Here is a 72089-nt window from a genome sequence, read left to right as displayed (position 1 = left end):
CCAGATAACCCGGCCTTTTCCTTTTCCCCTTAAGAAAAAAATAATGTAACATTTGGCTTGTTCCCTTTCCCCTCCTCCCCACACAATTTCTATCTGTCATGAAGGTCAGAAGGTTAGTGGGATGCTCTTGGTGCAGGTCTCAGGGTGGTGGCCTGCAGCAGGCACCCAGACACTATCAGATGTCCCCTTACTAACATAGTCCATTTTGAAGAGTGATGTTTCCTGAGTGCTAATTCTCTTCAATTAGATTTAAATCCAGGTCTGCGAAGTCTCGCTGGAAGAGCATAGCCTGGGGGCAGGAAGCATGATCTCTCCTGCCTATGTCTTCTTCCCTAAGTGCCAGTGTGCAGATGGTGACAGGACTTCCAGTGGTGCAAGGAGACTCTCTATGACAAGCCATAAAGGGAGAGGAGCTGCCTTCGTCAGAGTTGTCCAAGAAACACATAGCACCAGCATTCTGCAAGAAACAAACATTTTAGCAAAAAAACAAAACCTCAACATACTTACGTATGCCAGTAATACCTTCTTAACTCTGTTAACTTCACCTGGTTCATTTTGTAGAAGTCCAAAGACGGACGATGCCACCTTGTGTCCTCCTCTTGATGCCTCCGCTTGATTCCACACTTCCTGGTATCCAAATCACAGGGCTGTGATTGGCTGCGAGTCAGACATTGTTGCCGCCGGAGCAGTTCTGGTGTGGAAGGTGGGGAGCCGCTGGATGAAGGGAGGAACCGTCCAGCATCCTTTATGAGCACAGGCGACAGTGAAAAACGGCGCTGCAATGGAAAGCAGCTTTGCCCTTCTGTGTTGTCCCAAAATACACTGGTTGGGGAAAGGGTATATGGGCCTGGTGACTCCCGGCACAAGGCCAGACTGAAGAAGGGAGGGCTGTTGGCTTGGATGCAGCGTATAGAGGCACCGGGGTCATTTTGAAACCTGAGACTGGAGACCCCCTGGGATGGACTTTGAGTCTGCACTCCCAGCACTGCCCCAACCCCACCACTGTTACACCTCCTCTTAACCGGAGTCCACACTTTTGAGCCACTAGGCCGCCAAACAGGCCGCCAGCGTGATAAGTCCTCTGGTACTGAAAGGGAGCGGCAGTGCCTCTTGGTAGGGGGTGCTGGAGGAGCAGCAGAATTCCCTGCCTCAGGTGCGTTGGAAGGGCTCCTACGGTGGGGTGAGTTCTCCCTGCTGAAAACAGGAAAGTGAAGGCTCAGGCTGGAGTGGTGATGGCAACCAAGTCGGATCCCATCTTCAAGTTCAATCCTTGGACAATGACTAAGGAGTCCCCAAGAGCGGTCTTCTGTAAAGCAAGAATTTATCAATGTAAACAATGAGCAAATGTTCTGTAATACAAAAAAAGCATCCACTTTACTTTTTCACAGAGAAACACACAGAACCAGCATACTTTTTAATGATGGGCCTAGAGGTAGCACAGTTTTGTATCAGCCATGTTGAAAATAAACAGAAGGCATCAGAATATAAATAACATTTCCTCACCTTTTCAAGCTGCAGCCAACAACACCTTCAATTACACATTTACCAACATGCACAGAAAGAACGTACAACAAGATTATCCAGAAAGCTCCAGGACGGGGCAGAGAGGGATGTTTTTTGGGATGAGCAATGCTGAATTAGAGCAAAGATGTTTTATTTTTTAAACGCACAAAGATAAGGTTGGGATGAACCCCCTGAAATATCTAAATCGCAGGATCACCTGTTTCAAAAGGAAAAGCACCTTGACACTATAAAAGATATATTTTCAAAACACACCAAACTTCCATCATGTTCTGAAGCACATTATTTTATATAATATATATTGAGTACACATTCATATTTACGAATGAATGCAGTGAACAAAATGTCTGCACTTTTTTAAAATAAAAGCTGAATTCATGTTCAACTCAGCCAGCGATTTTTTGGTTAAATGTCTGAGTTGCATTCAAATGAACGATCTTTTTCCAATATGCTTTATGAAGGGCCTGCTTGGTCCTTTTTTTTTGCAACACAAACGAACCAAGGCCGTCCCTTCACTATAAATATTTAAATGTGCAAACTCTCTGCTTTGTGAATACATCCCTAGGTTTTTATCAAAGCTCAACCGTTTCAAGGTGAAAATGTAAAATTAAAAAAAAAAAACCAAAAAAAAAAACCCCCACAAACACATTCCAAAAAGGTAATCGGAGGTGTGCGCCATATCTCAGTCATTTAAAGTTTATTATAAAGGGTGGCATCAAGGGACCGACACCATTTTAAAATGTGCAGAATTGTAAATGTAACATTTATACAACCTACCTGTCACAAAATGGTAAGGGCTGCTGCATCCCTCGGCATCTGGATGATCGGGCAATGGCTGGGAAAGAAAATAAGTTAAGAAAAAGGGGGGGGGGGGGGGGAGAGAAAGTTAAAATTTCTACCATAAAACAGTATTTTCTGCCAAAATAGATGGTGCCTAAAAATGCAAGTGGTGCCTATATGACTTCTTCAATACACTGCTGTTCCTCCCTAGTGAGATGGGGAGACCAATTTTTTTGTGCACACCACTTCCTGTCATAACTAAAAGTGGTATGTTGCTCAAAAGGCAAGGAATACAGATACTGCTTTTTTTTCCAACATGCAGATATACTGAGCTGCGTTTTCTCACTGAAATTTTATGACTTTCTTGGTGGGCAAGTGTTTCGCTATCAAAATGCTTATTTGGTTTATTGCTGTTGAACTCCTGGCAGGTGGCACCACCAGGTCTTCGGTCAAGCCTGAACCCTGGTGGAACCCATTCAGCTCCATCATCTGCTAAAGTGACCAATATGCCTTGAAAGGGGAGATCCCATGTTATCTCATTTTGTTCCCATAAAATGTCCTTTATCTGCCGACCTGGAGGCTGCCATTCTTGTCAGTCATGTGATATATTGGGATTCTTCCCTTCTCAATCACCAAACTGGGCCGACTCTTTATGTATGAAGATGTACTTCATTACCATAGAGTCTGGATGGGCGATTAAGACTAAAGCGTCCTACTGTTTAACACAAGACAGTACAGTAAGGAGTCAGGTTTGAAGGAGTAGAGATGTCCAATATGGAGCTGCCCAAAAACATACTATGCAAAAAGTAGAACTATTTAAAAAACACACGAAAAAAAATGTTCAATATAGTTCAAAACTTATGAATTATAATAAAAGCGCGAGTTCCCAAGGAAGAGGAAGAAGAAAAGGCAGGGCTGACAGGCCAATAAACATTACTTGGAGATAATATGGTTTGACTGGTTTTTCAAAGTATTATAGTAATTTTTTATAGTGGGAGAGACATAGTGAACTTACCACACTCTCTAACTCCACATCCCAAACATTTAGAAAGAAAATGCTTAAAAGAAAAATGAAAGCCTTTGAAGATAACTTTGGTTTTATTTTATTTAATCTGGGAACCACAGGAAAGTGTCCCAATCAAACTTGTCTCTCAACCATAGTATTCTCAGAGCCAGGGGTGGTGGTACCTTCCATCGGTGGAGGAGCAGGTTTGGTTGGCGAGATCACCGATCTCCTAACCGTTCCAAAGCAAAAGGGAGAGCAAGTCTGTTTCTATGCGCTAGCAATTGATGTGCAATGACATGATATACTGTCACGGTAGGGAAAAAGAGAGAGTAGAGAGAAGACAAAGCAGGGGGAATGGGGAGAGAGCGTGAGAATGTGTGTGTTTGTGTGAAGGAAAGGTTGTAAGTTTGTGTATGTGTGTATCTTGGACGTTTTTCCATCACTATTTCTGTTTTGGGCCTTTGCAAATAACTTAGCACATTTTAACCTAGGGGAACCATTTAGTACACTTAATTTATTTTTAAAGTGTCCTTTACCAAGTCCAATAAAGTTAAAAATGTCTGCCATGAACCAGGTCCATGCCTATCCCTGCTCAGAACCAAGTATTTTATTTTTAGGGGATATCAATTGATTTATGTTGGGCAAACTTCTTTAATCCCACGCGGAAGAGGCATGTGCTAGAGTGAGACATTTTCCACTATAACATTCACTCATGTGGATCTATCCGGAATTCCAAAGCCTCACAATTTGCCCTGCAATAATCATGGTCTATTTAGCTAATGCATGGCATTCACATTTGGTTTTCCCAAGGTGATCAGAAGCGTGGTGTTTTTTCAATCTTTTAACCAAGTTTTAAGCAGCTTTTAGGATAATATAGGCAATAATAATAATATAGGTGATCCACACCAAGCACACTTAGAGGGAATTTACCACGAACAGTTGTTATCATTGCAAGTAATAGACTTGCTTAGTTTTGCCATGAAGACATTCCAAGGAAATACACAGGACGTTCTTTCTAGATGATCAGTCTAAAAAGAGTGGACATACCCACCTTTCCAGCAATACTATTTGAATAAAATTCTGGGAGGTTTTATAAGGGTGGAGAAGTACCTCTGTAAATGAGCATATTTGGTAGCCTAGAAAAGATCTAAAACAAGTTTATGTGATCCATGGTGACTCTACTACCTGTAGAACTCTGCTGTAGAATTCCTTCTTAAAATGTTAATATGTCTGCATGTTATAGACTTACAAAAAGTACTGAAAAGCAGATTTACAAATACGTGCAACAGCATTCCACTGCCAATAAATACAACTTTCCAAGGTTGTGCCACGAAAGGTTCCATTTGCAGGACACACAACTGTTCAATGGAAAAACCTTTCATTTAATCCGGCGCAATGACATTCTTAGTATTTTAACATAGTCTACAATAAACATGGATTGTCCTCCTCAACAAAGATCTCAACGGTCAACAATTACATCTAGCTTTTGGAATATGGGACTCCATTTGTAGGAGTTTGCAGCCCTTATTTCTTCAGACCCTCCAGCAGAGGCAAAGACATAACATTTCTATTATAACCATATTTACAGCCCATTAATACATTTACATCTGACTTGCCCAGTATATACCATAACTGGATCCCTTTTATTGCATGGCATGGATCCGGCTGCAGGTTTTGCTTGATTAAAAACCTGCATTAATTGTCAATTAACCTTAATTAATTGTCAGAATTAATTAAGTGTGTGCATTTTGTTATACAATTCCTTAGAACTTCATACACTTCATTCAGTTGTTTGATCAACAACATTATAATGAGAATGGCTTATTCATTCTTTGGTTTTCTAAACGTCATTTAAACCTTTTACGTTTGCAGATAGCCATGGTTCCTAAATTTGTGTTGTACATTGATCTTCTTAAATGTAGATGCCTGGCTCAAAAAATAAAAAGCTCACAAACCTTGAAATGGACAGTTATGACGCTTTTTGCTAACAACCAGTAAAGCAAGAGTTTCTTTGATTTGAAAAGCTCACACATGCTCATTTTTTTGCCAGGTGGCAACCAAAAAACTAAGGCTGGGTCTTCTGCACACATGTGCGCAACAACGCATTTTCCCCAAATGCTTGGCTTTACAATAAAATTGGACTGCTCCATATAGAACGGATTTGCAAGATTTCACAAAGTTTGTGAGTACATTATGAAAGGCCCATCCAGTGAGCTTCTCCTATACAATAAAAGCCAAGCTTGCCCTGTACAATGCAAAGTTAATACGGGGAGGATTTCCTCAAAAGTAATCTCACGGATTTCATTATTCAACTTCTACAAGATATCTGGAATACAGCTTGACAGATTCCAGTAGTAAAGTGATTTGTTAGTTTTCAGAACAACGGAGAAAAACCCCACATAACGTTGTGTACAGACGTTAAAAAAATCAACTATATATTAGAAACACATTTTATGTGCATATCCCTTAGAGTTGAAAACTTGCACCATTATTCCCCCCTCTGTTGTTAAAGTGCTCAACGGATTAGACAGTTTTTGCAAAGATGGGAGAAGGGAAGAGAATTTAAAGAAAAGAACCCGTGATCTAATGCTAGTTCTGACACTTTTTGACACAGATCTCAACCAAATATCTCCAAAAGGACACGAACACAAAGAGGAACCGTTGAGCAGCTTAAAATAAATTCAGTTGTGTGGCACTTAAATTTCGGACGATAGCAGTTCCCATTGAAGCGACAAAATACCCTGAAAAATCTAAGCACAACACCAGGTCACTGTTATGCAAAAACATTTGGCATACCGCCGCTCTCGGGGGTATTTTGACACAAACTCATCTTGCAATTTTTTACTGGCTCTAGCAGTTAGCTTTTGTATAATAACACACCGATGGGGCAAACAATATATACATCTTGCCTTACCAGGCTTATACTGAATGATTTGCATTTTAGATCCTCCAGACTTTGTTTTTGCAATTGTTCTGTAATCATGGAGATCATGATGGTCAGGTCTGGCTTCTCGTTTGTCTTCTCAGGAACAAGTATAGGACATGATGGCCCCTTCCGTGCCAGCCTGTACTGGGCCTAACCCAGGTGGAAGCTCAGTTGGACCCCATCATTCCATTCTGTATTAATCAAACGTACAAGGTGTCAGAGAGCACTAAAGTAAATAGCAAAATCCTGTTAAGATGATGAATGCATATGGACCTCCACCAACTAGAACCTGATACAAAATACACAACCAGCAAAAACTTAGTCTTTGCATCCCACAGCCTGCACAAGGGAAGACTTGGGGGCAAGGCTGACAAGACAGTTTGACCCAAGAAACCAATTCAGCCACCCATCAAGATGGCACCGAGTTGGAAGGTTAATGCCCCATTCATCCCGCCACTAGCCTTACGTTCTTACTGCTGACACATTCACTACCGACATCTTTTTCACTGTGCATAATGCACTTTACCAAAACACATGCAACAGGACACCCAGTCAAACCTTACATTTCCCCCCCCCCCCCCCCCCATTGCAGGCAAACTGCTACCCACTGACCTTATACATGAATCGTAGACTGACATGCATTAGGCCCCTAACCGGCCCAACTCAGCAATGGCTGAATGAAAATATCAGCCTAGCTTATTAATTATGCTCTGTAAACATCACCGGCACATCACAGGTCATCGTGCACCGCGGAAACGTTTCATTCATCGCCACTGCAGACAGGAGAGCCAGAGATTGATGCTCTAGCATCCTGACAGAGGGATATTGTGTTTAGAAGGGCCAGGGGATTGAGCATCCTCCATCCCCTCTAAACCAATGCAGAGCGGGCCTCCCTACCCGGTGACATCTTTCCCTGTGCAAGAATAGGATGCTATGCTGAGGACAGCATAAGCAGGCCCCCCCGGTGACTGCAGACCTTGCTGTGGATGATGAAGAGTTAAAGACTTGTTTATCTCCCTCCTCAAGAGATGGCCTGACCGGCGCCATCCCCCCTCCTCCCCTGCCGTATTATAAGCCATTCTGTTTACCGTAACCTCTTACATCAACCCACTCGGCCCCCTCCCCTTACCATTCCATCCGCCGCCCCCACCTGCTTTGCCGTTACCTGCCCCAACAACGACCCTCCCAGCGACCCAGAGCAGTTCTGAGCCACCAGCGGCCCTGCAGAGCCCTTAAATATCGCCAGGACCGAGCCACACGCGCAGGGTCGCCTTCTGTTACACGGAATACCGAGGCAGGTCGCGCGAATATCGACGATACCTCTCTCAGCTTTAGAACAACGAGTACGAACAGATGTCCTTGCTGGCTGCAGGTAGGAAAGCGATTAGGTTAACCTAATGGTGTGAAGTCAAGCCTTGACTGAGCGATTTCCCCCGTTAGCTCATTGGACTGTGCTGGTCCTTATTGAGGAACAAACCATCTTGCACCATAGACGGGGCAGTCGGCTGGGCTCGGCTCGTCTGCTTGACGATCCGAAAGCGCAGTGCATGCATCAATGACTTCAAGGTACACTAGAAACGGGTTTTTATGTGGATACTTCCTAGCCTCTGGCAGCTGAAGAATCTGAACACAGCCGATCACAGCATAGGCCACATTTATTTCCCCCATTGCCCATGTTGGGCCTGGGTACCGCAACGGTTAGTGGGAAATGTAGTTTGCAAGGGTGATGCTACTGTACCTTTAGTTTAGTAAGTTGCGCGTGTGCTTTCTGTCCGGGTAATAATGATATAGGCCTTAACCCCAAAACAACTGACCAACTTGGCCATGATGCAGTAATAACAATGAGCGAGCAGTAGCCCCCTTCTTCTTTTTATCGGGCTAAGGCAGGGAACACTGCATGGATACTTTCTTAAAACACTATAGCAGTTGCAGCCAGCAAATTGACTTCAGAGCCCCATGGGGGCAAATAAATGCTGGATAAGTTGCAGAATGCAGATCTGGGGCATTTCTGGGGGTGGGGGTTGTATTTCCTGTTAAATGTGATTTCTGGAGCAGAAGCCAGCAAATCATTGTGAACTCAGCTTTGCTCCAAGAGCAGGGTAGGGCCTCACACTAACAGAACTTGCTCTCCCATCAGAGAAGTCTAACAATAGGTATTCCAACACCACTATTAACCTATTAGGTGCTAGATCTCTTTCGTGTTTGTTTCTTTGTAAACAACTAACATAATAAACTAACACTCCTTGTGTTCTGCCTAGCGTGGAAGGTGAAAAGTATGGATATCTTTATTAATTGAGCGTTAATGCATTTACATAGCAGTTTACAGTATAACAAAGGGCAGATGCATTATAATAAAAAAACCTTGTACAGTAGGTATGGATACATTAGGAAAGCAGGTTCTTGCCCATGGAGTTTACAGTCCATTCAGTGTTAATACACGTGGATGTGCTCGATGGAGAAGGACCCATCCTATACTTATTACAACAGAGTTTAACTGATTTCAACACTTCATTCTGAGTCCATGGTTTTGCTAAGAGGAGATCTGAACTATTTAAAAGCATTTTAGAAGAGTAGAAGTTTTATTGAGTACCTATTCATACAACTCTCAAGCTGAAGAGTACAGTTTAGTAAAGGTGGAACGGCAGGTGGAGAGACAAAACCATATTGTTTCTAAGGAATTTGTTACGTTACGGGGTGTGGAGAGTTGGACACGTTCGCAGAGAGGCTTATCAGTACCAGGCTACACACCAGTTAGAAGAACAGGGGGCACCTACTTTAAGAACTTCCATTAGTTCTCATATATCAGTGGCAATGCGAGAAGAGGGCAGGTATCATACGTTAATCACACAAAAAAAATAAGTTTAGTTGTAGAATGCTAAGACACAAAAGATCCTTAAGAGTTTAACAGCTTTTTATTATAATTTTGTGACTGTATACCCAACAATTTAATAATAATTGACTTTGTCTATGCCACAACCAGGCAGCCAAGTGTTAAGCCACAGGCCTCAGACACATTTTATCAATAGTTAAAAAAGAAATGTTTAAACATTTCCCACATAATGAGCATTATTTGATAAATATACATACACGTTTCATATATAAATATATTTAAAGAAAAAAAATAAAATCACTATCTTTAATTTACAGCAAGATTGTCTTTTACCTATGAAGAAGAATTATGTCTGAAGACATGTGGTGACAGCAACACACACACACAGAAAAGACTTATGTCTGAGGGTGCAGTTCAGTTTAGGCTTTTGTAAATAACCTGGGAATATGTGAAGATGAAAGCATTATTAACTCTTCCCCCTTGAAAGGCAATAGCATAGCTTTGTCGGGGCGGTAAAGTGTATGTGTTATATACACACACGCTGTACCCTTAACAACTGGCCAATGGGACTTGGGGAAGCTTTATTGCATAATTTTATGAGAGCAGCGGAGTATTTCAGGTCAAACAAGTCATCTCCTCTCCTAGATCGTTTCAAGGCCTGTGCAGCTAGTTGCCCTTTAGGCAGAGTACAGAATCAATCTGTAGGCACTTGCCTTTACCGCTAAACGTAGCTCAGAACGTTCTGTATAACATTTTGCAGCCAGGCCTGGGTGCAATCAATTCCATTATGATGGAACCTTTATTCGCAATATGTAAAAAGTAATCATGTTTGTTCTTTTGTAGAAAACAGTACTTCAAATCAATCAAGCAGAAAACCTAGTATACGGCTGGCTACCATGTGCATTCTGCTGGTACGGTCATGTACTGCCCATTTTGTCAATGCTAGCAAGCCTAGCCACTAGGGGAGAAGAGGAGAAGCCATTGAGACCTGCCAGGAGTGACAGAGTCAAGCAGGTGGCACGGGACAGGTAGAAGAACGAAAAACTAAACGGAAGCACTGCTCAGTGTTACTATACAGAGTGAGACGTAAAACACACTCAGCATTTAAATCATCGTGACTAAAGTTGCTAAACCCAATGAGGGAGGGTGTATTTTTAAAAGTAACTTCACTAAATTAGGATATCACCTGGACCTCATTCTCTTTTGTAGGTTTCAATAGCGAATAAATGATATCTTGCCAATATTCTATCCAGTCTGTACACTTAGTGCCCTATCAAGACAGACCAGAGCCAAAAAAGGCCCAGGTCCTAAAAAGTTGCTGTAGCTACGTCAAAGTCCAATAACCAGGACAAGACTAGCTATTGGGGAAACGGCTGGATGGCCAGTGTCCAATTGTGGCTCCAGCATACCCTTTGATCCTGTCATTTACCAAAGGTGTACATACAGAAGCACACTGGCCATCTGGTACACTGGGCTAATGCCCTATGGGCTTCTGGCTTACAGCGCTCCGTACTCAATCAGCCACTCAAGCAAACAGACTAGGCCACACAGTGCAAGCGACACAGTCAGTATGGACAAGGTCCGGCATGAAGCTGCTTCCCGTTCTTGAATGTGGCAGTTAACCAGGTAATTTGTAATAAAAAGGCCACAGGCCTGAGGCTAGACTACTACTTTTATAAATCCCACATACTGCAGGGCAGCACTTTGCCCCTGCTGGGCAAACACTACAAGCGTCCTGTAATGCAGATATTTGCATGTGAGCACAACACGTTCTTCGGAGGTTTTCATGCACCGTTCCCTTAGCAGCTTCTACTGCAGACCACGACTCAAAATGTTATGCAAACTGGCATCTTTAGTAAAAGTAGACCAAGCAGTATATTTACCCAGTTACTAGGATTTATCACAGGCTTTTGTTGGCGTATTACATTTTTAACAATACTAAATCTTCATAGGCAATGTTCCATCTAATTTTTCTTAGTTGGCGTGCGCAGAAAGTTTCTCTTGAGCAAAACATTTTGTGCGCACAATATCCGCGCCGCATAAAGTTTTAAAAAAAAATTATAATTTTTGGGGGCAAAACTGTTGTGCGCACAATTTTTGGACGTGCGCGCTCTCTTAAAAAGCGCACAGCTTAGAGGGAACACTGTTCATAGGTGCCCTGTTTAGAGGTCCAGGCTCCTAAAGAAATACATATTAAGTTACTTTGTAAATACAGTCCTTTGCACTCATTGATAGCTTCACGATGTGACAGTTGGAGTATTGAGGAAGCTGCAGCATAGTGCGTCCTCCATGGTCCAACTGTCACATCAAGAAGCCATCAGTGCATGGGAACATTAAAGTGCATATGATGGCTGGAGTGTCCTTTTAATAGTCTGAATTCCCTACTCGCTCTGCAAAGTGCTCACCCCTTCCAAAAAACACATGGACGGATTCTGTGGACCCCCCCACACCATCATTAACTACTTGGCTCGCAGGAGATTTGCGCAAGTGAACGTATCACCTTCTGTCTGCACCCTTGCTATATATTAAACAGCGCCAGATCTTTCTGGCAGCTGAAAGTAGCACAAGTTAAAGTCCTTGTGGAGGCACTAGAGTGATGTGTAATAATACAATGAGATGTAATGCGAGATTAGTGTAAAAGGCAAAAAAACCCCGGAAAAACTGCATATAAAGTGGAGACCTTCATTTCATTAATTTTGAAAACAAGTGAAACACAGACGTTTAGACAAAGAGGCAGTTACACACACAAAAAAGAATTTGCAAGTCTTTAAGACTGGCCATTTTTAAACGTAAATAAGATTGAGTAAAAGTGTTGACGAGACATTATTGTATCCCTAACCAGTGTGAATAACCCCAATCACCTGCATAGGCTGGAAAAGGCAAGCAAGCGAAAGGCATGGCTCCCATGCTTTGGGAGGTATAACTCAAATCAGGAAGGCATGAGAACTGTAGGGAATACGGAGAAGAAAAAAAAAAAAGAAAAAAAATCAATTTAGTATTTCTGGTCAGTTCAGCATTTTTTGCCTTTATAAAGCACCATAAACAAGAGCTAGAGGACGAAGGTTTTCAAAGAAAAGCTCACTTTCATAGCAACTAAGCTTTTGGCAAAACGTTTAGTCTTTTTCCACAGAGCCATTTGATGCAAACATTGCCCTCTGGCCCAGTTACGTCCCATTCCTGCCAATATTTCCATTTCTTAGAAAACCAGAAATGTTCTTCCAGCAATTTTAACAGTTTACAAATGCCTGCATCATTCATTAAGGAGAATAATGCCCGTTATAAATACAGCCACTATCAGCACCCAGAGTTGATTATTTACAGTGACCACTTTAATACCTGTTGGTTAATTACTTCGGACTCCAGTGTTTCCAGAGGTTCTTCAATTCCAAACCAGGATTCAAGCAGGCTTTGTGATGGATTACATGTCCAGTCTTTCCTGTTGAATAGACAGCCAATTGAGAGGTCTCCAAAAGTTTCTCTTTTCGGGTTGTCACTGAAGCATGAGAGTTTCAACTCATGCACTTTATAATAAAGTACCAACCCTGTCAAATTCCTGATGCACAAAGGGCCAAGGTTGTCCTGCATAATATTTTGTTTAATTGGCTAGTTGACTTTGAAGAAATGTCTCAAAGTATGCATTATACAGGGCTAAACAAATGTTGTAGAAGCTCGCTGGGGGTTTGCCTTGCATAATGCATGGTAGTCATGAAATTGAAACTGCAACTTTGACATCAACTGCTAACATCTTCTTTAGTGACCAAATCCCTTCCCAATAACATTTAGGACGGTCAGAGAGCACGTAGGAAGGTGAAGGTGCTCCAAGAAAGGAGGATTCCACCTGCATCAGCAGAGACCACACAGATACTGGGTAGTCTTGTTTATTCACCATGGAGGACTGTGCCAAGCCAAGCTCCATAATATGCAGTATCTTGTGCCATGCGCCTTTAGGAGACTAGGGTTAAGTCATATCCCGGCACTCAGCAGCCAAGGATTGTGATTGAAAAGGGGACAGTGCCCTTGGTCAAGGCCCAAGGGAAAGTCAATTTTGATCAGATGAACATTTACAGTTACGGTTTCTAGCACTAGGTAATAAGTTATTATGACAAGGAGAATATGTAAACTCATTGCATTAACTAGGCAATAAGGGCCACCACTGGCCTAGCTACAAGTTTACTCCATTAAGAAACGCATAAAGGCTCTTGATCATCAATGATGCTTGCCAAGATTTGCAGCAGGTCCCACTGAGGCATTTTAGCAAGTTTTTACACCAAAACAAAGCCAATGTGATCCTTCATATATTGAATACTTAAGGCAGCAAGTCAACCCCCCCCCCCCATCCAGCCCCACCTGTACTAAATGCAGCACATATACTTAAGTCAAAATATACATTTTGCTCAACTCTCTTAATGTAAAGGCAGCAAGGACATCTGACATCACCGTTATCCTCTCTGCTGAGTGCAGATACATCACGTTATGAGGAATAGGATCCCTATCGTAAATGGGCCAGTTTCCATTCTCCCCACCCAGCCTACAGAAGATAGTCTGGAACATCGCTTTAACATATATAACTGTTCATGCTTTTTAACTGGCAGCAGCACCATTCATTAAAGTATTTACTACAAACAGGAATCATATTTAGGTAAATCTACTTTTGCATACTTACGGATACAAGAACTCCACAGGGGGATCCCAAGCATGGAGCGCACGCCTCCAAAGCTTGATCTGCATGTCCCAGGAGCGGCGGCTATATTTCTTGCGCTTATTGGGGCTGCGAGGGTGAATTCCTGGTTCCCGCTGATGCCTGTGTGGTTATCAATGCATGCACGTTTTCTGTATACAACCCTCACATTTCCACAGCAGTCACATAATTCTGAGTAAATGGCATCTTGCATCTGATCACAGAAGAAATGCCTTAAAAACATTAGTCCAATAACCCCTTTAACAGGTTTGTAAAATTTGGAATAAAAGGCACTGGATTACAAGATTTGCCAATGTCCGATCTTCCTTCCCAGTTCCAAATTTGGTGGATTTTCAAAAAAAAAAAAAATGAGAGTTAAAGCATACAGCGGTTGCGTTTGGTGTGAGCATCGTTTCAGTTTGCAAAGTAGCCATATACATGACCTTGAATTGGAAACTAGGGCTACAATAGTATTGTAAATATACTGTGCCAGAGAAAATATTAGCTTAATAAAATATCTGCCGTACACTAAGCCACAAACATCAGTGGATGTGCAGCCCTCCCGTCCTCCCCCTCTGGAAATAAGTATTGTGCAATTCTTACTTTGGGACTTGCTGAGTGTAGCGTTGATAGCCAAGCGTGTTTTTGCCATAGTCTATTTGCTTCTGCCGCCTCTGTAGAATGGCCTCATCCGTCTCATACCTTACAGAGTTTCGTTGCCGAGAGGAATTGAAGCTGCATTGAAAATGGGTAAAACACAGAGGTATTACAGAGATCTATGCCCACAGAAACATGGCATGGCACAGAAATACCCTGCTTATCTTTGATGATATCACACATTAAACAGATAAAGCAGAGAACAATTGGTAGGTGGTAGCTTTAAGACACCCTGTGTGCCAATAACACTCCATGATCTCAAATTGGAATTTAAGCGAAATGTTAGAACCGAGGCGACGGGGTGGGAGACTGACATACAGCGCAAGGGTTAGATTGGGAAACCAACAGCCCCTGAGTGCCAACAATGGAACTTAAATCCTGAATACTGGCCTTGCACAAGATACCAGACAGGAGGATCCAGGTCCCCTGCAGCGCTGCAGGGGATCTGGATCTTAGTCCTGTAGTCAGACATCTATTTGAGGTCCGATTATAAGATGAGGGGTGTTTTTCAGAGCATTTGTTCTGAAAAAAACCTTGTCTTATAATCGAGCAAATACGGTATATAAGCAAAGTGTACTACTCTAACCATGTAACGCACAAGGAGGTATAACGCGATGTCATTGAAAGTTCATTATTATCTGGTACGCACTGCCACCATGTTTGAATGCTTAAGTCTGTAGCCTGAGACAAGTAACATTTTGTTTAATTTAAGTTTTGTTCCCATTTCTATAGTACATTTTGCTGGATGCAGGTCTACAGCGTCCCCCTGGCTCTGACCAGTCTGTACATCTCATATCAGTCAACAGGAGGCATACTGCCCCGCCAAATCAATCCATTTAATAAAAACTCCTGTCTGTGCCCGCACCAGCTACATCTCACCCAACAGTGGGGATGCAGACAGTTCCTAATCTCAAAGAAATAGACACAAATACTTACATTTTCTATGAGGCTAAGAGGAGTGTGGATGGTAAGTGCATTTATTGGGGAGACAAATGTCACTGTCAGGTTAATTATAAAACCACATCTTGCTATACCTAGCTGTGGGTACTTCATATTATATAAAGGATTACAGGTGCTACAGATAATTAGACATGGTGAATTGTTGCAAACCTGGTATCCGATTTGTCCAACTCCAAAAGATCCAATTCAGTATCAACACCTACACTTGCTGTGTCCACGCTACAGTCATGTTCTGCGCAGGAATACAATGATTCAGGAAAGGTGGACCTGTAAAGACCAAAACGTATACATGTAGTACCCAACACAGCTTTCACGTGGCACCTTCCATAAGTCAGCAGAGCCCTACCAGCTGACATACCATTCTGGCAACATCAACTCTGGATAACAGTCTTCCTCAGCCAGTAACCCAGGTTCACTAAAAAAGCGAGATCTTGGAGATACACTGGAGAGGACAAAATATATATACTTTGAGACAATATATACAAATATTTGCGTACCCGTGTGCCTCCCTCTCAGCAGCTACTTTGAAACCGTGACCCAGTACCAGTTAGTAGCTCTAGACAAGCCTATGCAAGATGTCCCCATGTGTGACCTACAAGGCTGCGACAATTCAGTTTTAGGTTAGGTGTGCCAATAACCATTTTAGAAACACTGTAGTCGCCCTCGTGTAAATTGCACGGGAGTCTATTTTCCCTTCAGGCTTTTTATGTTTCTCAAATAATAAAATCAGACTAATGCTGAAGCAGACAGCTAAAGTATGTTTTCAGTGGCCCACTAGAGCACCATATTCAAGTAGCCCACCTGATTCAGGAGAATCTTTATATCGTCTTTATATTGGAGCTGGGAAAAATTGATTTCAATACATTGATTTGTAGGCAAGTGAGCTATTTTTTGGGGGGGTAGTCCCCCCTCCCCCCTCAGCATGCATGGGTTTGTCATGTTCAGAACAGACTTATGCCAAACCCATTACATATGCTTGTAATAATTGGGTCCAGCACAATAAATGGTTTATCAGGGTTGGCCATCATTTTTTTTTTTTTCTTTTTACCATACACTAAATACATTACCTATCCATACGTTATCCTTTTTCCCCCAGTGTGTGTGCGTGCGTGCGATATATATATATATATAGTTTTGCACTGAAACTGCCACAGTGTAGCCTGGTCCCAGCAGCTCTGCTCTTTGGTGAGAGACGTATGTGGTGCCTTCTGGCTGCCACCCTTCCATAAAGAACTTCAGCGTGTCTCTCTTTGCCAGTGGCCCTAGAAATTCCGGCACTTAATTGGCTTTGACAAGGAAGAGGGGGAAAGGGGCAATAGATCTCCTGTGGAGAGTGCCGGACAGAAGAGGAAGATTGGTGTACCAGTCCACTTTCTCACCAATCACGGGAAACACAAGTACCTCGAGCTTCAACAGGGGGTTGCAGACAGGTGTACAGGTGTATGGGTGATGCTTTTAAAGTTTGTACGTTCTTGTATTAAAGTTCGATTCAACGCAACTGTAGTTACCCAATTAAATCCTCCATAGCAGCACTGGAGTCTATTAGCATCCAAGGCTCTGGAGGGCCATAGAACCGTGCTTGAGGATTGGTAATGGGCGACATACAACATTCCAGCTGAGAAGGTAGGCTACAGAAGAAGAAGGAAAGAAAAATTAAAAGTTAGCTCACTATCAATATGAGCTGAAAAATCAATTTTGTAACATAATAGAAAGCCAATCAAAAGTGTCATGAGATTTCATAGATATTGGCTGAACTATACATTTTCATATTGCTGATTTAGGTTATTTATACATCTAGTATTTCAAACGTCCACATTAATCTGTTAAGAGATAACTACTGTTGTACTAAAAGTGGTTAAAAATGTCACTTTTCACGTAAGGGCCTTTACAGAGAGATATTTCTACGCATGCAGGTACACCAAAAGGGTAATTACACAATGGAACCACAAACACTGCCAGTAGCAGCAATCAGATTATGTGAAAGTACACATTTAAACTAAAGCCACACAGAAAGAATTGTGACAATAGAGAATACAACACATACATCAATTACATGCTTAAACCATGCCAGGGGCGTGTTTGGACCAAGTCTATTTCAGGGTTACATACAAGAATAAGCAGTTACCCCCAATCACATGTAAAGAGACCATCGGACCACTTTCCTATGATAAAGTAATGCTGCATTCACATTTATCTGTAACGTTTTACACCGACCCCCAAACCTTGGGTAAAGCAGCAAACCTATGCTTTAAAGGAAATGATTAGTGCAACACATTCCTAACAGGTTAGTTACACCGGAATAAAGGTTAAGAGGCTAGTTCTACAAGAGAACAGCCAATGAAGAACTAGAATGCATGATGGGAAATATCCTTCTAGCAGAATAAGAAGCTAATATACTGCTCCAACAGCAATATTGTTATATATATATATATATATATATATATATATATATATGAAATCTTCATTGATTTACATGGAGTGGACTATATATAAATATAACTTGCTATATGGAATATACTTGTAGCACACACACACATATATATATATACATATATATATACACACACACAGGCACGTGTATATGAATTTGTTTCTCCATGTATAATTTCATATCACCAATTATTATACTTACACCTATATGATATATAATCCACTCCATATAAATCCAAATAAGATATATATATATATATTTATAGCAATATTGCCAGTAAGATCGTTGGAGCATTATATTAGTTTCTGATTCTGCCGTATATCACAAATGTAAATGCGCAAGAAAATTGAGCGTTCAACGGAAACGTTACTATTAACAAGCCTTCGCAACGTTAACGGAAACTGTAACAAGGCATAACGCTGAGACGCTATTTTATCCAAGGAATCCGTCTACCAAACCCTTCAATAACCCCCGGGTAGCACCGCCATACGAGGCCCCCGAGGCCATTTAACCCATCCTATTACCGCTGCATGCTTGTACTGACAGCTGAGCAGAGACATGTTTTTAAACTCTCGCTCTTTAAATTGTCCGCCAGCGCACGCTGGGCGTGACCTAAATTTATAATCAGTGAAACAACGTGTGAGGGATACATTTCTAGCCGTACGCGTTTTAACGTAACTTGCTCATAGGCAACGCCGTGCATCCAAGAGCCTATCATTGGTGCTGCCTTTGATTAATAGTAAGGAAACAGCCAATCATTAAGATTGTCGTTTTTAAAACGGCAACGCTATAGCCTATCGCGAGCGGCTGCTTCCTCGGGCTTTCGTTTTATTGGTGCGTTTTCGTTTCTGACCCGGATACTGTTTTATGATTGGCTTTGGACAAGGGCGGAAGATTTCAATGCCCGTGAGTCCTCCTCCGCTTGTTCTATTTTCATTCAATTTTAAGGAAGCTTCGGAACTGAGCGAGAGAGGACGGAAGTGGCACAGATATATGTTGATCGAAGCCTGCCCAAGTCCTACCCCCTACGGGAAAGAAGTTTTAGGTCCGGGGGCGAGAAGAGGACAGAGCTCACATGTGAGAAATGATTACATTTTACATTTACTAATTACAGCTGGTCCAAAGTGAATGACTGAACATATTAAATGACTCTAAAATACTGCATTTATCTTCATTCCTACTCAGCTGCTAGTTGGATCACATTGACACGAATAGGGAAATTCTTGGGAATGCTGAAAAACATTACATTTATTTACATAGCCTCAGCAGATATAATAATAATTTAAAATCACACGCAATAACAAACCGGTACAAAAGGAGAAGAGGGCCCTGCTCTTGAGATCTTACAATCGGTTGTAATAAACTATTATGTTTATACAGCAGTATTATTATTATCGTAGCCTGATTCCAGGAGTTAATGGGTTAATGTTTATCATCGTCACACACTGAATAGTTTTTACAATATGCATAGTCTTTAGGATCTGGATTTTTATTTGCAAACAGATACCATATATATGTGTGTGTATATATATATATATATATGTGTGTATATATATATATATATATATATATATATATATGTATTATGCGTGTGTGTATATGTATATGTATATATATATATATATATATATATATATATAATGTGTGTGTGTGTGTGTATATGTGTATATATATATATATATATATATATATATATATGTATGTGTATATATATATATATATATATATATGTATTAACGCAAGCAGAGCCGCTTGGATACCTTTGTGGATACCTTTCTTTTTTTGGTATGTAGGGTCGCATATAAACAGAAGTGTATATTCAGTTATTTTATTCCCATGCAACACAGCTTGGTAAATATTAATGTACACGCTATACATATTTAGAGGCACATGTTGTAAGATCTTAATGTAAAATCAGGATACAATATGCAGAAATTGAGACAAAGGTGATTCAAAAGTGTACTGTAATCTTATTGTCCCCTAACCTTTTCTTCTTATAGGAAAACTCCAGCCATCAGTTAATGCATATGACACCTGGGTGCTCCATTTAGTTTTTGGTGGTGGTCCTCCCAGTTATTTTCCATGCACGTGATATACTTACCCCCCCCCCCATGCTGCATGCGGCGGTCCCACTGCTTTCAATGGGAACACCTTTTCTGCCATTGCACGCTTCAAGCACGCATATATTTAATACAGTTACTAAAAGGGGTTTCGGGCTTCTATTTTGTTGGAATTACTGTATTTGCTCGATTATAAGACAAGGTTTTTTCCAGAGCAAATGCTCTGAAAAATACCCCTCGTCTTATAATCGGGGTCGTCTTATAATCAGACCTCAAATAGGTCTGACTAAGAGACTAAGATCCAGATCCCCCGCAGCGATGCAGGGGACCTGGATCCTCCTGTGTTATGCCCCCCCCTCCCCAACTTACCGGTGCTTCTGAGTCCCCGGTGCTTAGTCCGGGCAGCGTGTAGAGCTCTACACGATTCTCGTAGACAACTTCCGCTCTACGCGAATCGCATAGATCTCTACACGCTGCCCGGACTAAGCAGCGGGGGACTCAGAAGCTCCGGTAAGTTTGGAGGAGGGGGGGAGGGAGTGTTAAATGGGGGGCATAAGGCATTTCTGGAGGCAAAGTGCTATGTGAAATGCCTTTTAACCCCCATTAATGCCACTCTGCCGCCAGAAATGCCTTTTAACCCTCTATACGCCACTCTGCCTCCTGAAATGCCCTATACCTCCCTATATGCCACTCTGCCCCATAATATGCCTTTTAACCCTCTAAATGCCAGAGTGACATATAGGGGTATAAGGATTTCTGGAGGCAGAGTGGCACATAGGGGGTCAAAAGGCATATCATGGGGCACAGTGGCATATAGAGGGTTAAAAGGTGTATCATGGGGCACAGTGGCATTTCGAGGGTTAAAAGGCATATCATGGGGCACAGTGGCATATATGGGGTATAAGGCATTTCTGGGGCAGAGTGGCAAGCCTGGGGGCAGATGTGCATAACTGGGGGGGGCAGGTTGAAAAAAAAGGAAATAAAAACAAAATATTTTTCTCAATCGTAGCTTTTATTAACAAACAATTGTTCACATAGTTTACATGAATTAACATTTACTGGTAAAACTTTTTTCCTATAGGGTCATCTTATATTCAGGCTTTTCTTTTTTTCATAAATTAATATTCAGATTTTGGGGGGTTGTCTTATAATCAGGGTCGTCTTATAATCAAGCAAATACGGTACTTTGATTGTTTGTCATGTACTGAGAAATAACTGAGAAAACCAGTTAGAGGATTATTTTTCTTTTTTCTTTTGTGCGGTTATATTATGTGATAGATGAATATATATATATATATATATATATATATATATATATATATATATATATATATGTATACGAGTTTAACCTATACTGAAAAAATATATAGTATTTTTTAAATATAGAAAATCTAAGTAATGTTTAAGGTTGTTACCTATATATTTCAAAACTAAAATAACTGGACCCGCCTCCCATATAGACGAATCCATTAACTAATAACGCTAAGGCAATGAAGGTGACGCTTCACAATAAACATGAGGTGTGATAATGAACAATAACACTTGTAGCTCATTAATAGCCTTAGGTAGTAAATCCTGGTTTAGACGGATGAAAATCACATGTTGCGGTGAAGGCTTGACACATGTCCTAACATGTCCATTCATCGAGGTACGCGCATTGAATATCCACCTGTCTCCTTTTTTTTTCTTAATAGAACACACAATTTCTGCACAACTTGTTTTTGGTTTTTTTTTCTCCATCCATGAATGAATCCGGGTATGATTCTTTTCGCTTGTTCTGGAATGCACATGGATATTCGATGGGGCCCATATGTTGGATCAGATGCAACACACGGCCCCCTTGTAGTGTCAGCATCCGTGTGATGGCTCTAATAGTTGATGCCACGTTTTGATGGAAAGTCATAATTTTATTAGACTCGATGGCAAGTATTATGCTTTGTACTTCTTCACCTTTAAGCTAACTTGACATTTTCAGAGTAGAACTTTGGTTTAGTCCATATAAGAATAAAGCCCCTCTTTCTTTAAATACACCTACAAAGAAAACACTAAGAAATGTGTGAATCAAGGGGGATATAATGAACTTATCATCGTAGACCTTCTTGATGAACACATCTTCAGCAGCAATATGGTGTATCTCCATGCTAGAAAAAGATGAGATGATTGGACAAAGGTGATGAAGCATCAATGAAAGAATGATTATATCTTTGAACATAAGGGTCTGGTTAAGAAAGGGAGGGATAATATTTAATAAAAAGAATTTTAAGAAAATGCTAGGAAGGTCTCCAGTTGTATTACAAGACGTAAGGCTCCTATTACAATATTTTAAACCTTGGTGGATATAAAAACTGGGTGCCTTCAGCTTACAGCTAACTGTAGTGATTCAGCTGATTGCTCTCCGTTAAATTTCTTGGTTGTGTTAGTACACATTGATTCCCTGCTGTATTTGTTAAAAGGGAAGGAAGGAAGGGGCAAACATCTTCTATAATCTATAGGTAGCTCCAGTAGCCATGGTTGTGTTGTCCAAAATCATGTTATTAGTACTACATTTGCCATCTGAGATCTCGTTTGAAGAAGAATGCCAGGAAAGGGAGGCATATTTTATTCTTTGGACCAATCCTGTAAAAAATACACCCAAAGCTAGAGAGCTTCTGAGTCTGGTCTCCAACTTTAAAAGCTTGGAGTTTTTATACCCAGCGATCTGTCAGATATCTAAAATAACAAGAGGTTTATGTATGGCACCGTTAAGATTGTGCCTGTCTATAAAGGGACACTCCAGCTACATGGTCCCTTTAAATTTTAGTTTTGCCCCTTTTCCAAATTATATACTTGCCTTCGGTCAGCTACAGCGCACACCCTGTCGGCTTACAAGAGTTCTTTAATATACATTCTCCTATAGTGGAGGATCAGATACATTCGACGGTCTATGCAACAGTATTTGTGGAGACTGGATTCCACTTTAGACTAGAGTAGTTCAATTCCCTTATCTTGCACTCCATCCTGAACAACAAAAATGTGACTCTATCACAAGCGTCTAAACAACTTTCTATTAAACTCAGAATTAGTTAGACTTTTTTTCTTCTTCAAATGATTGTCCACTTTGAGAGTTCCTGAATTGGATGAAAGTCTTGAGATCTACCTAGATTAATATTGTTTAAGTAAATAATAAGTGTAGAAGAAGATCTTGAATTGGTGGACCTCTCAGCCTGTATGTGTTTAAGTGTCTGAGCATGCCGAGCATGTGTTGGCGTCAGTGTGTGTGTTAACGTGTCTGGTTGTGTTAACATGAGTGTCTGGGTATGTTAGAGTGTGTGTGACTGTGCGTATGTCTGTGTATACAATTGTATGTGTGCATGTGACTTAATGACAAGTTTTATTAATCATGATATAACAATTGATGTAAGCGTGGATTTGGGGTGGGGTGGAGGCAGCATTTCATCCTTGGGCCGGCCCTGATTGTCCCTTTTAAAATAGTCATCTTTAATTGTGTAAAAGTGTTTAATAATGATGTGCACAAAATGTCCCACTTTATAGGCATGGAAGACATCATAGCATTCGATACAGTCTGATGCATCATCAATGCCTGAAAACACTTGTCTTTTGTGGTTCCTGGAGAAGAAACTATTTCATCTATATTTGCAGTGGGATTAAAAAAGCTTATTGTTAAAGTTGTGATGGACTAACCTAACTTAAACTGAAGTCACTAACTAAGGAAAAATAAAGATTCCCAGAGTGTCCTTTAAATTAAAGCAAACACTTGCTTCCAGTACGAGTGAGGCTTGAAGAGACCGGCTCTTCCATTAAACAAATTTAGGAAAGAAAGCAGATGATGAAAGAAAGCAGACTTCTGCGACGGAAAAACTGCTCTGACCTCTGAGAACCAGGGCCCATTAAATTAACCGTTTGCTGCATAGGTCCCCGTAAAAAATACCATAATCCGCCTAAATAGTTTCTTTGGATGTGTTATACACAGGCTTTAAGTTCTGTCGGTCTGTGCTGGAAGGGGCTTCTGTTTGACATTACTGGGTATTATAAAGCCGCTATGGTCAAACTCCATTGTGGTTTCCTTCTCGGGGTAATGAATACATTACTATGGTAAGATAATGATGTGTAATTTTACCTTTTTTGCGGCATGTTATCTTTTTTTTCCTTGCCCTATATTATTTAGTGTAACTTTTCACTGATTCAGCGATCGAGTGAGTTCATTTTGATGATCTGTTTTCTAGGTTATGCTGACGCTTTCAAGAGGTTGAAGCCATGGCAGAGTCACACTCCTTATCGGATGGGCCCTCTACGAGTCTTAATTTACGCACAAACTGTCGCATGATACTAAACTTGCTAAGAGAAAAGGACTCGTCTGTTATTTTCTCTCCAGAGCAGCCATTGACACCGATTACTGACCTTGCCACTGGCTTCAGTAACCTGACCACGTTTACTGGGTAACTATCACATATGAATGAAAATTGAGGACACCGATCATCAATAATTAGTGATCTAAGTGATATTGGCTATTAGTTTAGTGTTTAACTCAGCAAAGTGAGTGGAACAGCACTTTATACCCAAAATCTGTAGGTACAGATAAATGCAACATAACGAACAGTCAATATAGTACAAAACATTGTATAGATCAAGAGGAAAAAACAGTTTCTACGATGCAGTCCCAAATATAGCGGATTGGGCAGCAATTTAACCAAATCTTGTACAAATATTTATACTTATTAAATTATGCACAGTGCCTTAATGGGCAGACTGGATGAGCCAAATGTTGGTTTGCCAACAAATTCTATGTTTCTAAGAAGAAATTAGTGTAAGAGTGTGTTGTTTCGCTGAATTTCGCCAAGGGTTAAACAGTCCTTAGCGAATCACTCCACGCTGCTTGGCATAATAGGTATTAATAAATTAAGGGCAATTCCTTAATAATCTGGACACCAGGCTATGTATAGGGTTTTTGATTGTGTTTTCTCGCTCTTCCTTTGTTCCGGTATTTCTTTGCAGTGAAACCCCCAAACGCTGTCTGGACCTGTCTAATCTGAGCTGTGATGACCTCGGCCTTCAGGCTTTGGATTCTCCTGATAGGCTGGCCGCAGGCAAGATAGACCTCTGAGCTTTTAATTGTCCCAACTTCACTATGGGCCTTGTTTTTCTTTAATTAATTAATGTATTCTTTTGGGTATTTTGTTATGAGAGTTTTGAAGTATTTTGTATCTAAACCCTTAGTCGGTATGGAATTACCCAACCAGTCATGTGCACGTTTGTATGCTGGTTGGTGAATAAGTCAATTTCAAGGCTAATAATAAACAATAAAACATGTTCCTGGTATCTACTACGGTTAAATTCTAAACACAATCTACTTCGTATTGAAAGTGTTAACTGCCCTAAGAATTAGGAGGTGGAAGCCAGTTTATTCAAATAATTTGGCCCGGTGAGGCTGTTTCATAGCCCTTCCGCTAATACTCTAATAAGAGGTAGATGTCAACAAAAATATTCTACTCGATATTGGGAACTTTTCTACCTTTTCATACAAAACTTGTTTACTAAAAAGTATACAACTGCTGATGTAGAGAAGGCTACTCTTCGGAGAGTTACCTTAGTACAATACAAACAGAAGAGGCTATATTTTCTTTAGAACTCTTATAATTTTGTGGGCTTTTTGTTTTTTTTTAATCAGTGAGCAAATATTTAGTATTAATCTTGGGTTTTCTTTGTCTACAGAAAAGGTGGATTCTCCAAGGTCCCGCTGTGTCCCCATTGATAACTTGTAAGTAGTTAGACCACTTTATTAAGCTATGATATTTTGGGGAGATAAGGTTGGAAGAGGAATTAAAGGGAAATTCTGCAGAATCCACCCCATAAGCATTTGCCAAATGTGCACGTGATATACTTAACTCCAGAGCTGGCTTGGAACTCTGCGGGCGGGGGTCTGTTCAGATCCCCTGCGCATGTGTTGAAAATTCTCCCATTGATTTCAGATGGAGCACTATTCTGCCACTGATTGCAAGTCAAACAATGGCAGGAATAGTCGGACCATGGGGGACATCTCAAAGACATTAAATATAACTCATGCTGGCAATTCACTGGCCCTGTAAGAGTAAATCCTCCAACACTACATGGACGTACTGGTACATGCTATAAAAGCTGTACCTAGACAGTACATACTGACTTTGTTGCAGCAGCAAGGACACCTCCCTGCCACTACACAGGAGATTGGGACTGGGCTTCCCCCACCAATCGGGCATTCCCCTCAGGGAGGCATCAATCCTGACACCCACCAGAAGGTTAATTTTTGCATGTTTCCGTGGTTTCAAATGAAAGCCCTGTTTTGTTCCTGAAAAAAAGGATGTGTAATGTGTGTGGATACAGCAAACATGGAAAAGGGGAACCTTGATTAATCCAACATGTGGTAAAAATGTCAAAAACATACACTATGTGGGGTACTAAAAAACCCTGTAGTGAAGGGATTAATTATGAATAGTGTTGGTTATTAATGATTAAGCTATAAAAAATACATTAAAGCGTAAGCCAAGAATGCTGATGTACCTCTACAAATGCAACTCTGCTGTTCCTAACCATATCGGCACAGTGTTGGTTTGCAGCAACAGCTCAATGTATTAAAAAAGCAGCTCAGCACTTGGAGAATTTTCCTTAGGGGTTTCTTGTAGCCGTCGTGTAGGAATAGCTGGCGGATGTCTAAAGATGGCTGCTTCTTAGGTTTTGGGTATCCTCTATCTTCAAAACTATGCAGCAACAGCCTTTTGTGATCTGCTCCTGATAAAATGGCCACCAACTAGTGCAGTGCATACCTGTTCTAATGTAATTCTATAAACCGATGTAATTTTATAATAGGAGAACATTATACTTGGGGAGGTGAGGACATATGTATACATTATCCCAAGGCATTCTTCACGTGTGACTTCACGGTCTCCATCAGAGAGACAGCTGGCGAACTATAAAATAAGTTGCCAAAGTCTGTTAGATTAGCAGTCCACTTCACAAACATTTAGGGATATTGGACTATTGGGAGTTTAAGTGGTTTTTCCATGTTTAAGAAGTGTATGTGGTTCCCGAGGCTCATTAAGAATTTTCAGATGTAGCCATGATCTTGCTTGTTTAACATGTCTTCTTTTTGACAGGTTTACTCCAGAACCTGTAAAGAAACCCAAGTAAGTAAAATGTAGCCATTTCCTTGATAAAAAAAAAACCTAAATATGACAGTTTGTGTGCTCTTAAAATGTCTTTCCAATTCTTGCGTTAAAAAGTTTTCAAGCATTATTCCCTAGTGTGTAGTGTTCGTTTATTTTTGTTTTTTTTTTTAAATCTGACAATGGGAAAGAAATCTCATCATGCTTAGCCAGGTGGTGTGTATCAGTGATCCAGACCGGTGATAAAACCATGCTTCTTAAGTGGTTGCCATCCCTCACGTAGCAGCTTTTAGTGAGGAGATTCATCTATAGTCTCTAAATATATTTAAGAGATTTACCATAAAATAATTAAAATCTCTTGCAGGGACCAGACTCTCTCCCTGCTTTAGCATTTATCACTGGTGGCATCTCATTTTAATTTTTGCGGTCAATGGGGAAAAATTGGTATTCTTTTGCCAGACCTGTTTTCTGGTCGAAGAATCTCCCACGTGAATTCAGACCGCAAACCGGCTTTTCCTATTAACTATACTCTGTACAGCCCTCCGTTCTCTCCTATATTCATATAGGAATATTTTTATGAATGAGATGCAGTCTGCCAGACAGGATTATGCAAAAGGTGGCGGATGTTAACGTGAAGAAACCTTTAATTAAACCCAGGTTACTGGATTTTCTACTTTGTAGTGACAGAAATCAATAGCCTCAATGCATCTTTGGCAGTATTTACAGTGTCTGACCTTTTGATGTTTGTTATCCCCAAGAGCTGCACCGTATGTCTAAATGTGAATTATAAAACGTCAGCTATAACAATAACATTATCTGTAGCTTAAGTTATACCTTCACAAATTATGGAATAAAAGCATGTGCTTTCATTTATTGATAAAAAAACAAGATGAGTGAATACCTGAGAACAAAAAGTGTGTTACACACACACACACACACACACACACACACACACTAGACAAAAGTATTGGGACACTGCTCCCAATTACTGAGAGCTCAGTGATGTGACGGACCCTGTAGAGACGGATGGTCTCTGGCGTCAATAGTTCCAGTGATCTCCTATGGTCCCCTCGGTATACTCCAGACTTCCAGTAACCAAGTAGTTACACTCCACGATGAAGTGTCCCTTTTCCCCAAATCAGACAGTCTTAGTCTTAGGCTTTAACAAGTAAGAATCTGCTTTATTGTACACCAAACACCAACTTTATACATGAGACCATCTTGATAAGAACAGGGTGAACAATACATAAATACATTAGATTAAACACTTTAACTGGCACCAATCAGGAGAGGGCTAGAACAGGGAGCAACCAATCACAGTGCAGGGGGTGTGGTCAGGGGCAGCCCACGTCCCTTTAACTTAGGGTCCAATCAAAAGGGGAGCTACCCTCCCTACCATATATGGATATCCAGGGGTGTGGCTGTAGTGACCAATAGGGAAGGTGACTACCTAGCAGATGCTCCTGTGCCAAGTGACTTTGAACATGTCCGTGTCATAGGATGACCCCTTTGCCACAAGTAATTTCGTGAAATTTCTGCCCTGGAAGATCTGCCACCGCCCACCATGCTATTATTGTGAAGTGGAACAGCTCAGCCACAAAGTGGTAAACCACGCACACTTACAGAGCAGGGCTGCCGAGCCCTAAAGTGTGTAGTGCGTAAAAATGATCTGTCCTCTGTAGCGTCTCTCACTACAGAGTTCCAAACTGTCTCTGGAAGTAACATCAGCACAAGTACTGTGTGTGTCAGGAGCTTCATGAAATGGGTTTCCATGGCTGAGCAGCTCCACACAATCCGAAGATCACTATACACAATACCAAGCGTCCTCTGAAGTGGTGTTAAGCACACCACCACTGGACTCAGGAGCAGTGAAAATGAGTACCTTGGAGTGATCAATCAAGCTTCACCATCTGGAAGTCTGATGGACGAATCTGGGTTTGGTGGATTCCAGGAGAACGCTACCTAATGCAATGCACTGTGCCTACTGCAAACTTTGGTGGAGGTATGGTCTGGGGCTGTTTTTCAGGGTTTGGGCTAGGCCCCTTACTTCCAAGGAAGGGAAATCTTAATTCTTCAGCATACCAAGACATTTTGGACAATGCTATGCTTCCAACTTTGTGAGAACAGTTTAGGGAAGGCCCTTTTCTATTTCAGCAGGACTGTTCTCCAGTGCCTAAAGCAAGGTCCATAAAGACATGGTTGGATGAGTTTAGTGTGGAAGAACATGAGTGGCCCTCACAGAGCTCTGACCTCAACCCCATCAAACACCTTTGGGATGAACTGGAACGGAGATTGCGAACCTTCTCATCCAGCGTCCGTGCCTGACCTGACGAACGCACTACTGGATGATTGGATAAAAATTCCCACGGAAACACTCCAAGGTCTTCTGGAAAGCCTTCCCAGAAGAGCGGAAGCTGTAACAGCTGCAAAGGGGGAACCAACTATTAATGTCTATGTATTTGGAATGCAATGTCATAAAAGTCCAATGGTCAAGTGTCCCAATAGTTTTGCCCTTGGAGTAGGATAATTATGTATCGTTTGACCACGGATATCACAAATATTCTCTGGATCTCATTCAGTACTTTGTTTTACCTTTTTTTTTTCTAGATTTTTTTTTTTTTTGTAAACTATAATGGCATTATAATTTAGTAATCTTTGTGGTATTTATTGTTGTATTTAGTGAAGAAAATCCACAATGGCTTCCTATAGATCAGACCTGGGCAAAGCACGGCCCGCGGGCCACATCCGGCCCGCTGAATAGCTCGGACCGGCCCGCAAAGAGTGTCCTGGTGACTCACCAATGAGTCCGGTGTCCCCCCCCGCCCCGGTCACTTACCTTAAACTCCTGTGTTGGAAGCGTTTGTCTCGGGTGCCGGCGCTTTACGCTGGGCGCCGGCATATGACGTCAGACGCCGGCGATCAGCAGTGAAGCGCCGGCACCCGAGACAAACGCCTCACGCTTCCAACACAGGAGTTTAAGGTAAGTGACCGGGGCGGGGGGGGAGATCCTGAGAAGGGGGGGTTAGGGAGTTAGAGGGGAGATACTGAGAAGGGGGGGTTAGGGAGTTAGAGGGGAGATACTGAGAAGGGGGGTTAGGGAGGGAGGTCTTACTGTGTGTGTGTGTCTTACTGTGTTTGTGTGTGTGTGTCTTACTGTGTGTGTGTGTATCTTACTGTGTCTGTGTGTGTCTTACTGTGTCTGTGTGTGTCTTACTGTGTCTGTGTGTGTCTCACTGTGTCTGTGTGTGTCTTACTGTGTCTGTGTGTGTCTCACTGTGTCTGTGTGTGTCTCACTGTGTCTGTGTGTGTCTTACTGTGTCTGTGTGTGTCTCACTGTGTCTGTGTGTGTCTTACTGTGTCTGTGTGTGTCTCACTGTGTCTGTGTGTGTCTCACTGTGTCTGTGTGTGTCTTACTGTGTCTGTGTGTGTCTCACTGTGTCTGTGTGTGTCTCACTGTGTCTGTGTGTGTCTTACTGTGTCTGTGTGTGTCTTACTGTGTCTGTGTGTGTCTCACTGTGTCTGTGTGTGTCTTACTGTGTCTGTGTGTGTCTTACTGTGTCTGTGTGTGTCTTACTGCGTGTGTCTTACTGTGTTCTTATTCAGTTATTGTAATAAATATTTTAGCCCATTTTTTAGCTCAAAATATTTTTTCCTTTTTTTTCTCCTCTAAAATCTAGGTGCGTCTTATCAGCAGGTGCGTCTTATAGAGCGAAAAATACGGTATGCACTCCGAAGCCTTGTTCATTTTGTTCACTTCTGTGCTGTGCTAATAGTTATTCAGGCCTTACTTATTCAAGCACCTCTACCAATGACGTAGGCTTGAATAACTTTATTAAACAGCACATAAGTTAACAAAATGGACAAGGCTTCGGAGTTTGTAGTTTGTAGAGGTCTGGCCCTCTAAAACCATTCCAATTTCTCATGTGGCCCCATGGGAAAATTAATTGCCCACCCCTGCTATAGATGGTTTCTGGTATATGTGTGTTCCCTACTGTGCTTCTACTTTTTCCAGATCTACCCCTTCCTACGCAGCTCCGAGGCAGAGGATGCTATTCTTGGTATAGAACATTTTAATTGGCTAGAGGCACATCGCTTACTCACCCATCGCACCGTTTCTGTGCCAGGAGTAGCTACATTTGTTAATTAATTGATTCTAAGTTGTTGTTAAACAGTTTACTTTCTTGTTTTGCAGAAAGTATCCTAGAGGAAACCTAAACATTGCACTGGTAAGAGAATGCCTTGCCAGACTGTTCTTATTTTTGCATGCATTTTATACACAATGGTTTTATATTTGTTTACCTGCTAAACAATTCCGGACTTCCATTTTTTCAGCCCCGACTACTTTGCAGCACCCCAAGTTTCAAGAAAAGTTCTGGTGGACACAGAGATGGTTGTAATAAGGAAAACGTGAGTTAAGGAAATCACTCTGGGAACAGGTTGTCAATCATCCGTGATACCTGAATAATCATTTCTCTTTTGTCTTATGATGTCTATAGGAGTGTGAACAGTTTAAAAATCCAGGTAATGCCAGGTCCATTGAGAGGAAACCCCCCAATACACAGCTATCCCCAACATTTGGGGCGAAGGTGGGTACAGCCTTACTTAGTGAGGCCTGATGAAGATCATTTCTCATTTGTATTCTATTTTTATACATATACGCACCTCTTCCTTTTGTTTGCTTTTATCCTCCTTGAAATCAATGTTATAATTTCTATGCTTCCATAAACATTTTCTGAGGACAAATTATCCTACCATTAAAACTGCTTTTAAGATACATTTTCTCTCCCTTTTAATAAAGGAGGTGGTGTGTGTATATAAGAATATATTTGGGGATACCTGTGGCTTTATTCTTTTGTTGATTTCATTTCAGCCACAGTTCTTTTGACATCAACTGCATAAATCACACACATGACCTTCTTACCTGCTCAGCCTGATCACATGTAGTTCTTGCTTCTTATCAGTGTTTTTGTTGCGGATCTGACCTTTTCCAAACCCAGCGATAATAAATGTATACATCTATGTATATTTCTTACTTTAATGTTTAGACAATCGAGTAATATTTAATAATACATATCTGTTACTGAACGAACACTATGTTGAATATCCTAAACGATTAGTTCTGTTATATTATATTTAACAATGGGTATCGGAAGCAGATCTGACTCGTGTATCTCTGCAGAGTGACGTATCTTTAGAGGAGGACTGTGAGATAGACGTGCTCGGTTCTCCTATAAGCGCTGTTCCAACATGTGTGGGTGAGGTACCAGAAAACAAAGCCCAAAACCTTGATGGCTTCTCTGAATTTTTCTGTGTGGATGAAGATGAGATAGAGGTAAGGATGTTTAAATTGTGCCAAACCTAACTAGTTTGTTCTGTGTTGGTGTTAGCATGCCAGGGTTGGCACATCACTAACTGCTTTGCCCATAAAGGTTTCCTAATGTTTAAAACTTTGTAAAGTTTTGGAGAAAAAAAATTACATATTTGTGTCTTTCCTTATTCCTAAAAAAAAAAAAATCGAATAAAAAAAAAAACAACAACAAAGAAGGACAAATTGTCGGTGCTCAAATCTAAGCCTACAAATGCAGATTTTAGTTCTGTGTTTTGGCCAAGGCAGATACCTCATGAGAGGTGTCATACTATAAAGTGTCTCTAAACCAGAACGGAAGGGTTGGGTTTCCAAACCAAATACCCCCAATAAGGAAGAGGGCACCTTAACCCTTAATATGGAGCACAGAGGAAAAGAAGAGGCGCGGTACGTTTTCTCCTCCAGCCTCCGAGTCTTCATAAGAAGTACACAATGTCTACTCCTCAGTTTTTCTTTTCGGGCAACATGAAAAGTAGCCAACGTTGACACCAATGACAAGTGCCTTGACGTGACAGATGTACTTGCTTTGGCCAAATTATAGTACTAAAGCCTTGTGATCATCAAAAGCATGAATTGCAGGTTTGGATCTGAGTGCTTGTAATTTTATCCATCTTATTCTTTTTTTTATATGCTGCCACTATTTCTCCTACGAGGGATGTTTAGTAAATATTAAATACTAGCAGATATGCTTGTCATTAAAATGAAGTGCAAAAGCATCTTCACTCTTTTCTCCTGCGACGACCATCACTTCCCCTCTCCCCGTCGGTTTCCTGCAATAGCTATCACTCTTTCTCCCTCTCTCATCCTGCAATGGCTCTGTCTACATTAACGATTTCCTTTCTCTTCTGAAATTGCTGCACTATCATTGGATCTGGGAAAAGAAAAAATGTCGGTGCGCTAAGCTAGTCTCAGGCTCAAATAATACAAATGTATAATATGAGGCCTACCAAACAGTGTGAGCATGCTGCAAATACAGTGTATGGGCTGTACAATGTATACAAAAAACAAAATACTGTCTGTGCTTCTCACCCTAATAAAGTTGGCAACAAATATATAAACATAATATAAATGAGAGGTTTTGGTTATATGAATTAGCAAAAGCATAATTAAGCTCACCCGCCACGTCAAGGCACACTCTCAATAGGGTGAGATCCTACTCTCACCTCCTACATAGTGGGCACACAAAGCAGTTTATACTGCTACCAAAACCAATTCATATAACCTAAACCTCTCGTTTATATTATGTTTATATATTTGTTGCCAACTTTATTAGGGTGAGAAGCGCTATCATTGGATCTGCCCCAGTGTGGCAACGATTGTCACGGTCCCAAGCATTATATACAGTGTGTGTGTGTGTGTATATGATTTTATCTGGAAGACCATGGCTTTCCTTGTACGGTTCTACTAATGTTGGCTTTTTTTTTTTTTTAATGCTACAGAATCCCTCAACGGCAGCTGGCAACTTATCCTCCAGCATGGCTGCCCTCCTGTCTGGACCTTTCTTGAATCAGGATGTGGAAATCAGTAATGTAAGTGAATTTTGTGATCTTCCGTGTTCAAAGTTTTGGGCTTGCACATAATAATTTCATCATCATGAAATAACAGCTACTGCCTTGTATAGTGTAATATTGTGATTGAAAAAAGGTCCAGCGTACGAACAGATTCAAGGTTCTCCATGTAGAAGTGTTCAGATTTTAGAACCCTGTTTAAAAGTTTTTAATTTCTAAAAATATATGAAAGAACCCAAAACTGTGTACATCATTGTGTTCTGTGATATGAAGTCAATGCAAAAATAGCCATAGTTTTTTTTTTTACATTTTGTAATTGAATTATTAAATTTGTGCAAGTGATTAAAACATAAAATCTTACCTTTACCTGAGTTTCACATAAAATTGGTTATTTTTAAAATGTTACTTTTAATTTTGTATAAAGTTGTTGCAGAGCTCTCGGTTAACACCAACTTTTCCTTTTTTTTTTTTTTTTTTTTTTAAGGTTTCTATGAACAGAAGCCGGCTTTACCGCTCACCGTCTATGCCGGAGAAACTAGACCGGCCCATGCTAAAGCGGACAGTGAGACCGCTGGATAACGAAACCCCTGTTAGGATAAAAAGAAGACGTAGCGCAAACGGCACGGTACAGGAAGAGGAAGAAGAGGACAGCCAATCGAAGAGACGGGTGAGAAGAGACCATCGAGCATAGTTCTCCCAGGATTCATTGAGAATAATGAAAGTTATAGACCAAACATTGATTTGTGTTGCACACTTATCACAAAAGTTCATGTTTAGTGACTGTTTAATAATGATTAAAAAACTATATTTTTGTGGGGGGGGGCATTTGTCTTTGCTACTTAATTAATCTATGCCAATTAACTGTTCTCTTTTGCAGGGTCCATCTCTGAAGAAAACGCTTTCTCTCTGTGATGTGGATATTAGTAAAGTTTTAGATGAGGATTATAGCCACAGGCAATTGATAGGAGATTTTTCAAAGGTGACTTTTTTTGTTATTATAAAATAAGCTGACCGTACTGGGCAGGCTCCCGTGCTTGTTTTGGGTGGTTTTGCTTGATTTAAAGAACGAAACACTTGTGCTGTGTCCCGCAGGTATACGCTTTGCCTACAGTAACTGGAAGGCACCAGGACCTCAGATACATCACTGCAGAGACTGTGAGTAGCATCTTTATTACAAAAGTGTATGTCTGACCAAGTCGATGCTTACAGTCTAACATCTTTCGTTTCATGTCTAGTTGGTGGCTTTAATTCATGGAGAGTTCAGCAGTCTTGTGGAGAAGTTTTTTATCATTGACTGTCGTTATCCTTATGAATATGAAGGCGGACACATCACGGTGAGGATATATATATATATATATATATATATATATATATATATATATATATATATATATATATATATATATATATATATATATATATAAGCTTCCTTTAGCTACCCAGTATTTTATACCCTATATCTCTAACCTTATAGCTTCTAGATACTTCATGCTGCGTATAATCCTATTAAGTTGCCTGTAGCTCTTCAACCTTTTCCACTTTGTTTTATAGGGTGCCTTAAACCTGCACCGACAGGAGGAAATGGTGGATTTCTTTCTAAAGCAGCCTCTGGTGCCAACCATTGTGCAGAAACGCATTATAATAGTGTTTCACTGTGAATTCTCTTCTGAAAGGGGTCCAAAAATGTAAGTATGAGAATGCAGGCTAATGGGGGGAAAAAACGCCTCATGGAAAGTACCATGTCTTCTAATGCCAGACTTTGTTTGACATACAGTATACTCGTTGTGCTTAAGAGTGTGTATAAATATTACATGCTCGCTAACAACCACTTTGTAACCCATAGCTGCCACCTGATGTCAAGCATGTCGGGTATCTTCATGCATCGGCTGTGACGGCATGTACGCATGGGCTGGGTTGAGTGATTAACCCCTTAATGACAATTGCCGGTTCTGGCACGGCACGGAAAAACAAGTCGATTATGACAAATGACGTGCCAGAACCGGCACGCCTTTAAACGGGTGCAGAAAGCGATCTACGTTCGCTTTCTGCACCCAAACGGCATTGCTGTAATGCCTCGACCTCGAGGCATTCAGCAACGCCACGATCGGCACCAGGGGCCATGTCTGGCCCCTCCCCGGGGCCCGTTTTAAAAGCATTTAAATGGTGTCGCTGGAATGCCTCGATCAGGAGGCATCCAGCGACACCAAACACTTACCTCTGGATGGACTGTGACCGCTCTGGAGAGCGGTCACAGCCGCAGCTGCCGGTGATCTTCGCCATCTGCAAGATGGCGGCGGCCCGGGAAAAAAAACAATAAAGGTGAAAAAGTTCGCTAGACGGTCTCCTGACCCTCTAGAGAACTCTGGCTCCACTTGCAGGTTGAATACAGGTACTGCATTCAACCATGCAAGTCAATGGAGCCCAGCTTTCTAATCACAGTGTGATTAGTAAAAATAAATTATAAAATAAAATTAATAATAATTAGAAAAAAATAGTAAAAAAAACAGTAAAATGTAAAAATAATTTCCCACTGATGTCACTATATCTTTTAATATTAACTGGTGTAATATGGCAGGGTCTGACTGCTTGTCCACAGCTTAGCATATTTGAGCTGACCTAAAATCTGTCATGGATGTCCAATGATCTCTAATAAGCCTAAGCTTGCATCAACACGGTCTTTCCTTAACGCAAGGTAAGGGTATTCGATGTGGGGCGATAACTTTTTGAGGCAAAGGTTTTTATTTTTCAGTTCTCTTCTAGAAGCCAAATGTTAGGCCCTTCTAATTGTTTTATGCATTCTCTAGGGGGGGAATCTGGCTTCATTATATTACTTTAACTCTTATAATAGGTGTCGATTATTAAGAGAAGAAGATCGAGCTAGGAACGAGTACCCGTGTCTCCATTACCCAGAGCTTTACCTACTCAAAGGAGGATACAAAGACTTTTTTCCGGAGTACACGGTATTTTCACTTTACAAAATTGAACTTAATGTTTAAATAAAACCAAAACTAAGGAAATAAGGGGATACTGTTGCTACAGTCTTGCATATTAAAGGTCAAAGCACTCCAGAATGGTACCTAGATACTTGATACAAGTAGTGCTTATGGACCAAACCACTGGGGGGGGGTTATCTGTCAGCCTCAGTTGTATCTTACTGCAGCGTACACACACCTAAGAAAAGAACAGTTTTGTGTATGCACTGAGGATGTTTGAACCTACCTTGGGCAGTAGCCTTTTTTCCCTTAATGTTTGTGTGTTTAAAAAAAAAAAAAAAAAGTCTTCTCACCACTGATCCGTCAATATTTTTAATCAATTACATCATAAGTTAGTTTGGATATGCTTCAAATATTAGTAGCACTTGTGTGTTTTCCTTTCTCCTAGCGTTCATACAGCGGGATTAATGATGCATTAAAGAAAGAACCTTCACAAAGTAATAGTGCTAAATAAAAAGTCTGTACTTGCAGTCTCTATAAATGTAGATACAAAATGCTTAGTAGGTCTAGGAGAGAACGCTTCTCCTAATGGAGGATAATAACTACACGTGCACCGGCTTTATGGAGTTCTACACTCTTGGACACCCTGTTGCATCTCTGTTATTAAAGTGTGTTACTGTGTAACGCTATTGTATATTCATTCTATATCCCTCTGAGCAGTTTGCATGTTACATTTTACATGTTGTCTAACTACTAAGCACTTTTGGATTTAAGGTTTATCTACATTTCTATTACGGTTGTTTTTGTTGGGTGAGGACACCGGCAAGTGTTTCATTGCTGCATTGTCTTTCCCATATTCAACTCGACCTTCCTAGTGACCCTTTCTTGTTGCATATATGAGCTTGCTGTACATGTGTGCATGCGTACATACATACAGAAGATGAACCATGCCGTACAATCAAGAAACTTATGGCAAGAGTGTATCAGAATTTTAGTTTGGACTGGTTACAAGGAAGACCTCTGATCTCTGAAAAAGCTGGGCATTACCCAACTTCAATATATCACTGACATAATGCCACCCTGAACGTAAGGCTTGCAGTTTTTACAACACATAGAAAATTGAGACTACATACAGACTAGTTGAGAGGAGAGTGTTTATATCTACATTAAAAGGAATTGCTTAAGCAAAGAATTGATTACAGTGCAGTGAATAATAAAAATTGTGAAAAATCCTATCATAGATTGTGCCAATATTTGCATGTTTTTTTGTTGTGATGGGCATTACTCAGTCTGTTTGACCCATCTACAGGAGCTGTGTGAGCCTCAGAGTTACTGCCCAATGCATCATGAGGATTATCGCGAGGAGCTGCTAAAGTTTCGCACAAAGAGCAAGTCGTGGGCTGGAGATCGCAGGAGGAAGGACCAGATTGCACGTTTGATGAAACTTTAGTACGAGTGTTTCTCACTTTCTGGGATAAATCAATGTACATGTGCAATGGGAAAGATGGATGTTACCCATGTAAACATATTAAAAGTGTCTTAAGAAAATATTGGGCATTTCTATATATCTATACATAATAGTGGATTTTTTTTACGTCACCTGTGCCATTGTAACTGTGAATTTTAGTAATTGTACTACAATCTAAAAAGTGTGAAAGGATGTGCATCAATGTATCCTTTTTTATATAGGACTATTAAGGTAATCTTCCGATAAACACTGCCTGCTGTGTTTAAACATTGTATTCTTCTCGGTTTTAACCTGTGTTAAATCAGCCAGAGCAAATGCTCAGCGCCCTTAGATGGTAACTCTGGTGGCTTTCCCATCAGAGCAAGGACAAGCTGGACTTTAAAAGGTTTTTGGAGAATAATCCAGTTCTCTGTAATTGTCACATTTGGCTAATCTCAGGCCAACTTGGCCTTTAGGGAATAAATGCCCCTTAAGAGCTCTATGTACCTGGAAGAGAAAACACTAATATGGACGACTCTCAAGATGACCACAGAAGTGCTTTTAAAATCAAATTGAAAATAGTCACAATTCAGTTAAACTGGACATTCAGAACATTTACTGAGTGACTTTTTAGATTTGTTTCGCTTGTATAAATGTACAAATGTATCCACTAGGTGGTGCTATCTTTGTGGTATAATATCAAATGTATGCGCAGTCCTTTTATATATGTGAGTAAACATTTTGACTGGCAGTCCTATTTGTTTAGTTTTCTTTTTCCTTCCTTATGCCAAACATGAGGAGCTTAACAAAAAATAGTGTGTCCTCTCTGTTTCAGAGCTATCAAACTGGCATCAATAAATGAATTACGTTTTGGAGTATTCTGCCTACTGTCATTTATTGTGAGATACAGAGACCGTTCTTGTGCTGCATGCAGTATGGATCATAGACCTTACTATAAAGACTACCATATATAATAATAAAGCATATTAATACAGAAGTATATAATAAGATAGATCATAGCATTCCAGGAAGAAGGACTATCAACCACTGGGTAAAAAAGAAAAAATGGTTCTGCACTCAACTCCCAGGAAGCTGGGTGCTAGCAGGAAAAAAGGGACAGCATAAAACCTCTTGAAGCACACGAACAAAGAAAAGGAATCCCAGCACTCCAAACAGCTTCCAATCTTTAGGTTACTTTATTTAAAGCAAAAAAAAAAGCAACGTTTCGGCCAAACAGGGCCTTTGTCAAGCTCAACCACTAGGTGGCAGTGTTGTCATACAAACCTGAATTAATTCCCCAGGCCGCCGAGTGAACTACACCATTGTAGTTCCATGGACCATGGCGGTCCACAGCACTGTGCAAAACTCTAATAGCAAATAACAGGTAATACGTTACATGTCCATGTAGAACTAATAGAAACAAAAGGCAAGGAGAGGCCAGTCCAAACAAGCTGTTAAAGCTGATATATAATATATAAGACTTGTGCATTCGGATTCATACAAGTTGCAAATTAACCACATTTTGAGGCCAGTCCCTCTACAAATTGGGCAAAAACAGCAAAAAGCTCAGAATGTTTGACCGAGATTCATGGGTCCACATTCACTCACTCTTTTTAACACTGTCATTCTTGTTCGTTCTCTCACACTCTCTAAATGTTTCCCTACCTTCTCTGCTGACCGCTTCCGCATGTTGGATTTGAAGATCAGGGAGAGGACGCCATTGCGATCGCTGCCATAGTGCCCTCACTTGATGCTTTTGGTGATGTCCCCTTCCCTGATTTTTGTTGGAGGTTTGCTTAAAGCTGCCAATCAGCAGCAAGAATCATTGGACCACAGAGAAGGGGAGCTGTGGGTTCTACCACAGGTTAGACCCTTTTTTCTTTTCTTTTTTTGAAGAATGTACATTAATGCGCTCAGTTTATTTTAACATGCGTTTTTCTTTAGTGAGGGTAATTACCTATTTAACAGTCATGGTCCATATTTCTAACATCCACATTAAACGTGGGTGTTTTAAGCTATATCTTAGCTGGGTTGTGTTGGGTATATCTGACCTCTTTGGCTAGGAAATCATTAACTTGCACCTAAGTGCTGAACTGCTGTGTAACCCCCTAACACTTAAGGTATACAAACTGCAAGTCAAAAGGAACTGGGAGTTTACTTCAAACTTGACCAATCCATCATCTTTCATCCAGTAACTGATTAACAATGGCCTAGGTTGGGCTATTACATAGGACTGATGAATGTGTTTCATGTAATTTATATACGTGTAAAAGTTTTGTTTAGGTGACAGTATTACACAGCAATCAATCAATCAACAGAAATAATTGGCGCAAAGTCATTATTTCTGTTTCATTGGTCAATCGCCTTATTATGATGTCACATTTTGGCACCCTGCTAAAATCATATGGGAAACACGAGTAATGGGACACCCTCCAAAATGTCGGTCTAGTGAAAGGGGCAGTATAGTTGCTCCCTTAGGCTTGAGCTAAATAAATACATCACTGTGTATTCTGTAGGAACAACCTTGGATCTGCATGATTATTCCTCCCCATAAAATCTTCCTCTCTCTTCCTCCAAAACAAATGCACAGATTGACAAACAAAAATGGTAAGCTATATGTAGTTTTAATAAATTAGTTATGCTACACGATGTGACAGTTTCACATTAAGCACATATATTATATTTTTCTTGTCTCCTTACAAGCCTCAAGAACAATTTTCTGGCTGTTTGGACGGCTACCAGCCAAATATATTCTGTTTTAGCTGTGTCTCAAGGGAGACAACATCAATCCAAAACAGATTTGCTAAACAAAAAATCATCTAATTTATCGCACTGCTTAGTGATTACTATCATATTTTATTAAGTGCTACTATTGCAATCAGAATAGCGCGTCACTCTTAAAAGTAACGCAACTGTGATAAAAACTAGTATATATATATATATATATATATATATATATATATACCGTATATACATACATATATACACACATACATATACATTCATTGGCTGCATTAGAATCACTAATGCCCTGCTTGATTCATTTTAATGCACGATTCACTTTTCATTCAAGCATCCCTTGTTAAAGGAGCCATCTGGTTACACTACATTATTTTAAGGCCCAAAACACCATCATGTACTCAGTACCGCTCTGGCTATACTAATTAGGAGCACTGATTTCCCAGCAGGAGAGAGTCTACAGAGTGCTATGTGTAAAAACAGTGGCAGGTGGGGAAGGTGCCTGTATATACAGAGCGCTGTCTATAGATACAGCTGATCTATATGCTGCTGATAAGGCCAGTGAAATATGAGGCTGTGTGCAGACCACACCATGTGCTATCTCCAATCACTGTTTGCCTCTGTCTCGTTCTTATTTACCTAATTAAATTGGGAAGAAATTGAAAGGTTGCCCTTGTTAATTAAGTTAGCTGTAATCCTCTGGGCACAGGTGCTTGTAATGTGAAGTTCGTTTTCTACATGGAAAGATAAACATGGACATATTCACAGGTGGCTCCACAGTATGACACTGTGTTCTCTGTTGTGTAGGATGATAAACTCTATTCTCTGTAACATTTTACCGTGGAATACTATGGCATGGTTGGTTGGTTTGTTGGAAAGTGTCATCTCTAGTTAGGGAGCAGTACTGTATTTATTGGGACTATTGTCCTAGAGGCACAGCAGAAGAGGACTTCATAATGTGGCACATGGGCTGCCACTATACCTCCAGGTTTGACATGAAGTGTTTGGGTGAATCCCAGCTTCATCTGGTCTCTGGTCACTCTGTTGAATTACTTCTTTCTCCAAGCAGGGGAACGACCTTTGATCATGTCTGCTCCCCACCAACTCATCCCACTAAAGACTACCTGTGGCTGGCCAAGCTCCTACACGCAGATAGCCCCAACCCTGCACCAAACCCATACTGCTAACCCTACTCCTTCATAAAATTATTTCCCCAGAAGAGGGAGAGCTCTGGGAAGTCTACCCTGAGAAGTTCCTAGGTATGGCTGCCACCCCTCTAGACTTGAAAAGCCCTGACTCTATTTAGAAGTCAGGGCGGCATGTGGTTGTGGGGATAGAGGGGTCAAGAAAAGGTCAGGTTATATAACAGGTTATGGTTGAGGTTACATAATAAAAAAAAAAAGGTGTAGAAGCTACTAGATGCGCTCGCGCCGCTTAGTTTACCGCGCTTTTTTGCGCTCGAAGGTGTCTCGTGCCACTTAGTTTAACTGCGTTTTACTTATCTGAGGTAAAAGGGTATCTCGCGCTGCGCTCGTGCTGCGCTAAGGGCGGGATTTTGCCCTATAAATAGACCTGCTGAGGTGCGTTCGTTTCACACCTGCGGCGAACTGCTAGCTGACTGCACTGACCTCTCTGTAGCGTCTGGTGAGCGGCAGCTTAGCGGGAGAGCCAAGGGTACGAAGATGGAAGAACTTCTTCTGAGGCCCCCACCCTCCCACCCAAAAAAAAAAAAAGAGGGTTTAAATATAATCTGTCGTGGCTTTTATTGGGGTTAAGGTTGCCCTTTCTTCTGTAGGGTGAACCAGTGGTTTTGGGCTGTCCTGGCTTTAGGGCGGATGGTCTTTGAGTATTTAGGTATGGTTGCACTCTGGGGCTTGTGCCAAGAGTGCTTTATGGTTACAATGTTTATGTTGATATTAAATAATTGGTTGATGTTACTCTGTAAGCTAAATAAAAGACCACGGCCTGTTTCTCCAATTCAGTTGTCAGTGTCTTTATTTATTAGGATAGTACGGTATGAGTTAAGCTGTTTATTTGTTGTGCATATCCCTTACAATCACATGCAGCTGTAGGCCAGAATATATTGTTGAGTTTATTGCCGCACGATTGGGACAGTACCTTTAGCCGTAATGTTAGTTTCTGCCTGTCTGTCTTCTACGTTTAACCTATCCTACCCACTATCTTCTTCTAACTCTGCCTTTTTAGGTACATGCTCACCTCTTTTCTGCAAGTAATAAGGATATGCATGAAAAGATTATAAAAGGACAATGTAAAATGGGATGGAATGTTCTAAAAGAAGAAAAAACTTTCTGTAGGTTATGTAAACTAAATCTTGTTGCCAGTTTGGTTGTTCACTGAGCTAGTATTTTATTTGGGGCTAAGTAGGTTGTTAATAATTATGGAAGTTCCAGGTCATGCTCTGCAGCTTACCGCTTGGTCACATAAAACATATTTACATTAAGCAACAGAGCATAAAAACCCTGTCTATTTTATTTGTTTTTTTTATACTGGGTGAGACAGTTTTAGGTTATTTTAATAACATATCTGCATTTTTGTTACATTTTTAAGTCTTTTAGGACAGGCTAGTATAAGCAGGTTCACGCTATCCAATTCAGAATTTATTTTATAAAACTTAAAACTTGGCATTTTTTTTAATAGCTTGAGGCATGAGTGCAATTTGAACCCGATGAACAAAAAGTAATGGAAGCATTCATTTTGTTAAAGTAAATACTCAGTCATGTTTAACAGTAACCTGAAACTAATCCTCTATTCCAAGGAATACCTATTTTTTTCCATTTGGCTTTGTACAAAAAAAAATAAGCTGCTAAGTAGAGGGATCCAAAAAATCAATATTTTAATTTGTGAAAAAGGCAGAGAAATCTTGTTTTCTGCAATGTGGTTCCAATCTTATTACTAAGTGCAATGTACCACAACAAACCTTTTAGCAGCTGCTGTTCCTGCAGGCGTCAGACTATCTGTGAGCTCCATCAAAACATGCTCTTCTACCCCACAGCAAGTGGAAAGGGGAGGACTAACGGGAAAGGCTGCTGGTCAGAAACCCAGCAGGCAACCTATCCAGAAGAGAAAACATAGGGGCCAGTGATGTAACAGCTTTACATCCTACCCAATGTAGAGGGTCCATACTCAGAACCACCACAAAGATTACAAGGGCCATATAAAACCGACACCTATACCTCACAGGCCATTCTTATGTGTAGCCCAGTAATATGTTGGATCCATTCACCTCCATATCTCCCTAGTGTTTTTCAGGCACTGTCCTGCCTTTTTGGGCAGTGGGATCATGAGCTGTTGGGTAGCCCCACTCCTCCCTGAAATGTTGTGGGTATGCATAATATAAATGAGGTATAAGACATACAGCACCCCCAAACCCTCGCCAGGAAAGGCTGCCAGGGAGGTCGGTTACCATACCTGGGTACTCCCTGACTCCGGCTACCAGAGCTCCCCTTGCAGGATGCACGCAGGAGGTCCCACGACATTGGTGGGTGGTCCTAGTAATGTCAGTAGTCGGCCCCATCAATGTCGAGGAACACACGCTCTTTTTAACGGGGAGTGGCAAGTGCCACATCACTGGAAAACCCTGCTACCAAGTGTACAGGGCTGCATGAGGTTGTGGGGATGGTATAAGGGTTCAGGTAATGGTCAGTGATAGGCAGCAATTAGAGTTCACAAGTTCAAGTGTAAGGTTCTTTTGAAAAAAAAAATGCTTTATTATGTAATCAGAATATTCTGCTTGTGTCTTGTGGGCGGCTCACGCTGCGCAAAAGGCGGGAAAATGCCACAAGACGAACTGCTGGCTGTCTGTACTGACCGCTTGAGTCCGGTGAACAGTAGCTGATCAGGAGAGCTGCGGGCTCGACGGAGGAGCTGTTGAGCAGACATATACAAATATAAACCCATATATATATATAGAAATAAGATTTATATATGAATGGATCCATTTGCCGTGGCTTTTATTGGAGTTAAAGTTATCCTCTATGTAAGGGGTGATAAGATTGTTGGCTATAGGCTATCAGGTTTCAGATTAGTTTTTGTTTTTAAAGCTAAATAAAAGACCACGATCTGTTTATTCTAAAAACGTGTGTATTTGTGTTTTATTTCAAAATGTATTTGTTGTATTCACTGCGTCCCTTACAACCACATGCTCTGGCGGGCAATCCTTGGAGAGTTCCCAGGGATGCCCATTACTCACCTATTAAGTGCCTTATTTATTTAACAGTGACCTCTTCACAATGGTATTCTCCGTCCAGGTTGGTTATTAAAAGAAGTGCCACAACACCACACTTAATTAGCACAGGCGACTGCATGCAATCAACAAACCATCTTTGAACAAGCAGCATTCAAAATCAACTATAAATCCATACTTAATATAAGCAAAGTTGGATACATTCGGAACTAGGAGGGTTTTGCCTGCATGTTCCTCTTGTTAATACGGTAATTCTTTTAATGTACTTCATGGCGCTGTTAGTGTATTACCGGTAGTTAGTGTTAGGCTTCATCAATATAACCCACCATTTCTCCGTCAGTCTTTTGTACGTATATAGCACTCACTATATCAAGATATTTTTTAATGTTTACGATTTTCACCGTTTCTACCATATTACTCAGCTTTACTATCCCACTGAGAAGAACAAAATGCAGCGGCAGTAGGTGATGGTGAATGCAGCTGGTTGCTGGTCTAATGTTTACTTTGGATTCATTCTAAGCTCCAAGTAATGATAACCTTATGTTAATGGTTTGCTTTCCATGTCTCTATATACTGCACATGCAGTTCATCTTACCTCCCTCTGATCATACAAAGTGGTTCAAAGCTTTTACCGGAAACCCAAATTCTCCAAAATAACCTTCCATGAAAAGGGAAGCAATTATTATTTATTCAGAGCTTAGAAATGCCTAATGAACACCATCCTATGCCTCTTATTATATTTTTCAATCTGTCAAACACAATAGAATGCATTACAGGTCAACAACTTCTTACGTTATGTCAGCTAGTTTACAATTGCTGTATGTTCTGTTGAACATGTTCATTATATAGTGAGTTGGTAAACACTTTTATACCAGTTCAGGGTTTGTGAGATACGGTCTTAGTGTATATATATATATATATATATATATATATATATATATATATATATACCGCTGTATCTGCCTCATTCTCCTACAAATGTAACTGGGTAAAATGCATAAAGGGATTATAGCCATTTTTGGCTTAATTTGCCATGAAGTCTCTCGGGCTTCGTAGGTATTACGTTGTCTAACCCAAAAAATAAAAAACAAAAAATAAAATATTATATACCCACGTGTTTTCGTTCCACTTTGTTGCCCAGTAAGGTAACATGTCGAGTGAATCGGTTAAAGGATCTGAGGATCAGATGTTACCTAAGGGAATTTTGCTCTGTTATTTTTAAAAAGAATAATCTACAAGTGATGATAACTGGCAGCTATGAGTGGTTGAGTGCAATGGTTTCTATATACTATATGGGCAATTTATGGTTCTTTTTTCACACAATAGATATCATAAAAACACACCCCATCACCACAGAAATGATACACGTTAATCTTGGGAGAGTACAATTATCATATCAAATACAGAAGCCATGGTTGTCATAGAAATGGGAACACAAGCTCATGTTTATTGTATTGTATTTAGCTACACTTTGCAAATATAATCCCATGATTGGAATTCCATACCCTGACCTCAAAATGAGACTGCAAGTGTTCATATTCTGAAACAGGTACTTAAATATATATGTCAAGGCTGGCCATCGAACATAGAGGAACATTGAGTATTTTATTTATGCTGTAGCCTAGAATACGTTCAACCATTGTTTGATGTAGGGGGTTTAATATATATATATATATATATATATATATTTCGACTGTTATACAGAGGCCACACTGTATGAATGAATTTGTATCCGGTGGCAAAATACATATTACATGGGACTAGCAATAGAATGATGTACATGGTTGTTATTGATACACACTGTCTGGGGGTTATGGTACTTTGTAGTCCCACTACAACTATTTACCACTTTTAGCATATCTCATGTAATTGCAAGTGGCAAAAGGCCATATTAGAAATAGGTGGATTTTGTGAAATTTCTAAAATAACATGGCATTACTCCAAAGACAGCACCACAAATAGCTACACTTAATGTTTCACCCAAAGCCATAATTATAATCCTGTGAATATCTTGGATAGAATAGTAGGTGTACTGAGGAGGAAGATGGTTCAGTTTGGGCACAAACCTGAGGTCATCACCACATTCTGAAAATTCTTGTCACAAATAGATATTACATTTACACAGAGAAGCTGTTTTTAGAACGCTTTAAAGAGACATGCACACATCGTATGAACATAATATCAAAGGAAAGACTGTATTCGTATACACACTTGGATTTGATGAGGTCTTATAACTATTGTTGTTAGATGCAACAGTGTAACACTGCTAGTGGAGAAACATGAAGTCTCCCAGCTGTTGTCTGAAATGTATCAAAAACAAAAGAACAAAGTTTCTGTTGTATGATGGCTGTGTTATACAGTATATGTGTGTGAGAATATGTTTCCAGCATACCACCATATGTTCAATAGAGGCCTGGCTAAGGCAGCAGGGGGCAATTGCCCCAGGGCTGCCCTAATTTCAGCATTTCAGAAGCATTTTTGTGTGAATGTATGTTGGACATGGCTGGACACTGTGTGCATTGTATCTTAAATATATCCTGATCTGCCATGTTAATGGACTCCAGCCTCCCTTGATGCCCAGCAATAAGAAAAAACATTAAACATGATGCGTATGTATGAGGTTGTTTCTTGTATTTCATATCTGGAACTGCTCACTGACAGATACACTGATATTTTCACTCCTATGGATCTCTCAATGAGTAAAAAATAAGTAGACCAAAAAGAGGTCAATTATATCTCACTGATTAGGCCTATGAAAATGAAATACATGTCCTAGGTTGTCGATTTCTCCTACAAACAAAATGTGGTTCACATGTCAGATGTGAACTGCAAAGAGTTGTACATAGGTCTGCCATATGGAACCCAAAGGCTAATGTCATCTGCTGCTGATGGGGTCTAGAATTATTTTTTATTAGGCATGCGCAAGGTGTATAAGGATACACAAGAACCAATTCCACAAATTAACAATGACTTAAAGACACTCAACAGGATACATATATACAGAGACACTAGCATTCCATGTTTTGTCTCTGCCGGACCTCCCTTAGGTCAGTATCAGTCTCAATGTTTCAGTATTAACGTTTACAATACTCTTGATTGATAATTTTCCATATATTGAGTCTTTAAGATTTACCTCTTTTGATAAGGCTAGTTTCTCAGCTTATTCAATATAGATTTAAACATAATCCAGCAAATACTTTTGTTTAAACAATTTGCGTTGAACAACCAGTTCAACTTGCTAAGCAGCAGTTTACTGTACTTTACTTATGCCAGTTTACACAAGGACATGACAAGTTTATGAGAAGATGGACAACAGATGTCCCTGACACTATAATAATGAGCAGCTGTCAATATCTTAACTCATACCTGTAACCTAAATCCCTAAAAAAATATTTGGAAGCCTAAGTCTGGAATCCAGACAGGTTTAAATTAGTAATGTAACAACCTAAAAATCCTAGAGAGTGGTGCCAAGCATGTAGGCAACAGTATTCTAGAGCACTAAACTAAAAATAAGCTACCATAATAATTGGATGGTAAAATCATTTTTGGGATTATTTTGTCTACCTTTTTTCATAACTCCAAAATAAACCAGCACTATTTGATATTACTGGTTCAAGTAACCGTAGTGGTTATTTTTGTACCATCAGAAAAATGAGGCTTCATATGGCATACCAGCAAGCTGCTTGCCAACCTTCCGAGGCTGAAATATATCCATAAATCTATCCTGAATATAAAAGGAGACCAATGCCAGGTGAGCTGAATGGTTCTTAACTGCCATTAAATTTTGTTTAGTAGATCTTAAAACACTGATAAATTAAATATTTTGAAATATCCACTCTATGTTGAAATTTAAGGCCACAGCAACATAGAATCACAATGGTTTGAACACAAAAGAATGGCATAATTCTACAAAAGACAAAATTCTTCAACATTCTTCCAAGTCAACATAAAAAGCAACTGCAATATTAATTTTCTACCAACAAAGACTTATACATTATTGACAAATAAACAATATGTCCTGTGTGGAGCATTCTTGTTTTTGAAGTTTATAATTGCTCTGTGTTACAATTTATACAGGTTTGCCTTTGCATCTGTAAGGATCTAATGTTATGTTTATTTAATCTTTTAAGTATTTATATTAAGTGCTTGGGTCTTTTATATTTTTTTTATATGTAGCATATTGAGAATCAAACATTAGAAAAACATAATGCTGCATCTTTCTTCCACCAACTGCTTCCAGATGGTCATATAAATCATGGAATATAACATTTGAAACAATTCACCCCAACAAAGCAATTCATTAATCACATTCATATGTAGTAAAATAAATACGACACTTTTAAGTTTTACTTTTAGTCTCATATTTGGCATAGAGATTGGTTTGTTGTGATATAGAGGATATTACCATTTGGGACAGCATGGTTTTGAGGTCAAACATCCAGAAGTCATTTTAGTGACACAAAGAAAGCTCTGCAGGAATCCATCCTAGCCAAAGGCATCTCGCAGAAACCACACTGGGGTCTATTCACTAAATGTGGTTTCAACTCCTTTATCTCACCATTAATTTTGACTGGCCAATCACAGTGAGCTTCTCCTGCAGGAAGAGTTTTGCTGGCCCTGTGTAATGTATTGATAAATACAAGATTTCATCCAGACCTCCACTGAATTATGCATTTTACATGTCCTGTTGGAGAAACTTGCTAGTGTTGTCCATACCTGGGAACTTTCTGGCTCCAGCTACCCATAGCCTCCGCCTTGCGAGATGAGGTAGGAGGTCCAGCTGAGCTCGTGGGTACTTCAGACTTCAGTTTGAACCTTATTAAATATTATTGCATTATCGTGCATATAATATACATCTGGAAACAATAAGAATGTGAAGTTTTCTCCTCTCTAAGGAAAAAAATACAACAAAAAGTTCTTTAGTACCTACGCTAATCTATGCAACCTGTTCACTATAATGAAGATACACAACTTAAATGCTAAAGAGCAAAGTGCCTGGCTATGGCCTTCTTCCTACCTTCATACAAATATAAAGCTGCTGGAAGCTTGCTCCACCCATAAGTTTCATGGCCACACCCATTGACAGTGTCTACCCTGCCCAATGATGATGTCTGCCCTGCCCACCAGAGCCCTCCTTCTACACAAAGAAGGAGGGCTCTGGGGAGCTGGAAGTTCACAGGTATTGTTATAAGGTGTACTTTTTATTTTCAAGCAATTATTTTTTTCACAATATTTGGGCTACAAGGTTCGAACTCTGGCACACTGGACAAATGGCTGGTGGGCGGCACATGATGTGCAGCTGGACTTGGATGCACCTGATGGTTGCGTATGGGGGCCGTGTGGATCCAATGGTTGATATGTCCACGTTATGTAACAAGCAGCTGCGCATATCCAGCTGGCGGCTGCAATTATGTCAGTAGTCGGCAGTTGGCCTTAAAGTGCCAGGGCCACTTAGTAATACCCAGTCCGGCCCCACTTTTAATTAGAAATATGGAAAGAAAAACAACCTGTATAAGCTGTGAACAAGAGAGAAAGTTCTTAATGGTAGCATTTTATTTACTCTCTTCTAGTTCATTTGCTTCTTGGTTCTCACATTCATTTGGTGGGATCTCTCTGCTCCCTTCCCCCAAAACACACATCTATATTTATAACTGAGAATTCCATCTGTTGTTCATTTTAATGAAATGGTATTCTATGGGGATATTTTTTTTTGCGTGGGACATTTTTAGGAAAGAATGTTATCCATGAAAACAATTACTGATCTCTACATAGTCGATACATGAGTGGAGGTATATAAAACTTGAGTTCCGCCTGTACATCTATGGTTTCTCACATAACATTTTGGATCCAAAAATCATTCTTATTGCTGCTGGTTTCTACTTTACTTGGATCCATACATGTAGAGCAATACCTGTGCTATCTTTACCTCCAAACAGCTTGTCAGTGCCCCCAAAGAGCCTGTCGGTGCCATCTTTGCCCCCTAATACTTATACATTTATGTTTATGCACAATTACTCACACTTATACATACATAGATACACATTCATGCATGCTCATCATACTCCCTCCTGCACCGCCTATTTATCCTGTAGTGTTTTCTTTGGCGCTTGTACACTGTGAGAGAAACTTCTCTTTTACTACCCAGGTGAGGTAGGAACACAGCGGCGTCACGTAATGTAACATGACCCAGCTGCGTTCCTGCTTCCCCTGGGCGGTACAAGAGAGGTTGGTTGCACACATTGGAATTTTTCTACACAGCCCTGTCTCCCTACCACCTAAAAGCTGAGTCTTCATGGGCCAGGCTCTACTGTGACAAAAATGAAAATTATCAAAACAAAATCCATTTTTTGTGGGGGTTTTTTTTTAAAGTGCCGTTGGCTGGTATTGTGAATCTCAAAACTCCAACAGTTATCCAAAAGGCCAGTTATCGTGGGGAAAAACCCCTAACCAGTACAGCCATGAGACCCAGATCAGACCTGTAGCATTGAAGGACCTAGGGCTTGTTGCATCCTCAGTCTTATGACCAAGTATTTCCTTTTCCCGCAGGTACTACACATGAAATTACACAAAAGGCTGTTTTAACATAAAATAACAATCATAAAAAAATGACAGGTCTGTCTCATTAAATAACAAAACCCCCTTCCACTTGTCATACAGAATGCTCTTTCCATTTCAACATGTTAGCCTGTTATCCTGACAGGATTCAATCCTGATCCCAGCTGATAGGGAGAATGCATTGGAACACATGCCAAAACCAACTGTGAACATGGCAGCAAGCCCTGAACAATAAGGCAATTAGTATATTTTATAAATTTTATTATATATATATATATATATATATATATATATATATATATATATATATATATATACACATACTGTGCAACAGTTTTAGGAAAAAAAACTATGTAAAGCATGAAAGCTTTCAAAAATAGACATGTTTATTTTTATCATTAAGCAAAATTGAGCGAATAAAAGAAATATATAAATCAATATTTTTTTATTTTTTTTTAATAAATTTATTTCTTTACAAAAATGAGTATACATTTGTAATCTTCTATATACAAACAAATCTCAAGACAAGAACAAGTGACATACATATAGTGGTAAGAACCATACAATTTATATATACATCCACAATCCGGTAAGGCTGATCCCATATTCATACTTTCTAACTGCTCAATTTATTTTAGTATTTGTATCTTATTCCCTAATGCACAATTTTTACGGACTCCATATTTATTTTTATTATTTTCTTAATGTTCACACATATGAACCTTCAACCAGTCTTATATACTTGTTATATGTTTTCAAGTTTATTTATCCAGTTATCCCACTCTTTATAACTTTGATTACACCTTCCAAAGTTGTAAGCAATCCCTCTTTCCATTCTAGATTGATGTATTATTTTAGCTTTGGTTTTTATCCATGTATTAACCATTGTAGACCTCCAATTTTTTGCTATTTGCAATTTTACAGCCATCATAAAATGATATAGTATCTTTTTTTCAAATCTTTTTAGAGGTGGGATGTTAAGGTGTAGTATAGCTAGACCAGGAGATCTGCTAATCTCCCGGCCCAACAATTCCTCCAAATATTTCAGAGTTACATCCCACAGTGTTCTAACCAGTGGGCAGCTCCACCATATGTGGAGGAAATCTCCATCTTGTTGACCACACCTCCAGCAATAAGTTGGAGAGTCATGGCCAAGCGATACATCTATTCACAAAATCATAGGAACTGGACTGCAGGAAAATGGCAGCAAGTGCTCTGCACTGATGAGTCAAAATTTGAAGTAGAAGGCGTTTGTTCACCGTGGGGCTGGAGAGAGGTACAAGAAGGATTGTTTGCCACCAACAGTGAAGCATGGTAGAGATTCCTTCCAAATTTTGGATTGCATTTCTGCAAATGGTGTTGGGGCTTTGGTTAGAATCAATGCTGAGAAGTTCAGGCAGATACTTATCCATCATGTAAGTCATTAAGAGCAATCTTCAGCGTTAGGAAAAACAAGGAGTCCTGGAAGTGATGGTGTGGCCCCTGCAGAGCCCTGATCTCAACATCATCAAGTCTGTCTGGGATTACATGAAGAGAGAGAAGCAACTAAGGCTGGCTTAATCCACAGAAAAACCATGGTTAGTTCTCTAAGATGGTTGGAACCACGTGAAAGGTTCCTTAAAAACTGTGCGCCGGTGTACCATACCTGCCAACAGTCCCAAATCAAATTTGGGTCTGTCCTGGTATATCGCTGCCTATGCACAATACATTACACTGTGCCCAGGCAGCATTGTGTTTAAGTTGTGTATGTTTGAGAGAGACACACAGCCTAAATGCAGCTAAAAGAGCTCCAGGCAACAGGGGGACAGGGGGTGGAGCCTAAAGGATACCGAGTCACACAGCACCCATAACTCTGCCTACTTTAGGCTCCACCCCCTTTAAGTCCTGGTACACCTGGAGCAAAAGCTGGTATGGTGTACCAACAAGAATTTATGCTGTTTTGAGAGCACAATATAGTCACAACAAATATTGATTTGATTTAGATTTTTCTTCTGTTTACTTTTATAATTTATCAAAATGCAATCTATTAACATTTCTATGTTTGACAGCATTCTTACTTTTTATATATATATGCAGTTTTCAGTAAAACTGTACTTTATATATCTATATATATCTATCTACATATCTTTTGAAATGTGACATGTATCCATATATGTATATTAAAGTTACTAAGAACATAAAAGCAACTTTTATAATCAATCTGGAGACAATGAGGGTTGCAGTCACTGCCATTGTTTACTAAGAACAATAGGTCGCTATTTGTGGAATTCCGTCCTTTAATCTTAAAACCACAGGGACAGAGTGAATCCCCCCTCCTCCGAAGAGTGTTCTCTCCCACCTCACCTGCACACTGCGTGTAACAAAGCCACGAGCCCTCTGAGACCAGCAGTGACCATGCTGTGGGGGCGGGGCAAGGAGGGGGAGGAGTCACCTCCACGGACTGCTCCGTTTAATCATACTGACAGCTCCCCACACAGACACAGCGGAGACTCAACCTGGAGAAAGACTTAGTCCACTAGGACCCCACTCGCCTCCACCTCCACTGTGAACGGGACTACCTGAGGAGTGCATGGACTAATCCATTCCAAGGCTACTGATCACCTAGCCACCTCCAACTGTTGGGACCCAGTCTCCTCACTTATTCTTTACCCAGTAAACTGTTGCGCTGAGATAGAGAGCAGCCTGCCGTCAACCTGAAGCTGGGGATAAGAATGCTTGGATCTAGGAGGCTGCTGTAGAAGACTTGTTGGTCATTTGGCAATATGATGTCCCCTTGGATCTTCCTGCTTGTCGCAGGGGCTGGTGAGTGTGTCAATGAAATCATTGAGCAGGAGACCAGGCATATAGATTAACACTGATCGGTAATAAACAGACTGCATTCAATAGACAAACATAAGATCCAAACACCCTAAAAAGAACTTTTATTATTTGTGACCCCAGGGGAACTATATAATGGACTGAAGCACCGCTGATTAGTTAATTTTATGATTCACCGATACCTGATCAGGTTATAAATAGACATATGGAATATGTGTCCATTTTGGCCATTGATCACTTTGGAACTTGATGCCAAGTAGGATTGGGCTAAACCTACAGATTGGAAATGAATGAGCCACTTAGACATATTTGTTGGTCTCTAGCAGTAAACTGTTGGCCACTAGATATACAAAGTACCTTTTTTTTGAGAAGGTACTAAAGTATCCATTGTTTGTACCTTTTCTGATGGGTTTGTGTGTAAGGGGTGATGTCATTGTGTCACTTGCTATGCAACATATAGTTTCTACTAAGCGATTTTAATACAATGTATTTTATTAAATGGGTGGGTGATCACACCCAGATGCAAAGTGGGAGAGGAGCAATTTGCGATCCCTATTATTAGCCAATGTAAGATGCTACTCAACCGTTTCTGTATTAGTCCACTAAGGCTGTGTAATAAACATACATGTGATTAACATCATTAAATTATATATATTTATTTATATATCGCCAGCAGATTCCGTAGTGTTGGCACAATCAGTGGAATAACTTAAAATCACACACAATAACTAACCGGAATAATAAGCATCATGTTAACAATAGGGCACTAACCATAATACGAATTTGGTACCTGATATTTACTTTACTGAAAGGGTGGTAGATAAGTGGAATAGCCTCCCTGTAGAAATGGTAGAGGTTAATGATGTAAGGGAATGTAAGCATGCATGGGATAGGCATATCATGAGACCAGGGACTGAGTCTTTACATCAGGGGAAATTGGCAGACTAGATGAGCCAAATTGTTCTTATCTTCCATCATAAAGTTTGGGGGATTTTGTTTTAGATCCTCAAGGTGTAAACTCCATACCTGTAAGCTTTGACATTTTGAAATTTAGCTATTATAAAATCCGAGTTCCATTGCGAATGATCAGGGTCTCAGGGTCATGAACTGCACCCTTCACACTCTGCCATGATTTAGGGATCCTTGTGCCTCCCTGTCAATCACAGCTTGAATTAGACTGGATTTCCTTAAGGTTGGTCTCCTACCTAATGACTGTTGCATGTTGCCATATAAGATCTTTGATGATCTGTATAAACCGCTATTGTGTCCATGGGTGCAAAAAAATCCCCCAAAACTATCTTTGATACTTGGATGTCTCCAAATATATATGGGAACAAGGAAATTCAGCTTTACTCTTTCACAATAACCAAGTTCCAAGCTTTCATGGATGCTGTGATGACTGTGCAAGGTGGTAACCTAATGACCTCTGGCTACAAGTGGTCTTCATCAGGCCAATTAATTTCTTTGCACACTGTGGGGGTCTGAGAAGTTCTATAGGATCTTTGACAAGCGAATGGGAAGCAACTCCAATCATCTTAATGCAAATGCCAAATCTTTATCAGACTTTCTATACAATCTGTGGATACATCACAGTGACAGCACAAGCAGTTACAAAGGTTGGGTTCAAGCCAGCCAAACATAGAAGGGATCAAATAAATCCTGGATATTTAACCCCTTGAGTGCAGCGTAGAAAAGCAAGGAACAGTAACTATCCTGTGTGTAAAGATATTAACACATGGGCCATTCTGTTTTATTATAAGCTAATGTTCTCCAGCTTTTAATATGGTGAGCCATAAAAACCACCTTATATGAAATGTTTAATTTTAATATAACCGGACCGGTCACACTAGGAAACTATTTTTAATCTACTGACATTATAGGTTGTGTCAACTAGAGTGGTAAGCATTAATATAATGTACAGCTCTAAAATGTACAGCTCTGTCAAGATAAGGCTTGCAGAGCAGCAACACCTTATAACTCCTCACCCCCACAGAAATACATGAAGACCTTGGCGGAGATGGTGGTTAAAATGGAGATGATGCATGGACAAGGGGTGTGGGAGTGGCAGTCTCACAGACAGCAATAAATGTCTAGTGGCTATTAATATTTTATTTTATTATGGTTTATTACATTATCAAGCATGTGCGCCCCCTTGTGGCAGACTGCTAAATTGATCAAATTAAAAAGTGCAACAAAAGAGGTCTGACAAATTCAATTGTGTTTTGCTTCTTTTGTTTTTTTGTTGTTGTTGTAACAGGTAACGTTCATTGAAAATTCAGACTGAAATGCCTAAAATGTATATTTGAAAAATATTTGCTTTTACACTCTAAATTGCCGGTGTCCCTTGGCAGAATCCATAAAAATAGTTATCCTGTCTTGGTTATTACACTAGACCTGGATTTTACTAACGTCATTTGTATAGAAGATGACTCTGTGACAGTGGCCAATATGACGATATTACATGATAACTTTCCATTTATTTTTACATATTACCATACTAGTGTTAATACAATGTCCTCTTCTAAGTCAAGGACATTGTCCAAGATACGGTAGCATGGAAAACCGCTTTTGTGTGATGAGAGTATTACCATATTGTAGAGCATAGAAGGTGTAGGTCAGGACTGTGGGCTTTAGGTTGCAATATCCTTACAATGCTTGTAATTCCCAAAGAAGCTGCAGGGACACATGCAATTGGTGTAGGAATTGCTGGTTCCCCTTATTCCATAGTAATTTTAAATATCAAGGATCGTTGTTATGGAATTATGACAGTATTGCTATTACTCAACCTTTAAGTAGAGTATTGTAAACCACGTCACGGATGAGACTTCTTGTGTATGCATGTCATCCATGTTTAGTATGTAAGCCCCCAGTCTTATAGATGACTTCTAAGAGCCTGGCATTTATAGGCATTTTTGTTCTTTCACATTTTCTGGTTATATTGCATCTGTTCTCAATAATTTATGACCAAATTTTGTATCCTGTGTTCAAGGTGACACCAATTTAGAATGTGTAAAGAAAGAAGCATAATTATACATTTGTTATGACGCCTGCTCACTTTCCAGGTTTCTGGTAGTTACAGGGGAACACTTTTTGGTATATCCAGCAGAATATATAATAATACCAACCTTATGCGCATGATCTAAATGGTATGGTACACAATATAATAGATGCCATTGGAAATACTCTCAGCCCATCCATTATTTACAAGGTGGATATGTGTGATAGGCATACAAATATAGAATCTCTAAGCTTTTTTATATAACTGCTTCATGCTATTTGGATGTTCAGTTCTGTCACTTTCCACTCTTTAACTATAAAGTGGCAATTTTAAAAACCGTAAATGCAAAAAAAAAATAAATAGCTGCTTCTGAGACTGTTTGCTAATGATTATTTATATATATATATATAATGAGAGAGAGTCCAGGCCATGACTCATAACATAAAGCTACCTAGTGTTCTCTATCTATCTTTTGACTCTGAGAATTGAGTAAAAACCTTATGACTTCTTCTTTTTAATTAAATATTCTAAATGTAGTGTTAATAATCAATATTAGATAATAGTCACAGACCAGGCACTTTGTACACATTCTGTATGAATGGGAGACTGTTAAATGAAGCATAATGAAGAAGTTCTACAGACGCACATGGATATAGTAAATCGGTAAGTTTTGCATCACAGATAAATCCCCAAAACACAGGTGGATCAATTTTAGAATTTGTTTCTTTACTTGGCAGATGGTGACATCTACTGGGTCTAAAATGACGTGATTGAGTCCAGAGAAATAGGAATTCAAAACTCTGCGCTCAGACTGAACCCTTCTGTGGATTTTAATCTGAAAACCCTGTGCGATCGATCTTTGTTAATTGTGTGCACTCTTCATGGTGAATTATGCCAAGTGTGGACTATAATGTATTTATTTTGCCATACTTATTTACAATAGAAACGACATATTCTCTAAATGTGAGTTATCCAGCCCATATAAATCTTAACTCGAGGGCCATGGATTAGTAGTCTGAGTAAAAGGCCTTTTAGACTCTCACAGGGATTTTTATGCCCTCGGCATTGATCATGTATATAATATGTTGGCACTAAACCTTTTGTCTCCTCACTATACACATTCAGACTTTTCATACAGCCACTGCATTTATAATCCTTACTTAATGATACAGCTATAACAATACACTTGTTTGTTTGCTACAGGAAACCTTACATATTAATCTAAGCTAATGTTTTGGTTTTTTTTTTCCCCAATTATTGCGTAGGCAGCCATGTGGCTGTGCCGAAAACCACTATTTAGTCCTTTTTCCCTCGCAAATTAACATTTAGACAAATAATGTCCTATTACAGTTATACAGGCCCGAATACTGAGGTGAAAATGTCTTTCTTCAAATAGAATTAATATACTTTCACAATTAAATTAGTTGTTTAATACAACTGTAAGATTATGCAATAAAAAATACTGAACATAATCTCTATTTGTTTAAAAATGGTGAAAGAAAAATTACTACTAAAGATGTACACTGTGTCATTCTGTATTTTCTGGTGCTGAAGCATTATTCTGATATTGGTCAAAAATAATTATTTCTCCACAGGTCCGACGCAACACATACATTAAGGAGAAATAAATCAAGTGGTAATGTGAAGTAGGCAGCCTGATTAACTACGTATTAATTAGACAACTATTGAAAGCCCTGTCAGTAGTTTGTTATTCAGAACTTGGCATGCGCTTAAAGAGAGAGAGAGGGGATAGTACATATAATTACCATTATTATTATTATTAGCTTCTATATAGCACCAACAATTTACACAGCACTTATTACAATGCATACACTGATCCGCCATAACATTGTGACCATACCTGGGAACTTCTGAGCTCCAGCTACCCGATTCCCTTTGCAGGACGCGGCCAGGACTGCCCACTGCCGTCGGTAGGTGGTCCCGCTGCCGTCGGTGGGTGGTCCTGCTGACATCGCGGGAAAAGCCCCCATTTAAAGGGGAAATAGGCAGGGAGTGGGGCGTGTAAAGACCCCGCTCCCTCGATCTGGAGGATTCGGGTGTTGACTGGGTCAAACCCGGGAGTACCCAGGTATGATTATGACCACTGACAAGTGAAGTGAATAACACTGATAATCATGACACCTGTCAGTGGGTGGGATACATTAGGCAGCAAGTGAGCATTTTGTCCTCAAAGCTGATGTGTTTAGAGGCAGGAAAAATGGGCAAGCGACTTTAAATCTGAGCGACTTTAAAAAAGGCCCAAACTGTGATGACTAGTCGACTGGGTCAGAGCATCTCCGAAATTGCAGGTCTTGTGGGGTGTTCCCGGTCTGCAGTGGTCCAAGGAAGGAAAAGAGGTGAACCCGGGACCGCTCAAATTGCTGAAAAAGTTAATGCTGGTTCTGATAGAATGGTGTCAGAACACAAAGTGCATCGCAGTTTTTTGTGAATGGGGTCGCGTTGCTTCTATGGTACAAACAATGCACCCATTGACATATTGTACGGTTTCCAGACTGCATTAAAGCTCCAGTTTGGCAGAAAGGCTTACATATTCCAAAGAACATTTCTCACGGAATGAACATCCCTGAGCGTATAACTACAACATTTAAAAAAGAAAAAAAGGAAAAGGAAAATGAAGGGGGATGTAACCTTTAAAAATTTTAAAATATTTAACCTTTATTAAACAATATAAGGGTTATACCAGCAAAATCTGGGCTGACAGCCATCTTCAATAGTTACATGGTGATAAGTATACCATCCAATCCTTTGATGATACAGTCCACAGGAACCTCAGTACAGGGTGTATACTATGTGTACCTGAAATGTGTTTTTCCATTCCTAGGTAAGTAAAATTGCCTTCCAGCAGAAGTTATAGGTGCTAATACAATGATAGTCTTTAAGCTTGCATGGGATAGGCATAAAGCTATACTGAATTTAAGAAGAGAGCCAGGGCTCGTTAAGGTCTGAGTCTATGCACTTTAGGAAAATGGTTCTTATCCACCGTCAAATTCTATATTTCTATGTTAATTTTGACGAAATGGGAATGTAGACGAGTTCCAGCTGTCTTTCAGCCTACCATTCTGGTCAACATATAGTGTAGTATCCAATGTCATTTTGTCCAGGTTGGTGGGTCCATGTCCAAATATTGAACCCATTGATATGACCAGGTGCACATGTTATCGATTCCAGTGGAAGTGTAGAAAGAGCAATATGTGTCTATTGATGTGGTCACCACAGCAGCAGTAACCTGTGCATTGACCTAAAAGGAGAGACCCCAGTGTTTACTGGATACTGTTTATCCCAGTAAATAAACTCCACAAACAGTGAATCATCTTATATTTCCTGCCATACAATAATTATGTCACTATATTTCCAACAAAAATTAACATTTATGAAAATAATATAAAGACAGGAGGTATAACAGTAGTAAATATATATGGGGATGGTACCTCTTCTTTACACACAGAATATTTTCATGCAACATCTAATTATTATTTCAAGTATCTCGTTTATACTCTTGGCTATACATTAGCATTTATTTTCTGTACTTTACATTGTGGTAGTCAAACTACTGGAAGTTTACATTTCCCCCCTAATTTATTTAATATAAGATATGTTTAAAAAAAAATAAAAAAATATTCTGCCTTATTGTTCTAGATTGTACAAATTAACTTTTTGAGTATTGAGAGGTTAGTGCAGCCAAACCTTTATTCATATGTATTGCAGCTGTAATCAAATTGCTTACAAAAGAGTTTTTGTTGAGGGCACAGCTCCTGATCGCAGCCTTACATGTATCCAGACAGCTTGGGCAGAAGGTTGGAGTTTGCAGAGTAGATGAACTAATAAGCTGGTGCACATAGTACGATATCAGCAAAGATCACTTTCCTCAAAGTACAGGATAAATATGCACAACAAACAGATCACGGGTTATAAATTAACCCTATTGTTTTCCGGATAAGAGCAGTTTAGCCAATATATTCCGACATAACAGCTGATTCGTGATAATGTAAACAAAGACTTCTCCATCTGGAGTGATGTGATGAATGATCTTTCCATCTGGTCTTGTGTACACGAAGTGGGTGGGTGATGGACATCTTACAGAATGGACCACTAGCAAAGGACTAAATTACAGATGAAAGCAGGTGCATGTCAACACTGTGCCATGTAACATGTGGATATTTGATAAATGGCCGGTTTGGTCTGTCTAAAAGGGCTTGTTGGAACATAGTGGCCGTGATTTGCAGGTCCATCTATGCTCAGTATCTACAGCAATTCTGGTGGGAAAAATAACCACCAACAAGTCCATTGTCTGGCTCAGTTCTGAATAGTAATGTTTGAACTGTCACGGCTGCATACAATGTATACATTGCAGTAGCCTAGAAGCAACAAAGTGTATTGTTTTTATTGGTGAAGATAAATTGTACTGGGATATATATATATATTTATTTATTTTTATTTATTTATTTTTATTATTTTTTTTTTAACATAATTTACTTTGTACATTGATTTGATAAATTGATCTTGCCGAGTTTAGCATTAATGGAAAAGCTAATGTTTACCTGGACTGGATCTGTAAAGTTGTATACTGTTCTGACACTGAGCTGTAAAGCAATCATTCAACTTAACTATGAAGATGAAGATCATTAATATATATATATAATGTGTGTTAGTGATATATATATTTATAGGCTTGACTCACTAATCACCAGAGTTGCGTATGTCCACTTGAAACCATATGATTGCTATGTGCATAAAAGTGATGACCTCATTTTGTCTTATGATTTCTTGCAGCTAAGTTGTTGTCTGCTGAGTTTCTTCTACCAAGTGACTGTTCACAGGCAAAGAAGCTGTGTCTCAAAGACTCGGTGTGCAATGCCAGTCACCATGAGTTCATGCACTGCACACATGGAATCGTCACGGAACCCGTGAATAAAACTAGATGTCAGCAGGCAGAATTGGCTCTGAAGAACCATGGTCTAATGGACTGCAAGTGTAGGCGTCGCATGAATAAAGAGGAGCACTGCTTGAATGTTTACTGGAATCTCCATCCTCTTAATGTACAGGGTGAGTTCCCCTACCAAGGTTTAATTTGCTTTTTCATCTCATTGCAATGTCTTCCATTAAAGAAAAGGAAAAAAAACCAGCTTAAAATAAATAACTAATAATAAAAAATATAAATAACACTACATTGAGCGGGATTTTTACTATCCTGATTAACATTATTATAATATAGCGCCATTATGCGAACAGGACAACAAGTAGTGCATCATAACTGTCATGTCCACAATTGTGCTAGTTGTAACGCAACTGAACACATTTATAGCCATTTAAAAAAAAAAAAAAGCACAGAAATGTCCTCCATTTACCATATACATGTTTATTAAACAGTTTGTTTTAACGTCAGTTTAATACGTTATTGTTTGGAAGTTACATTTCAGTAATTCACTTGCTCTTCTTTTTGTTAATCTTTTTCACAGGTTATCATATCTTTGAAAGTTCTCCATATGAAGACGATGACCATGACATTGTGAAGACTGATGAGTATAGTCGTGTGGTTGGCATGGCATCTGGTAAGTATTCCATTGTATGCACCCCCCCATACCCCAGTCCAATCCTCAGGCCTATGCCTAGGTAGCCATATACCACTACCAGCAGTGCACCTTCTTCAAGGCGGAGGAAGGGAAAACTCCAATATTATTTTATGAAGCCTTAAAGATAATGAATGTGCTCTGTTTAGGTTACAGCTTTTTCATCATTTGTTAATTATGAAAAATAAAACTACAAAAATCAGATTTCCATTCAAAGCACTACTACAAATTCTTACCTAAAGTTTTTGTATATAGTGCATATGCCGCAGGGGTTAGTACGTCATATCTTGCCTTCCACTAGACAGCTAATGACACAACACTTCAGACAATTGGTTGCTGGAAAATGAACAAGAAAGCGTACTTAAAATCATATACCTGTTTTTGGATGAGCTTTAGCTTTTTAGGCTGTATGCAGTAGGTGGATATTGGTCTGTAGTAAGCAGAACCTCGGAATGACAGCTTTCTGACCTGAACCTCTGCTAGTTGTAAAATACACTAAGATTTAACATGATTTCACACAGACACTTCAACCTCCGAGCCAAATCCTTCTTCCTCATCCAGATCACGATAATGACTATACATCACCAGGGACCTACACGCAGTCTACACGCAGTTAATGCTTCAGTATTGATTTAGGCGCTGAGTAATTTTCAGAAACATGTTGTAATACAAATAGATTTGTCACAGAGACTCTTTGTGGGGGAAGCAGTTGACTAATATACATTTTAATCAAGCAATCTGTAATGCCGAAAGCCTGCTATTAATAATGACACTTTATAGATAGATTGCACTCTTTCTTCACATTATAAAGATGAAATAAAGCTTTGTTGTTTTAGCACATGGCTATATATTAAAATGTATACCAAAAATGAAATCCTTAGATTATAACATAAGGTAAAATCAAAAGGAATAGAGCAAAATCTGATTAAAACATGTAATACCCATAACATGTAATACATAAACATACAGTAAGTTTGCTGTAAGATACTCGATTGATTAGAAATATAAACAGGGAGGTTAAGTACTGGGTGCTTTTACTCACCATATGGAACATTTGGGCAACTGATAATTAAGATTTGTGTAAAATAAAAACTAAGACATCAAAGCAGTAAATGAATATTATGGTGTTCACGGAATGATCACTAAAACACACATACTAATACCATATGCTGATCTACCCCCCAACACTCACACACCAACACCAAATACTAAACACACACATTCATGCAAACTCCATTCACTAACATACACACACACTTACACCATATTCTCACACAATATACTAACACAGTCTCAAACACCACACACACATATGATAAGATGATGTGATAACAGCATATACTCACACATGCTAACACTATATGCTCACAGATATATGAACACTGTAGAGTAAGACCCAATCCACCACCATACACTTACACACTCACTCCCTTTCCCATTATCAGTGTAGTTATTTACTGGGGCCACTCGTTTCTATGTTTTCATGATGTTGGCAATAGTGCAGGTGTTGTGTTTTTTTTTTTTAAACTACAATTCCTATGACCATGTAACTATAGTTGTATTTCAATGACAGCTATAAAGCTAACCTTCTCTGACAGTGCTTGAGAGATTTCATTATACTGAACTGTTTCTTTCAGATACTGAAATCCCTGTCAACTCTAACGCTTGCTTCAAGCAGGCTATTATTTGCAGCTTGACTGAAAAGTGCAGCTGGGACAGGAATGCGTACGCCGACAACTGCAGCAAAAAACTCGAAAATGGCCAATGCGATCGGCAAAGGTGTCACCAGTCACTGCGTCGCTTTTTCAAGAAAGTCCCTCAGGAGTTCTCCAAACGATTGCTCTTTTGCCCATGCCAGGAAAGCTACTGTGCAGAACGCAGGAGAAAAACGATAGTACCTGAATGTTCATTTGAGGAAGAGTCCAAGCCAAACTGTCTGCATCTATATCATTCATGCATGAATGATAACCTGTGCAAGTAAGTTCTGGAGGACAACCATCAATAACTTACACCCAATAAGGGCATAGTTTTACTAATTCTCTCATACAGAGTAAACCAGCAGGGACACAAGGATATAAGATGCTACAGACACATAAGATGATAGCGCCCATCCACCGGTCATTATGCCCTTGGTGGTATATACTTCTGTTCTGCCTTGCAACCCAGTTCATCTGATGACAGACTTAATAATCATTATGACTTTCTTTGATCCAGCAGATCTCACCTGAGCTACAACAGAAGTTTGTTGAGTTACCCTCTTTCAGAACTATTTCAGATGCCTAGAACATATATGGATTTAAAAAATGTCTATAATTCTTCTACAATTTGGCTTTGTAAAAGCTGCAGTGATCCTATTTGTGCAAGCACCAGTCATTGAGGGCTATGGGGTGGAGACGTTTGGAAGCAGTACTTTATCCATACAACAAAACGTATTAAACAGTATTTTCATTGTTAATACAGACTATCCTTTTTAAATCTTATTATTTTTATTTCAGATCCCGTTTTGCAGATTTCCAGAAACACTGTTACTCTTTTAACAAAAGGACAAAATATTGTCCCAAGGAGCAGTACGATCTATGTATACAGACTTATATGAGGATGATTGGTAAGATATGTCTGTTATTTTACTTTGTCAGATTACACACACTCATGCTAACACACACACTTACACATGTACTCTCACTCATACATATCTATCCTCAGCCCCTTACCTCACACTTGGCTTTCTCGCCATTCCCCAGGTTGGAGTGAGTACCAACTAAGTTTAGATGTGTTTATGAATATAAAATGTTACTGTAAATAGATGATTAGTATATTTTGATAAGGTGATTATTATGGTGAAGTCAGCACAGTTCAGGGTTAAGTAGTAATAAGCAGAAGACTTCAGAGCTGATCTGTACACAATCTATTTACAACATATTCTTGGTACTATTTTATAGTTTTGTGACTTTTCTTTTATAGGTACTATAATGACTCCAAATTTCATCAGCAACAATAGTATAAGTGTGTCACTTTGGTGCACATGTGAAGGCAGTGGTAATCGGCAAGATGACTGCAGTACCATCCTAGGAATGTTTATGGGGAACACATGCCTTGGTAAGTTAATATTCAAACATTTCTTATATATCTATCTATACGCTTACATGGCATAGATAAGAATAACACACGTGATGCTATGCTACATGCTCTATAGACATTGATGATGTATAGCCCAGGCCAGAGGCTGCATTAGTACAAATAATTCAATATCTTGTATCAACATCAATTTATACTTGTGGTGTATGCAGGGGGTAATGGGGTGCATGTAGAATCTCTATCTTATACCACCCAAGACATAAATCTGTCCCTTAACGCTGGCTGAGCATGATGGGCTAGCTACCATTCCTAGGATGGCTTTCCATTCATCTAGCTACCAGCAGCACCAGTGGTAATGGGTTCCATGAGAGATAGAATCAATAACACTTTATTCTAGTAAATTAAACTGTGTTATGAACGTGTGCCCTACATTATTTTATCTTGCATGTTAAACAGTCCACTGGAGTTTGAGAATATAATAAACAGGCCATGTACACCTGCTTTTAGAATCCATTAAATACATGTCAAGGGCTTACATTGAAATGTATATTAAAATACGGTCCATTATACTGCACTCTGCAAATCAACCCCATCTCCATAGTAGAATTTATTAAATATTGAATATTTCATGACTATAAAAGCTTCCTATAAGACCAAGCTAAGAAATACATAAATGTTGAGATGCTGGCTCTTCCATAGAAGTGCGTGGTGTTACGCACGTGATTCAGAAACGGGTATCTTTGTTACGACACTGCTTATATGTCTACGCTCTAACTGCACCTTTGTTGTGTCTCTGTAACCCTGTGTAATCACAGATGGTAAAAGAAGTTATTATTTAGGGTAAAATAGGGAATGCAGGGTATGTGTTGTGAACGGTGCATGTCTGAGTAAACACACAAAAGGCAGAAAAGCTTCTAGGGATTTGTGTTCCAAAAATGAACTGGTTTATCCTGAATGTCCACTGAGACTGGGGCTCCGTCATGCTGTCAACGTATAATTAAGCAAATATGTTACTTTTTGAATCCATAATTGGTTTTAATAGTGAAAATGACACATTTTTAGAAAAGCTACTTCCTTATCAGAACGCTCTTTTGTTACAATTTAGATTGTCCCATTAGTCCCATTAACGCAGATTATAATTCCAACTATATGTTGTGCTAGTCAGACAGAAAACAGTCCTATATCAGTGTGGACTACATTGAAATTCTTCAAATTCTCAATAACCTTGCTCCACGCGATCCAAACTTAAATGGTACCAACTTTGAGCTGTTGATGCCCTCGCCTACCCATATTTATCCCACTGTGGTAAATATGGATTTTATTTTTTTTACCTGTTTGTTCTCACAAGGTGCTCCTGCTTTTATAGCAAGAGGTCCTACAGAACAGTAAGAACAGGACGTTACCCTAGTTTATAGTTGGAGTGCATGAATTAAGTCTATGTATGCCCATGCATTGTAATAATGAACCCAGTGATATTTATATATTATGTAATAGGCTTCTTTTTCAATATTATTATACCAACCTGGCATTATGAACATGATTAAAAACTAATAACATGTTTATGCCAACAGAAAATGCAATTAAATTAGAGCTTGGTGAACCAATTGAGACAGATTCTGTACAGACAGTCCCTATGGATATGCAGAAAGAGGACACAAATTTATCTGTCATCCCTGGAACCAACCTGGTAAGCTTGAACATAATTTCTGTAAATACAAATAATAACAAAGCTGGGTGCGCCTGGCCTTAGCCCTAGGCGACTCGGGGAACTGCCTTGGGTGCCTGGACCAGGGAGGAAGGTGCTCCCTTTTTAGCTTCAAAGTGATGCTTGCTAGTTGTGCAACAGAAGCCAATGCAATGCATTTGGGTGAGCCCAAGAAATATATGTGTATATTGGCATTCTAAGAACCTTTACAAAGACACAATCTGCCCTGGGTGCTATTGGGCATAAGACCGGTCCTGTCTGACAATAAAGGCCAGCTTTAGTATCCAGACTCCCTGTCTGCCCCTCGATCTCAGAAACTCCATAGACAGCAAATTGGTCCGGAAGGTGGCAAAAAAGGGGCAGGGTATAGAAAAACATGTGGAGCATTAAATACTTTAATATAGGGAAGCAGTAAAAAAAAAGTATTTGTGTTGTGATAAATTTAAATTAATTTCCAGCGTTATTGTCAATAGAATTTGTGAAGAAGTGTACACTGAGTTGCTATGGTATATTTTTAATTCTTTATTTTTTACAGGAGACAGACAACTTGCCTGTTAAATCAGCAAAGCAAAACAAAATTACAAAAGTCCATAATCCAGCATCTAGGGTTTCTTCTCCGTCCATGGCACTGACTCTTTTAAGCCCTGCACTGCTGCTTTGGCTTCTAAAATCTGTGCGCTTTGCGTGAAAAGAAGAGCTATAAAGGCCCTGTTCAAAAAGCAACCATGAGGTTCTCAGAAGTACCTACTTATTATCATTCATCTGGCTTATATGAAATTGGCCTCTAAACAAGTATATTCTGCTTTAAAAGCCACCCTATTGCTGGATTAATATGTGGGCTGTGTTCTTGGGCCCCGCGTAGACTTATGTGCATGGATTTTCAGAAAAGTCGGATTGTGACACCACAAAGTTTTTGTCACAGGGCCATAACTTCAACAGGACATGTGCTGCAGGCCCCCAAGGTGAGGAGTGCACTTGAGTTTCCCACCGCCAATACCCATGTGCTTCCCTCCACTTCCAGAAGCTGATGTGACGTTGGCACAGGGTGCGGCCTCGGACCTTGCCTCAGACTCCAAGATCCCTACTTACAGCTTTGCCTTGATGTGTTATTTCCTAAGCTTTCCCAGTATGTGAGGTTACACATACATTGACTTAAAGAAATCCCTGTGGTAGGACCAAGCTCAAAAGTGAAGTTTATGTATCTTACAATACAAACAGATATTTTTATCATTAAGATGAATTATTACTACTCCCACAATACAGATTGAGTAGTTATGGTTGTATCGATTTAAAATTCCAAAGAATAAAAATAATATAAATCTATTTCCTTTAAGGAAGATCTAGATAATGTTTTTTTTTTTTTTTTATATTGTATTTGTGATCCTGTAATATCTGCCATAAAGGGTTGTTGGTAGCAACCATGTGCTGTAGGACTGTAACTTGTTCATCCCGGCCAACTGGGAATGATATTAAAGAAGAACATCAAAAGACAAACTACAACTCTTTGGAGCTTCTTATACATTAGATGTATGTCTGTTCGTGGAACACTGTAAACCGTCAGGTAATAAGTGTAGAAATATCAGTGTCAAATTCCAAAGTGTTTGTCATTAGGTAAAACATTTTTCTTGTGATTATGTATATCCAGTTACTTCTGCTATTCAACTATGCATATGGCTAGCCTCTCATCATTAATTTAAAGTGGACATGTCACCTAACAGCATATTTACATTTTTCAATACAGACTTATGTGTCAGTATCAAAAGATCCATATGTGCACCACAAAGCCTTTGGGAGCACTATGCACTGCAGGGGCCAGGTTATACCCCTGTGTATACTGGTATCCCTTACAATTACTTGTTATGTCTTGTCTACCCATTGTACAGCTCTACGGAATTTGAAGGCGCTACATAAAATAATTAATAATAATTTCCCCTGTTTAGGACCTAAATTCCTATGTCCTTCTTCCATCCTGCACTATGGTCACCAAGTTTCATTACCACAAATGATGCAGGTGTGGTTGGGAAGATCAGAGATATCTAACAGGCTACCTGACAAAGCAGCAGAGGGAGAAGTGCACGGTCTGGCACAGACGCTCCCTTGCGCTTCTTTCTGCCCTTTGAGAGTGAGCTTCGGGGTATACGACATCCTTGTATGCAGCTCTCTGTGGTGGAGCACAGCGTAAGAAAGTATGCAGATCTGTGCCAACTAATGTACACACCACCATTAGGCCACCAGGTGTAAGCCCCCCTCCTAAGCTGACAGGTAAGCGCATGGCAGAAAGACCTCTCTGGGCATTTGAAATGAGGGGATTTATGTGCTGGATAATGGAATAAAAACTTTTATTCAAGATAAAACAAAAGCTAATGAGCCACATCTCTCGTCATGGCTACCCCTCAACCCCATCTTAGCTTCACCCCCTTCTCATTTTCTCTCTTTTCCAAAATACATATACATGCACAGACTGAGATCCTCTAGTGACCGATGTAAATATTAGGTGACCGGATTACTTTTAATGTCAGCCATGCAATGATCTATACATATGTGTGTGTGTGTATATATATAATATACCAACAGAGGATAGTTGAGCTTTTTCAGTTTGTGTAACAGTTAGTGTTAAACTGGACAAATCTAAAGTAAAGCAACATTTATTTCACCATTCCATTGTCTTGTTTCTTGTTTATTTAACATTCTCTCTTGTGACGGCATACACTGCTAGGCTGCAACTGAGAAACATGTAATAGGCCGTACCTTATTTTGTGATTATAAGAATTGGAGATCCGTCCAAAGTAGTGAAGCATGAAGAAATATACGGTGTAAGCACAAGATTTTTGAGTTCCTACTCTATTGCCTAATTCTGTACATCAACTGCAGGCATTATATACACAGAACAGTTCTTTTCCCAGAGTGTTTAAATCATCATAGAAACCAAGCTCAGCTCAGCCCTTCTTGCTAGAGAAATTGGCCAGTAAAGCTGAAGGAGCTAAAACCCAACTCTTCTGACAGCTCCCTGTTTTTTGAATAAAATGCCCAAGAGATGAACCAAAAGCCATTTGCAAGGCCTGGAAGGAGACGCTTACAGCACTTCTTGGTGTAGAGGGATGTTGCCGTAATGTTCGATGGACTGCTTCTTTGGCAGGTATCAGTCTGTTATGGTAATAGACACTTTTTGTCTATAGTTGTTTAAATAAGTGCAAAAACTTGAGTGCTCCTGTGTTGTGTCCCACAGGTCAGTCTGATGAGGTTGTCTCAGAGACATTTGAAAATTACTAGAATACAAATAGTTTGTCGTTTCATTTTGATGAGACTACCTCATGTGAGAAACATTCCCTTAAGGAACGGCTATAAAACTGTCAACTCTTTATGCAGCTGTGATTAGGTGTTTATATTTGTGTGATTTGTTTTTTGTTCTTGTTTGTTTGAGCTTTGTGTTTCCTGCCACCCATACTACTGTCCATATGTGCTCTGTAAAGCTTTTCCAGCTTTCTGCCAGCTTTTCTACTTATTGTGTTAGACATCTTTTAAACTTAGAGGAAATGTTTAAGTTGCAACAAGAAAATGGTTTCTAACTACGAAATCCCCTATAGATTGGAACAGCCCACCCCTTAAATAAGTCATTAATAAGTAATTAATATGATCTTAAATCAGTCAGAGTAATAATAAAAGATAATGACAATAAGTCCAAAGTCAAGTTATTTTATTGAGCATGTGGAAATTGTTTTCATTAAGCTGATCACCTCAAGGTGGGTTTCTTCATAGATGATACTTCATCTTGATATGTTAACAAGCAATTCTGGAAAAAGAAATCCTAAAATATATTTATTAAAAACATAATTTAACATTTTGTTGGTGATGTTGCATCCAACACTGAATAATTGTTTTCCTGGCTACTGTGGTTGCAATATGGGTTATTTTTTAAAAGGTGCTGGTGCCTCATTTAAATTGATCTGGCAAAAATCACTTTTTCTCTAGAATGTTAAAATAAATGAATATAGTCGAGGACAACGGAAAAGATCGTGGCGGAAAGTTCATGTTCATTTCGAGGGGAAAAAAAAAAAATTCTGTTCAGCCAAAATTTGGCCAACATTTTGGTTTATGGAAATCTCGTTTGTATGCCCAGTTGCCATGGAAACAAAAAATAAAGGTGTAGAAGTTAAATTAAAATGGTGAGAT

At 39.7% G+C, this 72089-nt stretch overlaps 4 protein-coding genes across 4 annotated transcripts; 2 read left to right on the top strand and 2 right to left on the bottom strand.

Annotated features, from left to right (window-relative positions):
* Positions 1–229: 229 nt before the first annotated feature.
* On the bottom strand, positions 230–6299 carry LOC149299688 (protein FAM53C-like). The gene is made up of 4 exons (XM_089486008.1): positions 6222–6299; positions 2299–2356; positions 546–1306; positions 230–457 (listed from the first exon to the last, which is right to left on the bottom strand). Exons 1-4 carry the CDS (start codon positions 6297–6299, stop codon positions 230–232), a joined length of 1125 nt encoding a protein of 374 aa, XP_089342134.1.
* Positions 6300–12813: 6514 nt separating this feature from the next.
* On the bottom strand, positions 12814–23980 carry LOC149299687 (oocyte-specific histone RNA stem-loop-binding protein 2-like). The gene is made up of 7 exons (XM_089486007.1): positions 23967–23980; positions 16867–16986; positions 15729–15800; positions 15509–15625; positions 14345–14476; positions 13727–13864; positions 12814–12901 (listed from the first exon to the last, which is right to left on the bottom strand). The coding sequence occupies exons 1-7, from the start codon at positions 23978–23980 to the stop codon at positions 12814–12816; spliced, it is 681 nt and encodes a 226-aa protein (XP_089342133.1).
* Positions 23981–24103: 123 nt separating this feature from the next.
* Positions 24104–38241, top strand: LOC149299686 (M-phase inducer phosphatase 1-B-like). The gene is made up of 16 exons (XM_089486006.1): positions 24104–24285; positions 24842–24933; positions 25559–25604; positions 26977–27006; positions 31178–31211; positions 31318–31392; positions 31482–31571; positions 32165–32317; positions 33790–33879; positions 34343–34525; positions 34736–34837; positions 34951–35013; positions 35094–35192; positions 35410–35543; positions 36707–36818; positions 38101–38241. Exons 1-16 carry the CDS (start codon positions 24104–24106, stop codon positions 38239–38241), a joined length of 1626 nt encoding a protein of 541 aa, XP_089342132.1.
* A 22049-nt stretch (positions 38242–60290) lies between these two features.
* On the top strand, positions 60291–68607 carry LOC149299685 (GDNF family receptor alpha-4-like). Its single transcript, XM_089486005.1, has 8 exons — positions 60291–60393; positions 62343–62615; positions 63029–63121; positions 64777–65116; positions 65635–65744; positions 66101–66235; positions 67786–67901; positions 68455–68607. The coding sequence occupies exons 1-8, from the start codon at positions 60291–60293 to the stop codon at positions 68605–68607; spliced, it is 1323 nt and encodes a 440-aa protein (XP_089342131.1).
* Positions 68608–72089: the final 3482 nt, after the last annotated feature.

This window comes from Sceloporus occidentalis, unplaced genomic scaffold (assembly GCF_023333645.1).
Source record: "Sceloporus occidentalis isolate IW3139 unplaced genomic scaffold, rSceOcc1.0.p SCAF_28, whole genome shotgun sequence".
Classification (NCBI taxonomy): Eukaryota; Metazoa; Chordata; class Lepidosauria; order Squamata; family Phrynosomatidae; genus Sceloporus; species Sceloporus occidentalis.
Note: the sequence above shows the minus strand (reverse complement) of the source record. Positions and strands in the feature narration are given on the sequence as shown.

Bases quoted from the DNA above. Each gene is read 5' to 3' on its own strand.
- LOC149299688 (XM_089486008.1), bottom strand. From the start codon at position 6,299: ATGATCTCCATGATTACAGAACAATTGCAAAAACAAAGTCTGGAGGAT. The intron at 2,357-6,221 runs GTAAGGCAAGAT...TTTCTTTCCCAG, and splicing joins AATCATTCAGTATAAGCCTG to CCATTGCCCGATCATCCAGA. The intron at 1,307-2,298 runs GTAGGTTGTATA...CTTGCTTTACAG, and splicing joins CCCTTACCATTTTGTGACAG to AAGACCGCTCTTGGGGACTC.
- LOC149299687 (XM_089486007.1), bottom strand. The intron at 14,477-15,508 runs GTTTGCAACAAT...TTTTCAATGCAG, and splicing joins TTGGACAAATCGGATACCAG to CTTCAATTCCTCTCGGCAAC. The intron at 13,865-14,344 runs GTAAGAATTGCA...ATAACCACACAG, and splicing joins TACACTCAGCAAGTCCCAAA to GCATCAGCGGGAACCAGGAA.
- LOC149299686 (XM_089486006.1), top strand. From the start codon at position 24,104: ATGGCAGAGTCACACTCCTTATCGGATGGGCCCTCTACGAGTCTTAAT. The intron at 33,880-34,342 runs GTAAGTGAATTT...TTTTTTTTTAAG, and splicing joins AGGATGTGGAAATCAGTAAT to GTTTCTATGAACAGAAGCCG. The intron at 34,526-34,735 runs GTGAGAAGAGAC...TCTCTTTTGCAG, and splicing joins ACAGCCAATCGAAGAGACGG to GGTCCATCTCTGAAGAAAAC.
- LOC149299685 (XM_089486005.1), top strand. From the start codon at position 60,291: ATGGTGATAAGTATACCATCCAATCCTTTGATGATACAGTCCACAGGA. The intron at 65,117-65,634 runs GTAAGTTCTGGA...TTTTTATTTCAG, and splicing joins ATGAATGATAACCTGTGCAA to ATCCCGTTTTGCAGATTTCC. The intron at 66,236-67,785 runs GTAAGTTAATAT...TTATGCCAACAG, and splicing joins TATGGGGAACACATGCCTTG to AAAATGCAATTAAATTAGAG.